We start from the raw sequence: 72,089 nt of genomic DNA on the forward strand, positions 1-72,089 counted from the left end.
ATATTGTCGTTAAGAAATTGGCTAGCCTTTGTCCTTGGTTCCTGGGATGATGCCTCGAAACTCTTGGGATCTCCCAAGTGATAAGTGTCTTTCTTGCCTTTGCTAATCCACACCTAAGTGATACTGATAAGGTATCCATGCTGAGCCTCTAACTAGTATTAAGACTGGAGCAGGTCATTCCCACGAGAGCTGTTTGGATAAAGATTTTGAGATCTACATTATGCTTTATCATCTTGAGTTCCTGAACCCAGAAAAAGGGAGAGGAAGCTAAAGATTGATTTCAGTCATGTGGCCGAGGTTCCATCAGTCAAGTCCATAGGATGAAATCCCAGTAAAACCTCTGGATACATGAAGCTCAATTCAGCTTCCAGGCTGGTGACAAATCACAGGGCATTGGGAAGGGAACTTATACAGGAGACGTGCTAGGCTCAACCCAAGAACCTCTTTTGTATGTCTCTTCATTGGTCCTGATGTGTCCCTCATATCAACACTGTAACCCTAAATATAATACTCCCTGGAATTCTGTCAGCCAATCTAGGGAAGTAGGAAATGTAAAAAGGTAGAGAGAACCCTCAAATTTGTAACCGGTTTGTCAGAGGACAGATGACTTGGAACCTCAGAAGCTATACCAGAGTCTAAAGTGAGAGGAATCTTGTGGGAGAATGCGTCCTCCAACTGTGACGTCTGACTGAACTTTAACTAGCTTGGCTCAGAACCACACCGCAGATGCACACCCGGGAAAGTCCACTCACCTCACAGTGAATGCTAAGGGACAAGGGGGCGTGCCGGATGCAGAAGGCAGTCAAGCATACAGTCCACCAAGACTGGAGAGGGGTTCCATCTATAGTCATTTAGTATAAAAGAAAAAGAAGACAATAAAGTTACCTAAAGATACCCTAATTGATGTTGGTATTTTGTCATGTTTTCCACATCCTTTTCTGTGGTATTGTTCATGTATGAGGTAATAACATAAAACACGAATTTCCCTTCATTTACTGTTTCATCAGCACCATTCCATGACACTAATCATCACACTTTTTCATTTAATTATTGTATATTACATTATCCTGTAGGCATAATGCAATTTCTATAACTTTTCCTAACTTAGGACTGGTTGCTCCTTTGTTTTGCTTTATACACAGTTAAAGCTAAAATGAATATATACACATGTGAGCCATAAATTCACACGTAACTTCCACATTTCTGATCGTTTTCTTAGGATAAACTTTTGATGTAGAATTATTGTGTAAAGGATTTGTTTCAAAGAAGTCCTAAAACTTTATGCTAAATTTATTTGTAGCAATATGAATTTGTACCCCTGTTAGATGTGTATGAAAGCACCTCACAGCATTCATTTGCCCAAACTAAAATGTTAACTGAAAAACCTGGAAATATGAGAGACATAAATATTTGTCTCAGTGTGTAATGCTCTGATAGCTTGTAAAATTGCTTCTTTTCGGGGGGGGGGCTGTTTGTGTATTTATACACATTATTTCATTTTTTAATTTCTGTGCTTAATCTAAGAATCATGGATAACTTTAGGTATTTGATTTTATTTGGTAAATATGAAATATATAGTTTTTGTTAGAGACTACTACTATGATGTAAAGGTATCAATATTTTATGAAGTTAACATGTTAACTTCATATTTTTTGTTTTTGATTTAATGTTTTAAATTTTTGTTTTAAGGACTTGTGTTTAATGGATATTTTAAAATATTTTTATCTGAACTGTATGACAGACACTGAAGTGTGTGGCTCACATTGCCTTTACAGAAAGGACATCATCCAGTGGCCAGGCCTGTGCTTATATGACAACCTTTACCCTGAGTTTTGCCACGTTTTATCTTCATGTGTGTATGTGAGAGACAGAGAGAGAATTGTTTATCCTTAGCCAGTGTCTGAATAAGGCAGTAGTAAGAACTTCTCTCAATGAGCTTTTTTTTTTTTTTTTTTTTTTTTTTTTTTTTTTTTTTTTGCAAAAGGGCCTGGGACCAGTTGCTTCAGTAAATATGTCATGACCACTTGTCCAGTTCCTGAACAAAGGCCATTGTGTATTGGGGGGGATTTAAAAAACCGACAGTGAGTCATTTGCCTATAGCACAAGAGTTATTGATGTGAAAGGCCGAACGGGGGATTCTTAAATGATCCACCATCAAGTCTAGTTAAGATCATAAATCCAAACCCATGACCAAAAAGTAGATGGGCTGTACAGGGAAGGTCCCTGTATCACTAGCAAATATACACCATACTGATTCCTCTAGTTTTTCTCCAAAGGAACCTGTGGCCACTTTTCAAGGGAATATATAACACAGTAAGAGGACTAGTCAGACACCTTGAGAGAACACTTAGATGGAGTTCAAGTGATACTTGAAACACAGAATAGCATCAATGGCTCTTCTTGGTAGAGTGAGGTCATGCATGAATCATGAAATAAGGAATTTCTCTGCAAAGTACAGCTAAATAACGCACTGTATGTTTACATGACTTGGTGGCCAATTTCCCAGTTCAAAAACAAAAGACAGTGAGTCATTCACCTGTAAGACAAGAACCATTAATGTGGAAGGCCAAATGGATGGGACTTAAACTATCCATCAACTGCAATCAGGGTAGCAAATCAAAACCAAAACCTAAAGCTGCATCTATAGTTCAATGTTAGAGCACTTGGTTAGCATGCATGAGACCTAAGTCCTTCTGTATCAGGGGAAAATAGCAGCAGCAACAACAAAAACTTATAGGGTAGGGAGAAGAGATTTTAAAAAAGAGTGGAAATGCTCAAAGCGTGAGAGAAAATGTAGTTAAGCTATACCCGTATTTAAAGAATAAAAGGAAGAAAAGAAGGGGAAAGAAGAGGAGAGAAAAAGGGAAAATTATGACTTTCTGAGACAGGACTCAGAGAGGTGGGCAGACTCAACAGAACCTTATGGTGACTCTGGAATGACTGTACTAAGGGCAGAGATTCTGGAAAGGAAAAGCACAAGCTCAATAAAGGGATAATTATTCCTCCCATGTTTTTAGCTTGGCTTAATGTAAACCTGTTTTCCTGAGGAGTGGAGCCTTGACCAGGTGACTAACTAGCCGAACTGGAGAATTGTCCCCTCTGAAGTGGTTACCCCTAAATAATTTAGGAGTCAGGGATTAGAACCCAAAATACTTATTGACATATTTGGCCTATAGCCAGGACAGGACCAGGGACATTTCTGTAAATGCTGTGTTTGGGGACCCAGAACTGTGTTGCCTGTCCAGTTCCTGTCTCTTATTGCGTCACCTCTCACTGTCATTCTCAAAGAAAGAATCTAAGAATGATTTCATATCCCTACTTGTCACGGATCAAGCTCTTATAGATAGATGCTAAACTACTTCTGGGGAACAACTGGTTCTATAGTTAATCTCCAGGTAGATGTTGACAATCCACAGCTGCTAATCCATTTGCACTGCCATTGCTAAGGGAAAGCAATATTATTCTATATATCTATTCTATGACTATAGATGTAGAGAAATCTGTCTCGGTGAAGATAGAAGATAAAAAATAGTTTATGCTCACATGGAAAGGAAAATGATATGCATTTACACTGTTGTCAAGAACGGTGTTCTCTTTTGTTCTCTGTTGTAATGCAGCCTGAAGAGATCCGGCTTAAGCTTCCTAAAGAAAATCACCGAATCCATTACGAAGATGGCCTCACAGTGACCACAAATTCACATAGCACCTAGAAATTCCAGTGTTTCTCATAGTCCACACACCACAGGCAGGTTCCAGCTGTGGAAAGGATGAAATGTAAGAAAACTGTACACCAACTTCAGGATTTGGTTTGCGAATCCTTTGACTTGGGCCTAAGATCTGTCAGAATGAATTAGTTTTGTCAATGATAAAAAAAACCTTAATGCTATATATAGTTTATAGCAAGTATTGATAATAGAATCATAATGTAGTTTTCTAGGATTCTAGAAAAGTCCATACTATCTGTTCTACAAAACATATTATCTCAGCCTAGCATGGTAGCACATGCCTTTAATACCAGCACTTGGGAGACAGAGAGATCTCCTTGTTCCACACCAATCTGGTCTATGTATGGATTCCAGATCCACCAAGGCTACATAGTGAGATGTTGGGTCAACAATAATAAAAGCAATAATATCTCAATAAAAAAATAGTTTCTGGCATACTGCTGGTTACATTTGAAGAAAAAAATATTTGACCATATAACACCACAAAGACTACGTACGGAGTCAAAAGCTAAGTCCTCTTGAATATATCTACTAAGAAAGTAGGAAGGAGTCCCACAATATTTCATTACAATGCTTGGAATTACAGGCACATGCTGCTGGACCCAGCTCTCTTGCATGGATACTAAGGATTGAGGTCAGGTTATAATGCCTTGTATGTCAAGCATTTTACCAACTACGCCCTCTCCCCAGCCCTGAGACATTTTTCAGGCTCCTCTTTGTCTTTCAAACTAGGGTTGTTAATAATTCTTAGGGTATGGGGTGGAGGGATGACTCGGCAGTTCAGAGACCTGGCTACTTTTGCAGAAGACCTGGGTTTAATCCTGAGCACCCGCATGACTGCACACAACTGTCCATACCGTCAGTTCCAGGTACATGTGTGAAGATCAGAAAACAACTTGAGAGAGCTGTTTCTCCTCTTCTACCATAGGTGTCCTGAGAATCAAATTCGGGGCCTCAGGCTTGGTGTCTCAACCTGCTGAGCCTTCTTGGTAGTCCAAGGTTTTAAGATGTTTTCAATTCATACTTTCCTGATCTATTGCAGTTTTTTGATCTTTCTTCTCCCAGGTTCACACAATAAGACTTTCACATTCTGCTAGCCTTTCATTGTCTACTTCCTGGAAAATGGGGCCCATGACAAGGTCTCCCTTATTTTCAGGCTCGAACATTCTTCCTATTCGGATGCTAGAAATCTTCATATATACTTTTCTGTTGGCATCATGACAGTTCAAATCATGTATTACAGAAAGGAGCTGAGGTCGGAAGGGCCAGATCTCTCAAGGCAGCAGCCTTCTAGCAACCGAAGTCTGTTAGCAACCACGGACCGGGCCTGGGAGTAAATGTTCCAGTTGAGACTAGATGACAGCAATCCTAGTGAACAGACTGGATGTGTAAGAAGTCTGAAGCAAGAGACATTTGCTGTGGAACAAGCCCTTTGAACACTGTGAAGATTTGTCACTCGGATTAGTTTAATAATAAGCCCAATGGCCATTAGCTAGGCAGGAGATTTAGGTGGGGCAGCCAGGTACAGAAGATCCTGGGGAGAAGATGGTGGGAGTGGGGCGGGGTGGGGGTGGGGAGACCGTGTGATACAGAGAACAGAATGAGAAGTACAAAGGGGAGGTAAACAAGCCTTGGGGCAGCACTTAGATTAATAGAAATGGGTTAGTGTAAGTCATAAAAGCTAGGTAAAAACAAACCTTAGCTATCAGCTGATCTCTTATAATTAATGAGAAGTCTCTGTGTTGTTATTTGGGAACTAGCTGTCAGGAAAGAAAAGTGCACCTACAGATATTCTCGAAAACGGATTCCCAGATTCCTGATTCAGATGAACCAAGACCATGAGTGTAATGATTGTCCCGGCTCTTAAAAAGAGCCCACTCCCTCCCCCATCCACTGAGGCAAGCTGATCTTCAGCTTCCAGCCTGAGTTCTCTCTCTCTCTCTCTCTCTTTTCCATCTTCCTCTCGGAGAGGCAGCTTCGGTCCCGCCCCCCCTCCATGGCGTGCCTCCGTCTGTCTCTTGCCCACCACCACATGGCTCGCCACAGAGGACGCCGCCACGGAACCAGTCACCTTCGGAGACCAGCCACCCGTGGTCTCAAACGCAGTTCCTGCCTACGACTGTTCTCGGGACCCCCTGCCCACTGCCTGCTGCCGCCGGGGATCTCCAGCAATTTTTAATAATCCATTACAATGATACCTGTTTGTAAGTTTAGCCACTACATTGTGGAGCGATTTGTTATGGGGCTGTCTTACTTGGGATTTCAATTGCTGTGATACAACACCACGGCCCAAAGCAACTTGTGGGTAAAAGGGTTTATTTCTTTTTCCGACTCTCAGGTCATAGTCTGTCACGGAAGGTGGTCAGGGCAGGAAGTCAAGGTAGGAACCTGGAGGCAGGAACTTAAATAGAGAGCGTGGGGGAATGTAGCTCACTGGCTTGATCCTTGTAGCTTATTCTACCTGCTTTCTTATACAACACAGGACTACCTTCCCAGGGCTGGCACTACCCACCGTGAGCTGGGTCCTTCCACATCAATCACGAAAATGCCCCAGAGGCTTGCTTCCAGGCAATCTAGTTGGAGGCTTTTTCTCCCCAGAGCTTCCCTCTCCCAGATGACTCTAGTTTATGGTAAGCTGACAAAAAACTAACCAGTGCAGGGCAACAGATAACAAGATGTATTCCCCAAAGAGCTAGCACCAGATGCAGGTTTACTTCCTTAGCCTGTCTGCCTGCTTGCTAAAAATAAGTTCAACTTCGCTTCTCTTGCCGTTCGCGCTTGGATCTCCAGTACAGATCTGCCTTGAATCATTGAAAATGTTTTTCTGCCTGGAATTTCACTCGGTGTGGTCCTACACACCTTCAGCTGCACTTGTCAACTTTTTGCCAAAGCTATTCGTTGGTGCGGGAAGTTCCTGTTGCCAGGGGACAGCTGCTGCCCTATCAGCTCTAGTTTAGATCTGTCTGCCTGAGTGATTCTTCTGCTCTTAGCTCTTCTTCCGCGGGGTCCCCACTAGGCTTTCTCTTGCTGCGGTGAAACCCCATGACTAAAAAGCAAGTTGGGGAGGAGAGGGTTTATTTGGCTTACACTCTCACGTTTCTGTTCATCACTGAAGGAAATCAGGACAGGAACTCAAACAAGGCAGGATCTTGGAGGCAGGGTTTGATGCAGGACATGGAGGGATACTGCTTACCAGCTGCCTTCCCCTGGCTTGTTCAGCCTTCTTTCTTGAAGAACTTAGGCCCACCAGTCCAGGGATGGCACCTCCCTCATTGATCGCTAATTAAGAAAATGCCTTGCAGCTGGATCTCAGGGAGACATTTCCTCCGCTGAGGGTCCTTCCTCTCTGGTCACTCAACCTTGTGTCAAGTTGACCCACAAAACCAGTCAGCACAGTTGTATTTCTGGAAATCCTGCAAGACTCATATAAACACTTAGTAGCCATCTTTTTGTTCTGCCACCCTCTGTTCCGGTAACTTTGACAGGGTTCTCCATCATATACTCTTAGTGTGGGATCATTGCAGGACTGAGTCGTGGGACGTCTCTTTTTAGCCTGATGGAGTTCGCCTAATCATGACTTTAAATGCCATGTGCTAATCTTAATGATCAAAATGTTGTTTGTTTGTTTGTATGGTTGGTTGGTTGGTTGGTTGGTTGGTTTGAGACAGGTTCTCTCTACACAATCCTGATTGCCCTGGAACTCATTCTGTAGCCCAGGCTGTACCTGAACTTACAGAGATCTGCCTGCTTCTGGCTCCCAAGTTCTGGAATTAATGATGTGTAACCCTATTGTCTGACCTAAAGATCAAAACATAAACATGGAAATTATACTTCTTCTGTCTCTAAACTGTGACCCAGTTTACCACCTTTGTATCTAAAAGGCTTATTGAATTTAACATGATTGTAGCCAAACCTTTGACGTAAACCTCACTGTCTTCATTTCCCATTTTATCACAATAATAGTGCCCCTTCAGCAAACAAAAAGCACTCTCACATATTCTGTAAATGACTGCGGCGTGTCAGAAAATTGCACAGCTTCCCTACAGAGTTTCCCGAGCTCCCCTACTTCTGGGACCACTGGCCTGTTTTGAATTTCTTCTTTTACCTCCAGCTCACGAAAGAGACATGAAAAGGATCTGCTTCCCTTCTTAACCCTATTACATGCTTCCTTCCATCCAGCACACCTTCAGGATGGATTAGTGTATCATCTGCTCAAATCCTTCCCATTGCTCTCCTATCCCCTTGACTACAACTCAAGAAGGGCCTTAGATGCTCAGCATCCTCGTCCCAATACTTTGCAGTTCTCAACTTGGTATGTGGAAGAAAGCCGTGAGGACTGTCTTTGTGAGCAATTGAGGCTTTTTTTTTTTTTTTGGCCTTGGGTGAGCATACCTCAGTAAGTGGGGGAGAACGAGATGATAAACAGCCAATTGCCACCAAGATCACCCCAGGCCAGTAACTTGATCCATTGTCTTACCGATGTGAAGAATGAATTTCCACAGACAACAGAAGAATAAATACTTAGATACTTAGAAAGGAGTTTTGTTATAGGGTCACAAGTAATCTTAAGAGAAAGGAAGCAAACAGGATTTCTGTATAAACGATTGGGGGGTCCCTAAGACAGTTGTCACAGTGGCGGCTCTCATGTAGGGGCTAACAAAGTATTTCTTGTTTGAGGTGTTGGGAGTGGGCTTGTCGGTCCAGTTAACCCAACCAGAACTGTCCAGGGACCTGTCAGTTTTGATCACATCCTCACGTGTATCTTCCAGGCAATGGTGTTCATTCAGTAGTGCAAAGGGAGAAGAAAGCAAGCAGAAAGCTGGAGCAGGACTCAGGACCTCCAATCACCCCTGGTATTTCTGACTTCTGGCTAGAACAGAAGCGGGGACGTTTCTGGCTTTCAGTCAGGGATGAGCATCAGAGCCGATCATTTTTGAGGCTGGGCCCTGCAACGTCGTCATTGGTTTCAATTTCCTGTCCTAGTAAGGCTCCGAGTTCACTCACTGGTCAGCTCCACCTCCTCTGTGGCGGTCTTTTTCTGTTCTTTATCTTACCTGAGCCTGTTTCCGCCTCAGTTCTGGATGTTCCCCGCTTCTTCTGCCCAGGGCCACTCTCCCCTACGACGGTTTCATGGATTCCTCTGTTATTCCTTCATGGTAGCGCACAAACGCTACGTCTGTAGGCCGTGTCTAAATGCCACCTTATTTTCTTGCTGTTTCTGTTTATTTTGTCATTGCTATTTGATCCATCTCAGGTGGGCCTGACATTATCCACGCAGGAAACGACGACCTGGTGTTTCTGATCCTCCTTTATTCTTCTTCTAAGTACTGGCACTACACATGTGTGTCAACATTCCCATTTTGTGTCACTTTGGGATCCAACTTAGGCCTTCATTGTGTGCTAACAAGCACTCTATCTGATGAGACTACATTCCCAGCTACCGCCTTATGTTAAACTGCTAACGCCCCATACATGAGCTCCCCTTCCACATTTTTCTTTATTCCTACAGTCACACTCACTTTTTCATATAACATAAATTATTCATAAATGTTGTTTACTATCTGTCTCCCCTCCTTACCACCACAATAGATTGGGAGCTCCAGGGACAGGGACTTTTTGTCTGTTCTGGTTACTGTTGTCTCAGTCTGAGAACAGTGTGGAACAGCAGGAGGCATTCAATAAATATTTGTTGGCTAAATTCAAGGAGAAATGTAATTATAAGGTTATTACTTGAAATTCAGAAAGCAGTATCCAAAGAAGAATAAGAAATGTAAAGGTTCAAATCCATGTCCAGAAATGGGCTTTGACTTGGGGGTAGGGGGATCCTCTATGAAAGAGACAGTTTTTCTTTATCAATAGTCTAACACTAGTTGATTTTTTTTTTTTTACCGTGTAGACGGACACTGTGATACGAATTTTAAAAACTTTTACATAAACCTCTGTAGCTGGAAAATCCTGAGACAACAACAATCCGGGAAGGCACGCCATCCATCATTGGCCTTAGAGGAAAAGGGTCTCAATCTGCTTGCAGAGTGAACCACTGAATCTGCTAATGGTCCACACAGATGATAGGAAACAATAAGTCTCTGGTGCTAGCTGTAATTTCCAATAGGACCGGCTCTCAAGCGACTCGGGCTCTCTGAGATCAAGCATCCTGTCATTCCATTAGGTCCCGCATATTTCACAATGGGCTGTGAAACGCGGAGGGATGTCACCATTCAAGACTTTACATAAATGTGATTTGTTGATTCTTTAAATGTGGGGTGGGAAATAATAGGAATCATTTCTCATACACAGATAACTGGCATGTGTGAATACTCACTAATTTGAGGAGGGAGGCAGGAAGGAAAGGGTAGAAACAGCAAAAAATCATTTTTGTCTGAGGCTGCAAATGACATAAATTCAAACAATGGTGGCTTTTTTTTTCCCTGAGTCTCTGGGCTTGTTTCTATTCAGTGTTTGCTGAGCTGTGGGGAGGGCTGAATCCCACCATGGCAAACTGCCATCTTTGTCAGGGCAGAGAGCTGTTTACATTCAAGGCACATAATGAGAGCCATGTGAGGGGAAACAGTGTGAGCTCTATTATGGCTGATTAGCCCATTGTACACTGTTACAGCTAACATCTTCCTTGTGCTAAAAATAGTGTGAAGTCACGGGACCAAAGCAGCGGGATCCATCCATACTGTACTCTTCCAGGAGCTAGGTAACAAAGGCTGCGGCTAAGTGCCCTAGAAAAAGAAAAGGGTGGCTTACTCACGTCTGCATCCCCCTAGCCAATGTAGTTGATCTGAACTGTTAGGAAATCCTCCTGAAAATGACGTAGAGAGAATGCACAGCTTCTCAATACGACACCTGTCATCTGGGGAGCTTCCTTTCACGTAGACCACATCGTTCCTGTGACCACTGGAATCATCTGTTGGTGGGATCAAACTTACTTGCATTGGTAGCTCATCTTCATCACAGCAGTGGTAGAATTTGCACCGATTAGTCCAAAATACACAAGAGTTTGAAATGTCAAAAACAGGAGGGAGTGGTAAGAAGGAATTCTGAGTCTTAGGTCATTTCATCTCCAAGTCAATAGCTCTTCTGGAAGGGGGGCAAACAAACTGCCTTCTGTTCTATTGAAAGCCTGCGAGAATTTGCAGCACAGTAATCCTAAATCCAGAGGCAATCTATTAAGAACTCTGCATTACCAATCCTGAGACTCAAGCGATAAGCTCACCCCGCTATTAATCCTCTTAAAGATTGTGCTAGGAAATGAAAGGGTGCCATGAAAGAGGGCCCCCCCCCCTTTTATTACAACCATATAAACTGCTTGAGTAAATGTTTCATTAACAAACTGCTAGAGCCCTGTTGAATGCCCTTTGCTTCCTCTGTCTGGTCCTCTTGGCTTGGTGCTTTTGGATACAGCCTGGCTAAAATGTGTGATTTACACATGTTTGAGAGACGCATTCCCACACTTGAATGCTGTCCCATGACAAAGGGAGGGGAGGGCTGAAAGAGAGGTGCTGAACCTATGTAGACGTTTTAATTTACAATTCTCTTTTCAAGGGTTTTAAAAGATGAATACCTTCCCCATCCTCAGGGCTCTTTCTAATAAGCACTAGTCCCTGTGTTAAGTGCCCATGACCAGGTCGTTTGTAATTGGTCCTTTGGAAAATATAGTTGGATGCTGTGATACCGTTAGAAGAAAAGGGAAACAAATAAACCCAATGTACCAAGTCCCCTCTCTGAATAACCGAATGGCCGAAATCTTATCAAGTGGCTTATCTTCAGGTTTAACGATGCCTGGTACGCTGTAGAAAGAAATATGCACCCTGAGTGTTTTCTGGGGTCATTGCTTTGTAATCTGATGTTTTGTGTACTTTGATCTAGTATAGTACGTGCTTACAGGATGCCTGTGTTATCACTAAAATAAACTTTCAAACACACCAGCCGTGCTCATGGCATCAGGTGAAGTAATCAATGTCCAGACACAGAATGGATTGCTGGAACTGGCATATACAGAATCAGTCACTGCTACAAGGCCGGACTCCCAGCAACACTCAGGAGGCTGAGGAAGGAGGATCTCCAGTTGAAGGCCAACCCGGGCTACATTGTAAAGCTGCCTCAAATTAACATACACTCCCTCCCCCGCCCAATCAGTTTCTTTAGGGCTCTTTAAAGTAAGACATAATATAAAACAAACAAACCACTAGTCATATCCAAACAACACAATTGGGCTAATTTTTAGAAATTACGTTTGTTAATGACTACAGACCCAGAGATTCCATACTTTGGGAAATCACTCACGATACAAGGAGAACAAAATGTTCCATTCAGGTCCCAGCTAGCACGGCTCAGCTTGGGGAAGAGCTGTATTTGGGTCAGTGTATGCGGTCTTATTTCTAGTCACAACTAAGGTCTCATTTCAAGTGAATAGATTCATTTGGGTCAACAATACCTCGGGGATACAGGCTTAAATGTACCAACCTTAGTAGGAGCTGAACACATCAATACCTTTGTAAAGTCGCTTTGATTCATATTGACTTCTGCCTGGCTGCTAATTCATATACATCATTGTTTGCTTCACGGAGCTTTTAACATGACTTTTGATTTATAGAAAGAGTGATTCGGTTTCTACCCAGAAGTGGTGAGCTCAGACCTCTCCCAGTTCCTTCTTGTCTACGTGGTGCAACAAAATTGAAAGAAAAATTCTCTTGTCACAGCCTAAATGGCTGCAGAACTTAAAAAAAAAAAAACCTTCCATATAGCAGGTAATAGCAAAATAGATCATCCAGAGAAGGAGAATCAATTATCTAAGCCAGCAAAACTACTGAATCACACTGTGGCAAAGTCTATCAACTTATATTTCCCGTTCTGAAGGTTAGGCAAAAGTGAAGATCCTGCCGATGCAGCCATGCTGGCTGAGAGAGCAGCCCTGAGTAGCTATAAGCCACTGGAACCCCTTGGGCATCTGGCAAAGTCCATGAATTTCATACTTGCTCCTCAGAGAGGACACAAGCCACACTCTGTGGATTTAGTCTGTTTGAGCCCCTATCAATGGAAGACTGAAAATTCCTTTTTAGACTGTCATTTTATTTCAAGCAGCGAAAATAAAAGCTCTAAACCAAACTCAGGGAGCTGAAGTAGCCAGAACTGAATTTCTGGTTTACCGAGTGATCCCCAAATTTATACACGGATTGAAATATTTCGAATGTTCACAGGTTGAAGTCTTATTCACAAGTGCAGTGGAATAAAAGTGTGGGTTTCTAGCAAGAAAGGTGTTTATTGCTCAGGAAGCTGCCTACGAGTAAGGTTTAGCAGACACAGAACTCTGAATAAAAAAGGACAGAGTGACAGTGTGACACCTCTCGCTCCCTCTTGTTGGAGCAGCAAGGGCCTGAACGTGACATACCCATGGCCCGGGAAAATTCCACAGTTCTGATGCAGATAAACTTGGAAAGCGGAGACAGCCCAGCATCTCACAGTTAATTAAAGACGTGAGTGACGGCATCAAGGCTGGCTCCCTTCTGCTTGAATAATTCACAGCCTTTATCCATTATTAAAACCCGTGACTTTCCCACAATGATTCCCAACTCGAGACGCACTGGTCTCAGAACCCAGAGAAAAATCGTAACACGGCCTACAGCTATATTAATAAATTGAAAGGAACATTTATTTGCTCATCTAATTACAACCGTGGTTTTCCCAAATAGGGGAGCCATGCCTTACGGTTTCAGACAGCAGTGCCTACCTTCTGTTAGGTAAAATGAACAGGAGGACTTTGCCCCAGATTTAGGTTGTCTTTGCCTAAGATGCTCTTTGGTTGATGCTGTTCCTTTAAAACCATTCATTCTGCCAAGCCTGTTCTGCAGCTCCCAGCTTGGCAGGATTGAGGGGAGCTTAGCTCACGAGGTGCTTCCTCAGGGGGATGCTGAGCCCCTTCCATACAGAACACACATTCTTCATTTGTCTGTTTTCTCTTTTAAAGCGTTGCTTGGGGGGAGGGGCTTAAGATTTGCCACACCCCCTCCCCCATCTCCATTTCCCTTTATTGGGTTTGAGGCTCAGATAGTCAAAGGCCTTGGAGTCTGGCTGAGACAGGTTTCATTCCCAGCCCAATTCATAGCTACAGCCTCCCCCCCTCCCCGTTTCTTCTGGTAATAAGCTAGAATTGGTCATTCTCTGTGTTCAGGGTTCACATGCAGTTTAGAGAGAACGGCTGTACAGTGGGGGCTTTGTAGTGGGTTCTTCATCAGTGGCAAGTGCTGTTATTAGCCAGCAAATCTCGCTCTTTCCCTGTTTGCAAATTAGATTTTCAAAATCATTTGATCACATTAGCATGGAGAAGTCTATAGAACACAGCTAGCACTCAGTCCCTGAAGGACTAAAGTGAACAATGCGGAGTAATGTCAACAGAAAGCTTGTTCCCTGTGAATGATCTCCATAACAAAAGACCCGCCCCCCCACCACCACCACCCCAGCTAGGACCTGCAACACCCAACCCAGCATTCCTGTCTTCCAGCTCACCTGCAGTGGGCCTGAGACACAAAAAATGAAGGTAGCTGGGTTTGCTCGCCAGGCTGTGAATATTTAACTTCCCGTGAAATAAACACTTCTCAGGGTGCCCTCGCAAGAAAACATCTGAGGACACAGAAGTTGGACCGTCTCTCCTATACCTTGCAGAGCCAACCAATTGCACGCGTTGTCTCTCCAGGCTGCGGCCACACGGTCTCATAAGAGGAACGGACTTTCTTAATATCTGCAGAAATTCTGTTCCCCACATATTCATTTCACACCCAAATCTTGTCGATTTAACACTTTTCCCTTCGTGAAATGGAAATTTCAGTTTTTTCCCTGGGTTGCCAGAATAAGCATCCAGTGCCTTAATCCACTGTTTGCCTTGCAGGGAAGGTGTGGAGCCGCTGCTGATTTCTTCTCTGGCAGGATCTGCCAGAGACCGCATCACTAACAGAAACGGTACTGGACTTGGCGAGAGAGAAAAAGTACTTCTCAGTTTCCTGAGCCTGTTTCTAGCATTGCTGAGAAAGACAAGCGTTAATATTAAAGTTTGAAATGCTTCCCGTAAGTTAAGTTTATAATAAAGAAAAATAATTTCTGAGGGATTAGATTACTAAAATTCTTTTGCAATGCCTTTCCTTCCAGGGCAAGAGAATAAATTTTAAAAACAAGTATCAGGTTACAAGTTATTTAGATAAATAATCAAATTGATTTCTTTTTCTGCAATGGATTCTTGATCAAAAAAAAAAAAAAACCCTAGGAAGCAAGACTCAATTTAATGAGGTCTTCAAAATTTCCTCATACTTTGTGTTTCCTGCATGAGAGTTCTTAAAGACAGTATAAATTGGCTGGATGGTGGTGGCACATGCCTTTAATCCCAGCACTCGGGAGGCAGACGCAGGCAGATCTCTGTGAGTTTGAGACCAGCTTGGTCTACATAGCATAGGGAATTCCAGGACAGGTTCCAAAGCTACAGAGAAACCCTATCTTGAAAAACCAAAAAACGAAAACAAAGACTACAGTATACATTGTAACTAAACTGTTTTGTAGATTTCTATTATTATTATTATTATTATTATTATTATTTGTGTGAGCATTTTGTCTACATGTACATATGTGCACCTTGCGTGTGCCTGATGTGGAGGTCAGAAGAGGGAATCAGATTCCCAGGATGAGCCACCATGATGATGTGGGAAATTGAACCCAGGTTACCTGTAAGACCAGCCAGTGCTCTTAACTGCTGAGTCACCTCTCCAGGCCCTGTCTGATGCAAAGAGAGCAGGAGGATTCTGGGGAGGAGGAAGTTGATTCCTCCCACTCCTGCCCAGATCACCGAAGCAGCAGGATGTGATCTGCCCCACTGAAAAAGGTACTGAGCCACATGGCTAAAATAGATCAGAAAAATGGGCTAATCAAGATGTAAGAGTTAGCTAATAAGTAGCCTGACCTAATGGGCCAATCAGCTTTATAACTTATAGAGTCCTTTGTGTGATTTTTCTCTGGGACTAAACAGCTGGGGGGTAGGGCGGGAAAGAAGCCCAAAAAGCCGCCCCCCCCCCATTTTACACCTGTCTTTTGTAAATTTGCGTCTTTTTCCATTCAAAACTAGTACAAATCTAATACAAGTCTATAGTTGAGGAAGAAAGGTCAATGGGTTCTGAGGTTATAAAGTAGGAAGCCAGTGGGAACAGAAAGGTTATGAAGTAGAAGCCAATCTTTCTTTCTTCACACCAGGGCCACCATCTCGTGATAACATTGCAAACAGCTTGTTATAAAATAAAATTATAGGGATATTCCCATTTCCATTTATGCAAATGGACTTGAAACACATATATTGTTATAGTCATTTTAAACTTAATATTATGTCTTGGATATTTTCCAACATCTACCTCTTTTTAAAGAAATTTAATATCATATCACATTTAACCCTTTGTGTAGTATGGTGGTTAAGAGTTCGCTCACCTGACAGCAGATTTCTATGGGAGAGTCTCCAGACTTGGTGAGCTGAGATGGAAAGATTCACCCTAAATGTGGACAGTACTATTGTGGGGGCTGGGGTCCTGGACTAGATAAACAGGGAAATCAAGCTGTACACCAGCATGCACCACAGCCTTCTAACTGCAAGTCCATTGTAACCAGTTGCTCATGTTCCTTCCACCATTCCTTCCCCATTATAACAGACTATGTCTTCCGCTGTGAGCTAAGGCAAACACCTCCTACCTTCAAGTCGCTGGTCAGATGTTTTGTCAAAGTAATCAGAAAAACAATATTTTATTATAGCCTATTTATTAATGTGATATGTTTATATTATTAATAATTATCTGTGTCCATGTAGTGATTGAATGAGCTTTTTTCTACAGTGTATGGTTTTTAAAGAAAAAAACTCATTGTCTATCTTCTTGAAATGTAAGAAGAGGATTCCCCATTTAGAATTACCTCTATTCGGACAACTTCTGCGACTAAGAAATGTAATTAAAATCTATACCCAGTCACAAGATTATTCCCTCTTAATAACCAACTGTGAATTGTAATCATCTGACAAATGTCATGTTCACTCATTGATTGCAGATTTAGCAAAACACTTTTTTCAAGACAGAATAAAAGAGCTAGAGATATGGCTCAATGGTTAGGGATACTGGCTGCTCTTCCAGAGGATGTAGGTTCAATTTCCAGTACCCATGTGGTGGCTCATATCCATCTGTAATATACATACAGAAAAAAAAACATTCATGCACATTAAATAAACTAAAAACTAAATGAAGAAAATTCTACGATAACAAAATCTCTCGGGGAGCTGCCTCTTAGATCAGTCAGGACACTGGTGTCTGCTGGAAATCATTTCCATGGTTTCACTCTATGTTTTTATTTTTCTAAAACAAATCGCCTAAAGCTGAATACCTTATTTACTTATTTATTTATTTGAAAAGGTTTATTTAGTTCACAGTTGTTGTAATCAGAGAGCGTGGAGCCAAGTCTTGCATGGAGCTTGTAAGTGACTCATAGCCACATGGTCTGATCATAATAATGGCAGAACATGTGGAAGAGATTGAAGAGATCGCATGGCGAGACTGGATGCTAGACACCAGAAGGGGCTAGTCACCCTGTCTTATAGCAATCCACGGGCCCAGAAAGTAGCTAAGAAGTGGAGTCATCTAATCCAAAGGCAGCACCTCTAATGATGCTGATTCAGAACAAGCAGGCTGTCTTTGAAGTCCATGGAGGTGTTCTCTCCATATTCAGGTGGGCTTTAACTCAGGAGTTTGGGTGTCAGACACTCGTGGTCACATAACCTTCCACTAAGTCTGTGGTCTCTGAGTTTTTGTCTCATGAATTCAAAGAATGAAATTCAGCTCGTGGGGGATGAGTTAAGAAAGGAGTCTTACTGGAGGTTTGTAGGTGGGAGCTGCAGAGCCAGAAGGCAGAGCTCCTGTGTACCAGGAACAGGTTCCTGGAAGCTGGATATCATTGAGTGTCTCTATCTTGGAGTAAATAAGGCTTTCTGGTGGAGGAACAGAGGGAGGTGAACTAACTGGTCAGCCCAGTTGACCCACATACAACATTCAGGAGCCTCTCAATTTCAGCTTAGTCCTCAACCTACGTAGATTCCAGGCAAGGGTGTTCTTTTAAGGGAAGTGAGATAATGAGAAAATACACACACACACACACACACACACACACAGAGAGAGAGAGACAGAGACAGAGAGAGAGAGAGAGAGAGAGAGAGAGAGAGCAGGTTTCCTGGCCTCTAGCTAGGGCATTCCCAAAGACATTTTGATTTAAACACTTTCTCCATCTCTGACCTTGCTTAAGGATAGCTGTGCAAACACAACCAAGGTTATTTCCCGCTTTTAATCAAGGAAAACTTGATTACTTTCATTGTCCCCCTACCTGAAAATGGCCGACCAGTTTCTACCTCCTCTTCTCACGTGGCCAGTCACCTTCAGCTGAACTCCACCTCTAAATGACCACGCCCCTCCCAGCGTGGCTTTCACAGGCAACCAAGGTTTCAGGCTCCCCACACCATCACCCTTTCTGCTTTAATTATGTAAGCACGAATGCAACATATGACGATCTTATTAAGGCTCCTTGAAATGTCCGATGCGAGTGAGAAAAGAACACGAGAAGCAAATAATTAAAGGCTTCCTAGCACATGCGCAGGGGGGGAAGGCGTGCCTACGTCAGACGCTGATGACCGGCACCCTACGCCTTGCACGTGCACGCAGGGGTTTTGCGTGAGCACGTCAGACGCTGATGACGCAGATGGCAGGTAACCCACACATGCGCACACAGGGTTAGCTGAGTTGCGGTGGAGGTAATCACGCATGCACGCCCGTGGGTAACGCGGGCACAGTTCCCAAGGGTCTGCCCACATGTGCCTGCCTTAGGACCCGGAAGTGCAGCCTTACGGGTGGCTGAATAATTACACTTCTCTATTTATTTAAACATATGAAGTCAAAAATAATTCAAGAACGATTTTTATAAGATTGCATCTTTAGACCAGAGAAGGAAAGCAAGCTGTGATTCCCTTAAAACAAAGGCAACTTCCCCATCAAAGGATCAGTGAAGTCTCTGAAATAAACTAACAATAGACGACCTGAGAAAAAACACACAGGTACATGTATAGGGGCATCACAAGAGTGGAGACTATCTTCTTCACAGGAGAGGGGGACCATTGTAGAGGAAGATAGAAGTTTAGTGTAAAACTCATCTGAACTCTGGGCCAACTGTAGTCTTTTTTTTTTTTTTTCTACTGTTGAATCTTCCCTGCTTGATGGAATTGAGCTCCCTTTAGAAGCAGTTCCCTGAGAATGATAAGGAACCTCAGAGAACGTGCTTTACAATAAGGGAAGGCAGAAGGCCCCATGGAGGTTGAGAAGTGACGTGTGGAAGTGACATACTTGATGATAACATTTCTGGTGACCCAATAATCCTAAACTTACAATGGTTTCTATCATCTCTGCTAGAATAGTCAGCATTTAACACATCAGACATGGTGTCCATTTCTCCCCACCTCCCACAGTGCTAGAAGCTGTGACACCATTAACAATATGGTGACCCAAATGAGATGTATGTAGAAATAACATATTCAGCTTCTAAAAGGATGGGCCCCTCTCTTCCTCTTCCACTTCCTATTAGCTTTAATGTCCAAGGGCTAAAAGTCTTCTTGGATCGCAGCAGCATGGAGAACACTTTGGAGATTGAGAAGCCGTAAGATCTAAAGCCAACAGGAAGCACTGTGCTGGGCTTGGTCAGCCTACATCTAGAGTATTACTTACAAGAAAACAAGCTACCTACCCTCAAACTCTGCATATTGAGTATTGTTCCAGATCCAAACATGTCTCAATTTATAAAGGACTCCTAAAGGCTCCAGATTTGGGAATTCTTACCTAATTTTAACAAGGGACTTACAAAAGTCTCTCTTGTAGAATACTGTTGTGGGATGCTTTGATCCCACTCTGACACTCCCGACTCCAGACTGCCAGTAAAGTTTGCTTTGCATCAGAGGACAGAATTAGCTACTAGCTGACCAAAATTGCCCATAGAGGTTTTGGAGGACTGAGAACATATAGAGAGACACAGGAAGTAGTAGGGTGGAGCTTATAAAGATTCTCAGCCATTTTGGATCAAGGAAGAAAGGAGAGAGGGTGTCACTGGTCGCTTCTCCAACGCTTCTCTGGTCATCCTCCTCTGGTTCTTACCCCATATCTGATTCCCAAGTTTTTATTGACAAAGAATAATTAGATAAACCCTTCACAGTACAATGTTTTCTTTCACATCTGTTTGTCAACTGTGCATTTCCCTCTCTACAGCTTTCTTCTTAGAAACAGTAAGAAGTTCTATGAAGCAACACTCCATATCTGGAAGTCAGTGAATGCTTTCCTAGAATACAGCAATGATTTTCTCTGCTTAATGCACTCAGGATTGTCTGCCTTTACTCTCCCACCTCTTCCGTTCAGCAAACTCACTTTTAATATCCTTACTGGAAGCCCCTGTCACCCACTGATCCATATCAATTCTGATACATTCTATTTCATTCTGATACATCTTATTAGGAATCACATTGGGCATTGGGCATGGTGGCACATGGCTTTAGTTCAGGAGACGAAGTCAAGCATGTCTTTGTGGGTCAGAGGTCAGCCTGGTCTAGATATTGAGTTCCAGGACAGCCAGGACTGCAAAGTGAGACCCTGTCTCAAAACAAGCAAATGTACAATGAACAAGAAAGAAAGAAAGAAAGAAAGAAGGGAGGGAGGGAGGGAGGGAGGGAGGGAGGGAGGGAGGGAGGGAGGGAAAAGAAAAAAGAATTACTTTTGGCTATGCAAAACAGAGATAGAAAAAAAATGGCATGAACAGAATGTGGTAGCTGTGGGACATTGGGGGCTCTATTATTCTCCTCATTTCTCATGGTCCTTTATAAAATGGCTAAATGATACCAGCTACTACAAGGCCAGACAAGACATGAGAGTAAAATGAGCCACTAACCACATCTCTCCTATTTTTAGTAGCTTTAAGTAACTTCCTCTTATGTGTCATTGGCCAGAGTGTGTTATGTGACCGTATTAACGGCAAAGAAGTCTGAGACTGTGGTTTTTTAATCTGAACCCCAAACCACTTCCACCAAACCATGTTTTTGAAAGTCAAAACGGTTAAAGCCAAAGATGGGGTGGGGGGTGGGGGTGCCCCACAGACAACTCGGTGGGAAAGAGTTCTTCCTGCACAAACTCGGTCCTGAGTCTCCATCATCAGCACCTATGGAAAGGCTGTGTGAACCCATTCACCGGGAACACCAGCGCTCGGGCGGGCAAAGCCTTGAGACTGATTGGGTTAACTGTGAACCTAGCTCCAGGTGCAGGGAGAGAGCCTGTCTCAGGGGAGTAAAGAAGAGAGTGAGAAAACAGGACACCCCAAGTCCTCCTCTGGCTTTTGTGTGTGCACCCACAGACACATGCACATATGCCACACGTGTACACACACACACACACACACAGAGAGAGAGAGAGAGAGAGAGAGAGAGAGGCAGCAGATGGTTTTATTTTGCAGAGGTTGTGATCCATTCTAAAATTCTAACATTGACGATTTAGCCTACTTAATGTCATATTGTAACCATCCACCGGGGGAAAAAAAAAAGAAAAAAGAAACAAAGAAAGAAGGGAGGAAAGGAAGAAAGAAACCTATCCCCTTACACCCATGTAAACCTATTAAAGGCTGCCTAAATAAAGTGGTTTGGGTAGTAAAGTTCTTCACATGAGCATGTTTTAAAATAAATTCTAAAAAGGCAGACATCACCCACATGTTTTAATTTGCTATCATGTTTCAGAGATAATAATGTTATCTCTGTAACGGAGCCATCGGGGGAACTTCTCTACAATCCGAGAGCTGTGCTCCAAGAAAAATGTAAAAGGAAAAAACAAACCTTGAATAGTTTTGTAATATGAGGAATTTCCTCCATAACAAGGAATTCTGGGGACACCAACTATGTATCCTATAACCCACTGATTCTCGCCACTACATATTCTGTCCACCTTAAGAGTCAGGTCAGGGATTCAGTCCTGCAAGATGGCTCCCCTACTTGCAATACCAATGGGGAAATCAAGGCTGCCTGGTCTCAGTTGATCTATCTATCTGTCTATCTGTCTGTCTGTCTGTCGTCTGTCTGTCTATCTACCTATCCATCAGTCTATTTATCTCGTCTCTGTCTCTGTCTCACTCTTGTCTGTGTGGTGGGTGTTGAGGTCTTTCCTCCCATACTTCTGACAGAACATTCCATAGCTGAGAGAAACACACTTACCAGGCTACAATCAAGTCTCTTATATTGGATACAGATGGAGAGGGGGCACAGCGTGTGATGTGGGTGCAGCTTTCACACCCGCTTTGAGAGGATCACCCTTTTCCTGTATCCCTGTTTTTAGAAAAGCATCAAACCGTGCTGTTCAGGAAGAAATTTTAGCGTCGGGTAATCTCTTCTGCTCTCCTCTCCTCTCCCCTCCTCTCCCCTCCCCTCCCCTCCTCTCCCCTCCTCTCCCCTCCTCTCCCCTCCTCTCCCCTCCCCTCCCCTCTCCTCCCCTCCCCTCTTCTCTCCTTTCCTCGGAGATCAGAGTGGGGTTGGAAAATCCAGCTCTCCGTGCTACAGCCTCATACTCACGCTTTTGACTGGCCCCCTCCTGACCCCACTTTGGGATCTACTCTTGGTCAGCTCATTCGCATCTCTTCCGGGTTATCAAGGATGCCTCTCACCCACGTCAATGGGGGATTTCTGACACCAACGACACCAAGAGACTTTAGGTGCTCTGTGACAGGAAGCAGGGACAAAGACAAATCCTGCTTTCTCAAACTTATCAACCTGCCTAGAAAAGAGAGACGACAGATGACAGATAGAACAGGCTAGTGAGCTAGTCTCGTTCTTTATTCTAGAAACCCTACAATTAAGGTGAACACTTTAAAATGATAACAGCAACAGCAAACGAACAAGTAAACAAATGCACGGTGTTTGGAACGCATCATCAGCATCCATGATTTTTTTTTTCTGGGAATTCAATTTGCTCCCCATTATGCTCTGGTCACCGACTGAGGAGCCTTAGTGGCCATCAAGGCCCTGCCTTTGAATCAGAGGGTCAATGAATTAGTACAAAAGGGGATGAATTCAATGTGCCTGCTCACCAAAGAGGGCTGAATTCACTGAAAGGAAATGGCCAGGCTTCCTAGTCTGGGTTTCCATCTGGACAATCCGAAGCCTCCCTTATCCTAAACAAGAACTCCATTAATGAATATTCAACGGAAAGTATTACTTCATTGTCAGCGCTAATTGCTAGTTTTACCTTATTAGTAGAAGCTTTTCTGTGGCTGAGCCTGACATGCATTTGTTTGCACACTGTTATTAGCCAAGACTCGGTGAAGTCTTGCAATTAACACCTCCGCATTATCTCATGCCGGGAAAGCAAAGACAAAACCAGATGACTCACTTTGCTTCAGCTTTGCTCTTGTTTTCTGATATGGAAGCACTTAAAGAGGGGTGTAAGCTCGTCAGAGTGCCATATGGAGCCAACAGAGACCAGAGAAGGCTTTTCAGGGAACGGAGCACAAGAGTTCATTCAGTCCCCAGCACCATTTAAACACGACCCACCAGCCACACGTGGTTCAGGTACAACACCTGTGCCACGCTCAGCAACCAGCCCAATTGCCGAGGAAGGAGCCATATTTCCAAGAAGCAGAGAAAATAACATATTCTCTGTAAACACAATGAAGTTAATGATTCACAGGCCAGTTAAATAGCTTCCAGGACTCTTATCGCTTTGGAGATAAAGCCGACAAGGCAATAACTGTATTTTATTTATTCCTTAACTTGGTTCCCCGCAGCCTCTCACTGATATTTCTGTAAAGAGCAGGGATGGGGGAGTGGGAGTGTCAACAGCTCATACTTCAGTTTTGTATTTGCGAAGAGAGCTTCTTTTCAGTGCTTGGTCTAAGTTGTTTTTCAAGAAAACAGACATTGAAAAAGCAGAAGTGGTGTCCCATTTTTTTCCTTTCAGTTTATAAATTTTTCCTACTTGTCCTATTTTTTATTTTCAGTTTTTGGAGCTAGGGTTTCACTCTGTAGCTTAAGTCAGCCTCAGACTCAAAATCATCTTCCTATCTCAGCCAGCCCTATGAGGACTGGAATTACAGGAAGACACTACCAGGCCTGCCTGGCTTTTTTTTAAAAACATAATTGCAAAAATTGAACACTATATTCTAAAATTTAAAAATTAGCTAAATTCATTTATTCACAAAGTAATCCTATCGTCAATAAATAAGGGAAACAATGCTCCATTACTAATCAGAACTGACAACTAATATAGCATATGTACTTTTAGATATTCAGTGGTTAAACAAAACATCTGTGCCTGCCATTGTGGCAATAAAGAAATGAATATTCTGGCTCATCATTAAGAGCACCGGTCCACAAGACCCGGGTTCAATTCCCAGCACACACATGGCAGTTCACAACTGTCTGTACCTCCTATTCCAGTGGATCTGACACACTCATGCATATGTACATGCAGGCAAAACATCAGTGTACATGAAATAAAAATAGATAAATTACTTTAAATTTTTCTGAAAAAGAAAGAAGTGAATACTCACATATACCTTCATGGGAGTAAATTACAGGGACTTTTTGGTAAAATAATTTTACAATGAATTTCCTTTATAACTCTCTCACAGTTATTATTACAGCTACAATAGGAATAATTATAGACGCATAATGGTGTAGTGGTAACTATTCCCAAAGTGATGAAAAACCAACCGAGTTAAATCAAAATCGTTCTTTTACAGAATTTACCCTGGATGATTGCTCAGACGGAAGATCTTATTTACAAATGAAAGCTGACCCAACATTGCAGTCATCTCTGTCTACATGGAATTTCTACTATTTCAAATGTACTCATTAGAAAAAGTCAAGCTGGAATGTCTATTTATCACCCAGCCCTTCTGGAATCTTCTCTGGTGGCTTGTCACTGAGCATGTCAGAATGCTGCTGCATGTCTATGTATGCATTTTTTATAAGATTTTATAAAGTGTGAGGAGGGCAAGGCACATGAGCCTATAGGTGCTCACAGAGGCCCAAGGAGGAGTTGGATTCCTCGATCCTGGAGTTAAAAGGTTCTGGATATGCATGCTGGGATCCGAACTCCTGAAAGAGCAGCAAATGCTCTTAACTGCTGAGCCGTCTCTCTTGCCCCTCATGGCATGATTTTCACATGCTCTTCTCTCAATGCGAGTTGAGGCTGGTTTGATGACCAAGTCATACATGTAATTGCACTGTCTGACAAAATCACCAAACATTGCAGACATGTCAGGGGTGCTCGCCCAACCCCAACAGAGGTGGTATAAACCAGCTAAGGCTTCCGGCATGCAGGACTTTGGAAGCTTATCTGCATTCGACCTCTGCCTAAAAAAATAGGACCATTAAACCATTTTCCCCTTCAGGCCCCTGGGTTTTGGCACTAGCTAGCTGCCGAGTCCTGCTGGTCCAGTCCTGGCCTGAGGTTCAGGTTTCTGCATATCTATTGCACCAGAAGAAAGCCATCTGAAAATAGAAACATGGGCTGTTTTGTTACTGTTGAATGGGAAGGCTAATAATAGTGTTGCTTCATTGTTTGGCAGAGACTCAAGGCTACCTCGGCCAAGCAGCTGAACACGCTGTGCAGCAGTAACGAAATCATAAAATTCCTCCAGGGAATAGGGCAGCCATTCAGAACATGTTTTATATTCTGGCCTTGCTGGGGAAGGAAATAGTTCAGAAGTTGTTTTGACATAAATGTGGTTTGTTTCCAATTGAAGGAGGGGGAGGGGCCAAGAGCCCAGTCAGGAGGTCAGTTGCAGAAGGGATGCAAAAAAAAAAAAAAAAAAAAAAACCGTCTTTAAGGAGCTCCTGACAGGTGGTGAGAGGCTGCTGCTGTGAAGCCCAGGGCCTGGCGGGGAGTTTGTCTCTGCCAGGCTCCCAGGATGCTCTCTGCCGCCTTTCACACCCCTATTCTGTTTATTTCTGTTGAACTTAAAGAGTGACCTTTTCCAAACTGCCCTGCGTTGTTGACCCACATGCATTTCTGAGACCTCATTTCCCTGAATGCCTTCCTTGTTCCTGCAGCAAAGAACTCTAAATAGGAGGAGGCTGAGGCGAGAGAGCGCCGGGATGGAAATCTTTCAGGCATTGAATTCCGCTTGCTATTAATAATTCAGAAGTGTTTTTAATGCCCTGATATGGAAGGAAGGTTTTTTGACACCAAAGGCATCTAAATATTAATTTCACAGGAATTGGTTGTTACAAGCAGTTAACATCCATTTTGTTAGTTGACCTCCCCGGGAAGGTTAATGCACTAAAATCTGGTCATTAAGTATAGTAACGAATGTTTTTTCAGAAAGGTTATTACTATCATAAACTCTAATCCATGGTTCACGGCAGCAGCCTCTAGTGTAGCGCTCTGACTAATGAAGAATTAACTATTTCTGAGCAGTTAATAAAGAATTTTTTTTCTCCCACCAATCAACATACCCTACATGATCCTTATAATTACTGAAAGCATTAAGCCCTGGGTATGAGTGCCCACATGTCAGAACAGAATTCTACTCCCAGGAAATGACAAATGGCAAACCTAATCCCATTTCACTTAATATTTTTTGTAACATGGTCACTGAAATAAGAAATAATGAAATTCCTAAGTATTAGAAAATGATGGTCTACTCCAAAGCATTTGCTAAATGAGTATTGATGAGGTCTTTAGTCATCTTTTATTGTGATGGAGGATTCTGCATTCTGCCGTAGATCTCATTAGAATAAAGAAGTTAATCGACTACCAACAGGGTATTTTTTTTTTTTTTGCTTGCTTGTTTATTTTGTTCTTCTTTGCTAAAAAAGCACACTGTCTGGCAAGAGAATAAGCTACTCTTACACTTCCCCCTTGACAGCAGAAGGAAAGGTGCTAGCTAACCTTCCTGAAGCGCCTAGGGCCATGTTTTGTTGCTTAATGGAAAGGTCTTCTTGAATTAATTAAAGTCACTTTCCTGTTGAGGACCAAGCATTAGCTTTGCTTTGAAGGCTCAAAAAAATGTTGCTAATACTGATTTCTTCCAGGCCCACATGGAAAGCAGTGAAAACAAGGGACCAAGCTTTTTTCTTTTCTTTTTTTTTCCTTTTTTAATTTTTATTTATGCACACTGATGTTTCGCCCTGGCACTGGAGTTACAGACAGTTGTGAGCTGCCATGTGGTGCTAGGAACTGAACACAGGTCCTCTGGAAGAGCGGTCAATGCTCTTAACTCCTGAGCCATCTCTCAGACTTTATGGAGTAACCCCTTCTAATATCGGAATTCTGAACAATTGCCACACTAAGGACCTAAACGTCTCTGAAGAGTTAGACCAGGGTGGACCAGCAAACACAGACGGGACAATCCCCTTGCTCTCCCTGAGGCCGATCACCTCTCATTCCAGCAAGATCAGTCCTGGACAACTATATATATCTCCCCCACTCCTCACCGCCTTCCCCGACCTTTACTTGTTCAAGCTACACTCCCTTCTGTGTTTTCAACAGTGCCCCCTTACTTGAACACAGACCGGGAGAAACCATAGTTAGCTGAAACAAAATAGAGTGTTCTCTTGAACTCCCCCAAAGTATTTGTTATGCATGAAAGCTTTAAGTGTGTGGTTGGTGGGGGCAGGGAGCAGTGGTAAATACACTGACCAATTAGTTCTTAGTCATATTCTCAAAGTAGCTTCTTGTTGTGGAAGAATCTCCACATTTGCCTACCTTACTAACCAGTGGAGTTCTCTGAGTGTGTCCTTGCTAGGCTGAGCATTCTTTTAAGCATGTTGTTTGTTGAGAGAATGCTGCAATTGGTTTCTCATTTACTAACGAGAACGAGACTGTCTTTCTGAATGTTCCTACTCAAATGGAAAGGATATTGTACATCTCTTTTGTAGAATGGTTATATAAAAAAAAAAAAGAGCCATGATGTAAATCTGGAGAAGGAAAGACACAGGACACACCAGTGCGAGGCAGCTGGCCACAATGGCAACGCTTTGTCCATGTGACCTCATTTTATAAGCGTGACTGGAATCTTAAACAGCCCACCAAAACCTTGTGATCCTAAAACTGGAATCACAGGGGCAGTGATGTATTAGCCTCCCATCTGAGAACTGGAACTCGGCCTGCGTCCCGCTCATCCATCACGGCCCCATCACTGGACACAAAGCTCTCCCTGTTGCCTCAGTCAGAAATAACTCCTCCGACTCCCGAATTCTCATCGGCCTTGTACAGTTCTTCCCACCCAACCTTTCCCCGGGCTGATTTGTAGTCAGATCTGGAATTGGTATTCTCGGCACTTGCTGCCGTGTCCCCAGTGCAAGTGCTGAACAGGATTTGTGTGTTTCGTGATCCGCTCATACGTGAGCAGATGAGTTCATGAATGGCTTTGCCAGTCACCTCTTCTTTGTTTAATATTTTGTAGAGTCTCCCGCCTTCCCAGTTTCCCACCTCTAGTGGGACTATTTCAAAACGTGCCCTTCCTCCTCCTTGTCATCCCCCCATGTGGGATCAGTAGACAGGCAAAAATGTTTCTCGACGGCCTGAGCGTCTCTAAGGTGGGGTTGTTCATTGGGGTTTTCCTGCACGCTGACAAGGATTCTGAATGGATACAGTGAACAGGCAGCTGCAGGATGAGGGGCGGCAAAGACAGATCAAATGTAAGTCACTGCTTCTTCCATATCCTGGTCATCATCCTCACCGTAACCATGGAAAGAAGAGGAGTTAGTGCACCAGGGTTATTGGTGGTTACCTTTGGCAACCTCTTTCACCTCTTTAGACTTTGTTCTTTTAGCCATAATAACATTTTAACCTCCCTAGCAACAGCATAGGCTTGGTAGGCAAGCCCATGAGATGAGGCGTGCAAAGAATCCGGTCCAGGGGCTGGGAAGATGGCTCAGGGGTTAAGAACATTTGCTGCTCTTGCAGAGGAGCCAGGTTTGGTTCCCAGCACCCACCTGGAAGTTCACAACTGCTTACAACTTCACTTGGAGGGGATCTGACACCTTCTTTTGACCTACCCAGGTAGGGTATATGCATACATATACTCAGGCACACGCACGTGTGTGCACGCGCGCACACACACACACACACACACACACAAATAAAGAAACCCATCACTGTGTACCAAGAATATTTGACAATAACATTACAAGATACCACCAGAGTCACTTCATACTGTTCTAAGAGCTCTGCATTTATAGTGAATATTCAGTAGATTTGGGGTAAATGACAAATTGGAGACACTGCCACATCAAAATGGCTTTCCTTTTTGATTGCGGGCAGAAACTGAGGCTATTAATGTCCTATCCACCCCTACCACTCAACACATAGACTTGATTGTTATTTAACAGTAAGAAAATGGTTTCAGCGACTCTTAGCAAATGCAGAACACATAATATTTTCCATTCCTACCACCCGTTTCTATAAAGAGGAGACTGGAGAGTAGCACTTGCATTTAAATATAAGGGTGACAGAGTACTGAGGACTCTCACTTTTCCTGCTCCAGGGGAAGAAGGATAGATATAAATGCTTGAAACACACACACACACACACACACACACACACACACACACACAGTTGGGAGACTAATTTAAAGTGGTTTCAATGTCTTCATCCTCTGAGAATGCATGCGCATGCACCCGCTTGAAGCCGCGCTTTCATGAAATGTGTTATGTGTCTGGGTTTGAGCTTCCCTGGGCTGTGGGTAAGTTTCACAGAGGGGTTCCGACTCACAAAGGTTAAGGGCAGAAATCAAGGCTCCATGCATTTCTGGCAAAGGTCAGACTCATCAGCAGTTCCGGAAAGACTGCTGGGCTGGGATGCGGTCCCCTCCCCACGGCGGATACACGGCTCCAGGTTTCATTGCCTTAAGAAGACAACTCCATTCCCTGCTCACGTCACCAAGAGATAAAGAGGCCACTTAGTCACTTGAAATCCCTCTTGGAATGACTCACATGTAGCCCACCGCCATGGTGCTTGGCAGCTGCGTGCTGGCCCTCTGCATTCCAAATGCCTGAGCTCCAGGAAGCTGTGTAATAAATGGGATAGATTTTGATTAATGAACGAAGCCAAAAATAGAATGTGATGTAATACATATCTCAACAGGAATCACGGATCAAATTGGATAGTTTCAAGGGACCGTGCTGTACCAGAGTGTTTTCTCCTTTTAAGAAAAAAAAATTGGCGCTTTGTTTTTATAGTACCTCAGAGGGTCAACTTGTAGCAGACAGGCATTCAGGTCTTGGAAACCTGCCCCATAGGCTTGCGGATAGCAATTATAGGTGACCACACAAGAAGCTGAAGAGAATGTTAGAAACTGGACATTGACTCAAGCCTAGCAAGGCTCTTTCTTCCTCATTAGACGCTGGTGTTGAAGCCGAGGACAGCAACAGCTGATAGAAACAACAGCCTAACATTCTGTCTGCATCTCTAAGGTCAGTCATTTAAATAACACATTCGGCTGCTTTTAAGATTCTGAAAGCCTGTGTTACCCTATGCAAGAAGAAGCACTAATTTGAACTTCTCAGTGGCTAAAATAATTGGGATTCATATAGCTCAGTTCAGGCAAGATTCACGAAAAGCAAAACCCAGCCCTTGTATGCCAAGGACCTCTTACATGTGCTGATGAATAGTACAGTATGTAAAAGAAATGCGGGGTCATTTTTCCTAATTAAGTGAGCAATAATGAAAGGTTAAAACACACTCTGGTGTGTACTAAAAGGAAGAAATAAAAGAAACCAATTCACGGCGCTTAATGACTGTGTACCGACGCCGCACTTTGCGAGTTGCTCGAAATCACTGCGGGTGATCAAAGTATAGTGCCCGTATATATGCATGCTCCAGGGTCAGGGGGAGCAGTGCTTTTACTACAGATGGATATCAGCTTGTATGGGGAAAAGAATGTATTCAGCTGTGGGAGTTAGTCAGTGATGGAGTGTGGCTGGTGTGTACCGGACCCCGGGTTCACTCTCCGGCACAGATGGGAGGGGGTAGGGTTATACATATGTATGTTTTCCTACTGATAAATTTTATCTTCCTGCCATAAGAATGGCCTCACACTCTGGCGGTGGACTTTCTACATTGCTTGTGAGGGAAAACCAACATTTGGGGGGCTGTTGAGTAATTTTTTCCCCTAGTAAACCTAACGTGGTGAATCAAAGGGTGTATTTGTCTCACAGGACGTGCAACTAATAAAACCAAAGTCCAAGATTTGAGAATTTGTTAGATTTAAACTCAACCAAATACCCCTAGCCACTGGCATTCAAAGCACACTGTTCAACATTTGACAGAAGATGGCCAACAATTAAGTTTCAAGCCTGGCCATAGATTCTATCGTCAAATGACAAATGTTGCTGAAACTGGTTTTGGACAATGCCTTCCAACACTCTAGAAAGAGTGGAAGAATTACAATTAGTGAAAATATCCAGTTATGTAAGTTAAGTCTTAGAGACCTCTTGTATATTGCATTGTGGGTCTAGTCAGCATTGCTAATGTCTCACATTTAAAAGTGAGTTAGGAGGGCTGATACCATGTTTCCATGTTCTACCACATTACAGAAACAGACTTTGTAGAATGGAATGTATGACTTCGGGAACTCTAAATGCAGCCTTGTTTGGAAACAGAGAAAGGGCAGTTCAGGTATTCTTCAACTGTTCCTACAGGTTAAAGCCTATCACAGACTGTTCACTGATCCCTTTGAGGGTCCCATTCATGCTCAGATCCTGCAACTTTCCTTGTTCGACCATCAACTTTGTTGATGGAATTGACTGGAATACCAATTGCGGATAATTGGTTCTACTTTCTTTAAAGCAGATTCCTACGAGTTGGAAGTTTTATTTACTGCATTAGCATCTGCCTATTTTCTCAGTTAAACTAGGAAGGTGTGGTCTCGAATTTGGGTTTAAATCGACACTCCCATCAGTGTGATGAAATAGTGATTGAAGATCAAACTGCAATAGACAAGGTGCTTACCAAAACCAAGTTACATAAGTCAAGCTCCCCCTATTCCAAATCATCTGATAGCTAGAAATTTGAACAATTGCACTTAAACACTCCTGGGCGAAAGGTGCATGTGTGTTTTTACTCGATGGCTCTTTGCTACAAGTAAAATAAGATCTGGCCATTTAAGTGCCTGCCGGACCGTACAGGCCTAACAGAACAATCCTAAGCCAAAACTAATCACTGTCGCGATTTTCATGCTTGGTGGCCTCAGTCAGAGAGATGTGTATTCAGATTTGATGGCCTCTTTGCTCACTGTGCTTTCGTTCTCCTTTCTCTGTGCCCAGCAGAGCTGACCCTAACCTCTTCTGAAGTCTGGGCTTACCCTGGATCTGATCAGATGCAGCAGAGGGGGTTGGGTAAGAAAGGAGAGAGAGGTCATTAACTGCTGAGTTCCAGACGGTTTTTCAGGGAGCCACAGTGACTGCCAAAGGAGTTCCAACTCCCCATTCACAGATATAGATGCTAATATTTTTAGATATCCACTTATTGTTCTAGTAACATGGGTACCAGTGTCCTGAGAAGAAAACTTTTCCACTGATTAAAAACAAAACAAATGTGTCCATGAATGATATAAATATAATTATTCTAAACTGTGTGAGTGTATTCCCCCCCCCTCCATTTCAAGGTCTTCTATTTACGATACTGCCCTGTGTGCGTGGCAACACATTTTGTGCACCCTACACTGCCCCCAACATAGCATGCTGCAGTGTTTGTGTCTGAGCCATTCAAATATTTACCATTAGCTGTCCTCCGTGTACTGGACTTTGAGATGTTAGGAACCTGAGCAGTGGCAATAAGAAACAGTTTGTGTTATGAGGAAGGAAACAGAACAAATCAGAAGATAAATAAGAATGCATTTACCTTAGGACAAGAAATGTCTTAGGACAAGAAAACAAAAGATAAGTTCATAAGATTGCCAACAAAAATTAGCATTAACTTTACACTGAAGGGCCCACGGAGGCCTTTGAGAGGGTACCGTGTGGGCAAAGGATTCCAGAAGTCAGTGATGCAGCCCTCAAGGAGCCGTAAAACAACACAAGTAAAGGTTTTGACCAAACACCCTAGTTTTATTTGGTAATTGTCTCTTTGTAAGCCTTGGGGGTTCCCTTACACCAAAAGATACCGCGTCACTTGAGAAGTGGTAATTACATGTTTATAATAAGGTGAACAAACAGCCATTGTAAGATCATTATTAACAGCTAACATCTCCTGCTCTTAGCACATTCCACAAAACTATTCTAAATGTTCTAGCATGTTAGACGATTTAATGTGCACAATGGTCGCATGAAGTGGATGAGAAAAGTAAAGTTCAAGGTGGGAGCTGAATTGCAGAGGATTTCACAGCCCAAGGATGTGGCTGGCAGGTCTGGAATTTAAACCTAGCCATTCTGGCAGCCAATGATAATGCTACACCCCCAAATATCTTCCCTCTCTGCATTCCCAGAATACAACTATGTATTCTGGGATAAGTTTTATGGTCATTGGTTTTGGTTCTGATTTAAGACAGGAACTCACAGTGTAACCAGGCTGCCCTTGACTGTATCTTGCCTCAACCTCCCCAAAGGTTTACAGGTGTTTACTACCATCTTGGATGTTTTGAAATCACTTGTGTGCTTCTCACACAAGGGCTGTTTACATTTTTCTAAGTAGTTTCTCATGAAGATCTCCCAGAAATTAAACTGTACTCCAACACACACTCATACATGCACAAACTCAAAAGGGTACCCATGTGTATGAACACAAAGCTGAATTCGAGAACTATAACAAACTGGCCTTTCAACTCCAAATTCAGCTTTTTGGCCTGCTCATTGAGATGGATCTGCGCCCTTTAAATATTGTCCCTCTGCCAACAAGCTTGGTGAAAAACTTCGACAGGAGAAGGCACAGGGTACACAGCAGGGGAAGGAGGGTTCCGGGGTCCCAGCTCAGGAGTCCTTGCTGCTTCTGAGTGCGCTGTTTTCTCCAGTCTATCAGCTACAGCAGGAGCTTCTTCTCCAGCCCCTGTAATGACAGGTTCTCCAGGGCAAGGCTCCTGCCGGTGTGCAGAGCTCATTTCTGGAGATTTTGTATGCAAATATCCCCAGTGAGGTGCTTTTGCCAGGAGTCTTGGTTTCCCAGGAAGTTCCACCAGCAACTTTTCTGTCGTTTAAGAGCTTTTGACTTGTTTCGCAATCTTGGTTTCTCAACTGATCTTAGCAGTAGTGTGTAGCAAACATAACATCTTCTATTACTTTTTTTTTAATATAGGAGCAAACTAAGGGCTAAGTGCAATGTAGGCAAGGGCTTCACTAGCAAGCCAGATACCAAGACTACTTCTTAAAGAGTTTGTGTGTGTGTGCTTTGTTTTGTTTTGTTTTAAAAAACAGGGTCTCATAATATAGCCAAGATTGACCCTAAGCCCATGAGCCTTCTGCCCCAGTTTTCCATGCCTTGTAAGTTCTGCTCCTTCTGCAATTAATGATTATTTATAGTAAATATTTCAGGTTTGAATCACTGTACCTCTTTTCTACCAATTTTACCCCGGCTGATACAGTATTGAATAAATTAAAATTTTGTTTGATGTTTCCAGTTAGATTTCTGTAAAGTCAAACCTCATATTGTGACATCATTTTTCACTTCAAACCCATTCAAAAGCTGCCCTCTCCCCATACTTGTTAATTATAAGGGGTGGGAACATGGGACCATCAGTTCTTCAACTGCCTTGTTTTCTTTTAATGTCTATTCTTTATTCTCTTTCTCTCTCTCTCTCTCTCTTTCTCTCTCTCTCTCTATGAACCACAGTTAGCAGGTCACAGTTACAGGCCTGTTTACAGGAGTTAGTTCTCTCCTCCCACCATGCGGGTCCTCCCAGGAATCAAACTCAAGTCATCAGGGTTGACAACAATCACCTTTATCTACTGAGAACCTTGTCAGTCAGCCATGACTTCTACACTCTGTAGAGCAGTCTATGATGTAAATCACGGTGTTAATGGCCCTCAGACACCGAGTTGAGACTCGGGTTCTGTACCAGCATACCTTCATAGCTTCATGTACACCAGCCTCCTTACCTCACACTGGAATTTTTCCTGTTCATGAACCATTTGGTCTTTTGTTGTTGCTTCACAAGACAGGGTTTCTCTGTTTGCAATGCTGGCTGTCCTGGAACTCACTCTGTAAAGCAGGTTGACCTCAAATTCACAGAGATCCACCTGCCTCTGCCTCCTGAGTGCTGAGTTTAAAGGCATGTGCATCACCGCCTGGCTCATTTAAAAGTTTGTCTCCGAAACTATATTCATGGTTATATTAGCTTGACTTAGCCAGAAAGAACTTTCCAGTATATCTGTTTACTCACCTGTCACTCCTATGATGCTGGGATTTGAGCCCCGGGCCTTTAGGATACTAGAGAAGCACTCAAATACTGAGCTAGTATGTCAGCCCTATTTTTGCTTTTTATTTTGAGACAGGCTTTCCTTAAGGCATCGTGACTGGCACTGAGTTCACTCTGTAGTCCAGGCAGGCTTTGAACTTGTGCTTCTCCTGCCCCAGTCTCCCGAGTTTTAGGCTTGTGACTCCAGGTTCAGCTTCTCTTCAGTCCTAACTAGTGTTCCCATCATGGGCTATTGCTTCATATTCTAGGACTGTAAGTAACACGAACACTACATGCACATATGCATAGCTGTGCGTTTATTGTGTGGGTAGGTATATATGAGTCTTCCCTTTGATCTCTTTTCTCAATTACGTTATTCTTGTCATTCTTTGGTAATGTTTCTTATAGATGCATGCATTTTTTTCTTTTGTGCACATGTGTGTATCTGTGTGTCTGAGTCTGTGTGTTTATCTACACACATGGTGTGTGTGTGTGTCCATCCATGGTATTTGGGATATGTGTATGTCTGTGTGTGTGATGTGTGTTTGTCTGTGTGTGTGATATGTGTGTGTCAGTGTGTGTGGTATGTTTGCTTGTGCGTTATATGCGTGTGTCGGTGTGGGTGGTGTATGTTTGTGTGTATGACATGTATGTGTGTATCTATGTGTGTGGTGTGTGTTTGTGTGTGTTATATGTTTATGTCTGTGTGTATGGTGTATATGTGTGTGTCTGTGTGTCATGTATATATGCATGCAGATTTGTATGGAGACCAAAGTTGTTGTCTTATATTTACATCTTTCCTTAACAGCTTCCCACCTTTTCTAAATTTTATTTTTATTATTCTTAAGTGTGAGTGTGTGTGTGTGTATGTGTGGTGTAGAAGGCCCTTCTGTATTTGTGTTGCTTTCACTGGTTATTAAAGAAACTGCCTTGGCCTAGTTGATAGGCGGAACTCAGGTAGGCGGGGAAGACAGAACAGAATCCTGGGAGGAAGAAAGTAGAGACAGGCAGATGCCATGAATCTCCTGCCCGAGACAGACGCTGGTTAGACTCATGCTGGTAAGCCACAGTCAAGTGGCGATACACGTTAATGGAGATGGGTTAAACTAATATTTGAGAGTTAGCCAATAAGAGGCTAGAGATAATGGGCCAGGCAATAATTTAATTAATACAATTTCTGTGTGGTTATTTTGGGGGTTAAACTAGCCAGGCGGGGGGACGCGGCCCACTCCTCATACTACATGTGTGTTTTCAAGCACATATGCATGTTACTGCCTGCAAAAGAGAGAAGTTTCAGATTTGCCTGAAGTCAGAGTTACAGGTGGTTGTAAGTTGTCTGATGTGGGTGCTAGGAATTCAACCCAGGTCCTCCTGAAGAGCAATACATGCTCTTAACTGCTGGGCCTCTCTCTATCCCTCTGACTTAATTATATGGGACTAGGTCTCTCAGTAATCTAGAAACTCATAGACCCCACAAGCCTGACTGGTCAAAGAACTTGAGGGATCTCCCTACTTTCTCAGGCCTACCACTGTTGGGGACTGAAGACCACCAGACCCTGAATTTCCTGTAAACAACCTGTTTTCCTCTGCTCTGAGCAGCCTGCAGCCGCTTTGAGCATGGGACCCTGATGGCAGGCTGGTGGGCCTGAAACTGAAAGATCCCAGAGCCCTATATAAGCTGCTCTGGAGCACAACAAAGTGGGCACTCTTGGCTCTGTCTGTCTGTGTAGGTTTTAAGATTTCCAGTCTAACTCCCATAGTGCATAGCGAGTAGAGCACGGAAGGGAACCAATGTAGTCTTACACATCACCATCACCACCACCACTACTGCCGGGGCCACAGGAGCCTGCTACCACCCTTGGCTTTTTCCATGGGTTCTGGGGATCCTTCCTCACACCCTCATGCTTGAGGACCAGGCAGTGTACTCTTAGCCTTGTCCCCCAACCCCTCTGCATTTAAAACATTAATGTGCTGGGCATGAAGGCGAATGCCTTTTATGCCAGGACTCCGGAAACAGTGGCAGGTAGATTTCTGCAAGTTCGAGGCCAACATGGTCTACGGAGTAATTTTCAGGACAGTCAGGGTTAAACAGAGAAACCTTGTCTCAAATAAACCATAAATAAATAAATAAAAAGATAGATGGATGGATGGATGGATGGATAGACAGACAGACAGACAGACAGGCTAGCGCGGTTAACTCTGCTTTCCTCCTCCGGAAGATGGTAATGGTTGAGCTTATTGGGTGTGACTTGGTGTGGGTGTGGTATCTGTGCGGTTCATCTGAAAGTGCTGTATCTCTGCCAAATGCTGCCATTTCTATTTCTCCTTCACTACCAATGGCTTGAATATGAAATCTCCTAGAAAAAAAAAAAAAAGGGCGTCAAGATCATTCCTCACTTGTTCCCGTTTATTGTCAAGTGTTGGTTGTGTTTCATTCTGAACTTATCACTCTCTTCCACCTTTCAGTATAAATTTATTCCACTGAGTCCAGGAAAAATGATATAAATTTTCATTAAAGAAAACACCATATTATGACAGCACTAAATGAATCATCCGCAGTCGCTTTTTAAAGGCTTGATTTATTTTCTGCACTTGGGAGACATGTTGTAAAAATATTTCCACTAACAAGCATGAAATATTGCAATACACATTTTTATACATACTATATTTGGCTGTGTAATATTTTTCATTTTTGTGTGCATCTGCGCTAAAGTGTTTATCTATTGTGGGGTTTTCAGGTAATTTCTTGATCACATTTGCTCCCTTGATTAAAGAATAAAATCAAGGGCAAATTGCCCCCAAATAGCTCAGATGAGCTTCAAATCCATCTAGCTGAGGGCAATATTTCCCTAGAGCGACTCATACTCTTCTGCGGAGGATTTTCTTCACCGGGTGACACCCTGCAATGTCGTTGACATGCAGGCTATTTTGCTTAACCTTAAACAAACATAGAGGCTGCGCTGTGGACCTGCAGAACACTTTTTCCATCTAGATGATGCGATTTGTATGCATTTGTAAGCAGAGCGAATGTGAAGCCGGAGAGCCACTGCCCCAGAAGAGCCAGGTTTGAAAACACATTGTGCCAGCCAGCGAGTGACTTGAATACCCAGATCCCTGGCAGAGGGTGGCTGAGCTAACTGCGTTTGCAAGGAGATCAATGTTCCCCTCATTGATTTTCGTCAGTTGCAAAGCCAGGATTACACACAGCGTGAAGCTATACGGCCAAGGTCGTCCAATCGGATTTCCTTGTCGGTCCTAAAAAGGCGATGTTCAACTGGAAACTGGAGGTTATGAAAGCCGAACTGCATCATATCGGTACTTCCCCGAAGCCTGCATGTTAAACCCGAGCGCTGGAGCACATTCCTAGGGCCGTGGGACGGCTGCAAGCGACGAGACAGACCCTGTTTGTGTGCAACATCTAAATAGAGGGCAGGGATGCCAAAGAGGAACCAGAGATGCCTTGCATACATTGGTGAAACTCCCAAGACACTTCCAAAGGAGCCAGAGCTGAGCTCGGTTGACTTGAAATGCAAAGTAAGGAGATGATTCCTTGCCCAAATCCAGGGATTGACTCTGATACTTACAGATTTCAAACTGTCTTAGTATTCATCACTGGAGAAAATGGGTAGTTGGAGGGTAATAAAAATCAAGGATCTGATGACAGAAAAAAAATTAAAATAAATTTAAGTGTTTATAATACTGTAAACAATTGAAGAGTCCTAAAAAAAAAAGGAGTGTCTTTATGTACAATTAGCCCACATCTTCTCTTCTATGAGCTATCATTGTGATTCAGTTTGACAACTTCAACTCCTTCAGTAGTTCAGCCTTTATATGCATATATGTATATGCATGCATTCCCGTGTGTGTCTCTCCATCTCTCTGTCTGTACTGTTAGTGTGGTGGTTCAGATGAGAATGAACCCCATGGGCTCATGGAGTTAAATGTTTGGTTCCCAATTGGTGGACTGTTTGGGAAGCCCTGAGAGTTGTGTCCTTATTGGAGGGGGTGTGTCATTGGGATTGAGCTTTGAGGTATCAAAAGCCCAGGCTAGGCCTTGTCTTGCTTTCTTTCTGCCTCCTGCCTACAGCTTGGGATGTTAGCTCCTAGTTACTACTCCACCACCATGCCTGCTGCCATGCTTCCTGCCATGATGATCATGAACTAACTTTCTGAGACTGTAAGTATACTCCAACTGAATGTTTACTTTTGTAAGCTGCCTCAGTTGTGATGTTTCATCACCACGACAGTACAGTGACAAGGACAGCTCCAGAAGGGTGGAAGGAAAGAATCTTGTCCCTAGAGGTTTCCCCTCCACTCCCATTTGAGGATGATGATTGTGTTGCATTATAACCAGGACTTCAGGTTCTTCTTAAGAGGCTGGAAACATATCGCAGTTGGGGAACACTTACCAAGCATGTCAGAGTCTCTGGGATCAATCTTGATCTGGTGCTGGGGAGAGATTTTGAAAAGATCATGTAAAGTAAGCCATCCATTTCCTTCCCAGACTAGATAAATGACCTCATAGCTACAAGCTTTTCAAACACAATTTTCTACAAATCCAGGCTTGTCATATTGCTTCTGACACTATTAAGCATAGCATTCTGTCTCCCTCTCAAGTATACTGGACTAGGGCATTGGCTCTCACTTTCCTTTCCCTAAACACTGTCCAGGGTAATAAAGTCTGAGATGCAGGGAAAAGCTGGTCTATACCAAAGACTTGCGGGCAGATCTCCACCCAGGCTAAATGGTTTCCAGGTCCCAAGTTTATCGTGTAAGTAGGTCTGCTGGATCTATGCTGGTACTTAAGACACATAAACCTGTTGGTAGTTAAGACATATAACTAACTGTGTTGGTAGTTAAGGCACATAAACATATTAGTAGTTTAAGACATATAAATGTGTTGGTAGCTTAGTTAAGACATATAAACATGTTGGTAGTTAAGACATATGAACGTGTTGGTAGTTAAGACATATGAACGTGTTGGTAATTTAGACATATAAACATGTTGGTAGTTAAGATATATGAACGTGTTGGTAGTTAAGACATATGAACATGTTGGTAGTTAAGACATATAAAAGTGTTGCCAAGTTGCTTACTCAGGAACACTTTCCTGGGGAAAGATCAGCCGTGCTGGGATCCAATTCTCGAGGACCGAAGATGAAAAGCAGTCTCTGCTCTAAATTTATCCAATGACTTCTCTCCTCCTTCTCTCCTGAGTCACTTCGATTAAAATGTTAAAAAAAATATTAAAGATATGGTGTTTCCTGCTATGAACTTCATGACCAATTCAGTCTTATTTAGTACAGCACCAGACATACCTGTTTTTCTCTTTCTCTTTCTAGCCCAGAGATAGAAGATACACGTTCTCCTGGGCCTCACTGGTAACTAGACACTTTCTCCTAGTAGTTAGCCATGATATGGCAAATGGAAATATTTTTCAAAGCATTAGTTTATGCTTTATAAACCAACTTTTTTTCTCAAGTGAATAGATTCCAAGATATTAGAAAATTAAACCGGAGCTAATTTTTCTTGAGCCTAAAGCAATGGTGTCCTGACATGGACAGTTTTCCTTCTGGAACCTTCTTTCTGAAGAAGTCTTACTTCTGAGGAAGTTTTGTTGCTATAACTCAGTGCCCTTGGTTCTGTGATAGGCTAAGGAAACATCCCAAAGCAATTGGATAAAGGGAAGTAGGAGGAGACAGCCCTGTTTAGCCTCCAGACTATGCTAATCAGGAGGGGGTAGGCTCACCATGATGAATTATGGAGCTGCTGTTGTAGCCCAGTGGGACCATTTCCAGGGCATGGCTAAGCGCTGATCCCCAGGGTGCTCTGGGAGCCCGCAGTATTTGGTTTCAGGGCATCTGTCAATGGGAAGCAGAGTTTGGAAGAAAACCACATTTTCTGTCCTTGCAAGTAAGAAACGTCCCTCTTTGCTATTCTCGCTTGACTTGTTTTACCTAGGCAAAAACAGAAGACCAATCCGGAAAAAGGATTGTTAATAAAAAAAAAAAATAATAAGAGCTATGTTGTGAAGAGAAGTTCATTCTGTTGAAATATGCACTTGAAAGGGACCATTTCCACACAATGGAGGGGGGGGACCACGCGTTTTCTTTACAAGGCCTGAATGTGCTAAGATATTATGATACACAACATAAAGTTAAGGCTGTCTGAACAGGGAAAATAGAAAGTGCTGGCGGCCGTTCAACCCTGAATACTTAGAACGTTTCTCTTCTTTTTACAGCAACCATATTCAGTAATAAAAGATCAAGAGCTTCTGGTCACTGGACTGAAAAGAATCAAATTCTCCGAGCTTCTTAGCACTTCATGTTCCTTGAGTATTCGCCGTCAGCTGGAGCTCCTTGCGTCAGCAGATTCACCAGGGTCTGGAAACTGCAGCCAAAGCAAAAAGCTTCTGAAATTTTCTTCATGTTTCTTTTCAATGTATGTGTGTTCTCTGCCTGCATGCATGTATGCATACCATGTTCATACCTGATGCCCAGAGAGACCGAAAGATTTCAGATTCTCTGGAAATGGAGTTACCGACTGAGGGACGCCATCCTGTGGGTGCCGAGTATTGAACCTGGGACCTTGCTAAGAGTTGCACGTGTCCTTGACCACCTAACCTTGGAGCCCCAAGCTCCTGATACTTTGTTGTTATTGTTAGTGGTGGGGGTTTGTTCAAAGAAAATGGCACCAGACTGAAATACATTGATTTCTGGTTGCTTAAAATCTTTCTTACATATAGACATATTCAAAGAAACATACCCTGTCACTATTCTGCCAATTTTTCTACAGTAACCTATTCGGTACTTCTGATATTGCTTTGATAGAGAGTGAAGGGCTCTAACAGGTCTAAGCAGAACAGACATGGCACCAGCCAGTTTGCCCTTTTGCCTTCCCTCTCTCTTCCTTAACTGTTAGATTACATTCCTGCAGCTAAGCCCCCAGAGTCCATTCCCTTATCTGGCTACTGATTCATTTTTCAGACTGATCACCAAGGCCCAGCTATCAAAACATCAAGGTCCAGGAATCAAAATTCATTATTTGGCTACATTGGTTAGGCTGTCCAATCAGGACTCATCAACTCATCCTAACATAGTCTTCCCCTTTTTATTCTCCTTAAAAAGCCACTCCAGCAGAAACACCTGCTATGTGCCATTGGCCAACACCCTCGCGCCCCAGCCTCCACCTCCACAGCCCTGCACTTGTCCCTCAGGGTAACAAATCTCCTTGTGCTGAGAACATGCTGTCTGGATGTGCTCTATACTGACTCCAAGGAGCCCCCTTACAAAGGGTTCACGGGCTGGAAGATGGAAGATTGGTCCCCAGGGTGGGGATATTAATAATGTCTTAGGACCTTTAAGGTTTTGGATCCAGTGGGACATCATTAGGTACCGGGAGTGTTACTTTGGAAGGAATTACTGTTGTTCTCATGGGACCAAGATGTTCTTCGGGGGTAAAGTTGTTAACAAAGAGCAAACCTGATCTATTCCTGCTCGTTTGGTTCTCATCCACATATGTCTCTCTGTTACATGAACTTCTGCCATGACGCTTTCCTACCTGACTGTCATGCAGCCAAGGGACCCTCAGCAAAACCAGATATTGGCAACGTGACCTAAAACTGGGAACTAAGTAAACTTATCTTCTTCCGGTTTTATTTACCCTTGAGTACCTGAGAAGATGGACTGAACTTTCTTTGGCATCAGTGCTGGAGACATGGTTACACTGTGGTAGAAGATGAGCATCCTTTGGGTATAAACCCCAAAATGATACTGCTGGGTCTTGAAGGTTTTTCCTAATTTTCTGAGAATCACCATATTGATATTCAAAGGGGCCGTACCAGCTTGCATTCCCACCAACAATGCAGAAGTGTTCCCTTTACCCCACAACCTCTCCAGCATAAGTTGTCATCAGTGTTTCTGATCTTAGCCATTCTTACAGGTGTTTTGATTTGCATTTCTCTGATGACTAAGGATGTTGAACATTTCCTTAAGTGTCTTTCGCCATTTTAGATTCCTCTGTTGAGAGTTCTCTGTTTAGGTCTGTACTCTATTTTTTAAATAGGATTACTTGTTTTTTTGATGACCAATTTCTTTGTTTCTTTTATATTTTGGAGACCAGACCTCTGTCTGATGTGGGGTTAGTGAAGGTCTTTTCCCATTTTGTAGGCTGCCATTTTGTCTTGTTGACCGTGTTCTTTGCTTTACAGAAGCTTTTCAGTTTCAGGAGGTCCCATTTATTAATTGTTTCTCTCAGTGTCTGTGCTACTGGGGTTACATTTAGGAAGTGGTTTCCTGTGCGTTCAAGTGTACTTCCCACTTTCTCTTCTATGAGGTTCAGTGAGGCTGGCTTTATGTTGAGGCCTTTGATTTATTTGAACTTGAGTTTTTTGCAAGGCGATAGATATGGATCTATTTTTATTCTTCTACATGTTGATATCCAGTTATGCCAGCACCATTTGTTAAATATGTTTTCTTTTTTCCATCTTATATTTTTTGCTTTTTTGTCAAAAATCAGGTGTTCATAGGTGTGTGGATTAATATTTGGATATGTAGCAGAAGGATGGATTCTGTTTTAGTCTCCAATCTGTTAGCCTATGTCTTTTCATAGGTGAGTGAGTCCATTTATAGTAAGTGATGTTAATGACCAGTGATTGCTATCTCCTGTTAATTTAGTTTTTGCTGTTAGTGATGTTATTTTGTATGTTTTCTCCAACCCAACTTCCTTGGGTTGGAATTTTCCTTCTGATACTTTGTGTAGGGCTGTGTTTGTGGCTAAGTATTGAATAAATCTGGTTTTGTCATGGAATATCTGGTTTTGTCCTTCTACGGTGATTGAAAGTTATGTTATGTATAGTAGTCTGGGCTGGCATCCTTGGTCTCTTAATGTCTGCATAACGCTTGACCAGAACCTTCTGGCTTTCATTGTCTCCTTTGAGAAGTCAAGTGTAATTCTGATAGGTCTGCCTTTATATGTTACTTGGCCTTTTTCTTTTGCAGCTATTAATAGTCTCTCTTTATTCTGTATGTTTAGTGTTTTGATTATTATGTGGCAAGGGAGCTTTTTTTTTTTTTTGATCCAGTCTATTTGGTGTTCTGTAAGCATCTTGTATCTTTACAGATATATCTTTCTTTAGATTGGGAAAGTTTTTTTTTCTATGATTTTTGTTAAATATATTTTCTGTGCTTTTGAGTTGAACTTCTCCTTCTTCTATACCTATTATTCTTAGGTTTGATCTTTTCATGGTGTTCCATATTTCCTGGATATTTTGTGTTAAGCTTTTGTTAGATTTAATGTTTTCTTTGACTAATGTGTCTGTTTCCTCTATTGTATCTTCAGCGCTTGAGATTCTCTTTTCCATCTCTTGTATTCTGCTGTTTATGCTTGCATTTGTGGTTCCTGATCATTTTCTCATGAACATTCTCCTGAAGTTATTTTTTAGGTCATTTTCTTCTGCTTCATTTGTATTTGGTTGTTCAAATCTTATTGTTGTAGGATCACTAGTTTTTACTGATGTCATGTTGCTCTTTGTGCTGGTGTGTGTGCGCTCTTTGTCTACTCACCTTTTCCTCTGATTGGTGTGAGTGGGGCTGTCTGTGACTCTGGTGATCAATCTTCCAGGTGCCAGGAGTTCCAAGGCTCAGATGGTTGCTCCTTGTGGTGCAGTCAGTGACACAGTTCAGTCATCCAGTTGGTCACTCTTTGTTCCTGGAGGTCACCCGGTGTTTCCAGGGTTTGCTTTGCTCCTGCTCCTGTGTAGTTGGCTGTCTCAGGCCTTTTTAAGCCAAGAGTACTGGACAATTAGATATGCACATTCAGAAAACGAGACTGCAGGCTAACATTAAAGAAACTATTCGAAGCAGACCAGAAAGCTAGCCATAGTGGTGCATTCCTATAATTCCAACTACTCCAAAAGCATAAGTAGAAGGATAACTTGAGCCCAGGAATTTGGGATGAGCCTAGTATACAGAGACATCTCATCTGTATCAAAATTTGTAACAAAAGAAATGAAGGAAGGAAGGAAAGAAGGAAGGAAGAAAAGTAATAGTAAGGCTAAAGTAAGAAACAACAGAATACATAGATGTGGATCCTTCTGATCCTGAATTAGTTGATGGTTTCATGTTGATGATAGATAGATAGATCATAGATTACAAAAAGAAAAGAAAAAGATAGATAATACTGAAGTATTTAAAAAGTATTTAAAAAGCTTGTATACAACAGAGGCATGATATGTGAAGCATTAAGAAAGTATAAAGAGCCAAGCACGGTGACACACACCTCTAATCCCAATATTCAAGAGGCAGAGACAAATGCTTGGTTCTTTGTGAGTTGAAGAGCAGCCTGATCTATAAACCAAATTCTAGGGCAAATAGGACGACAAAGTGAAATGCTGCCTTGAGAACAAAAAGAAAGAAAGAAGAGTAAAGATGATCCAAAGACTGGGAGAAATTTGTAAATTATATACCTGAGCAATGACATACCTAGAATGCATAAAGAGCACCTTCAACTCAATAATAAATAGGTAAATGACTTAACTTAAAACCCAGAAGAAGATCGGAATAGATATTTCTCCAGAGAAGAAATACAAATGACCAATACACATGAGAAAAGATGTTTTGTGTGCTTATTCAGCAGGGAAGTGAAAGCCAAGCCCACAGCAATATACCACCATTTTACTTCAGTAGGGTGTTATGGTCGCTAGAATTTTTTAAAATGTTGGCAGGGAAGTAGAGAAACTGGAACCCTCAGCCTGTTACTGGGAAAGAAAAAGAAATGTGTATATTTCATGGATGCCACCTCAGGGCATCATGCATGGTAGACAGTCTACCACTTAGCTATAACTCAGACTGGGAACATAAATGCTTACAGCCACTGTGGAAAAAGATCTTTTGGTTTGTCAAATGATAAAGAATAGGATGACTATATAACCCAGGAATTGCACATCTATATGGCTGCCTATGAGAATTGGAAAGAATTACCCTCATGAAGACTTGGACATAAATGCCCATGGCAATAGAATTCATGCTAGTTAAAAGGAAGGAAAACAATGCAAGGGCTATAAAAAAAAAGGTGAATAAACAAAGCTTGGCAGAAGCTATTAGGGGATATTACTAGGTGACGGAATACCAAATGCATGCTACAGCAGAAAAGAACCCTGAAACTTAATAATAGATGGAAGGTGACAAAGGACCACATACTGTATTGTCCCATTTACAGTAAACATGTAAATGCCAGTGACAAGCAAGTATAAACAGACGCAAAGTGAGTGCTGCCTGAGGCTGCAGAGAAAGCCAGCAATGGGGGATGATGGTTAAGAGAAGGGTTCTCTCTCTCTCTCTCTCTCTCTCTCTCTCTCTTTCTTCCTCTCTCTCCCTCGCGTGTGTGTGTGTGTGTGTGTGTGTGTGTGTGTGTGTGTGTGTAGACTGTCTAGCTAAGTAGCCCAGGCCATTCTCCACCTCCTGACAACCCTGTGTTAGCCTCCGAGCAGGGTTTCTTTTGTAGGCAACGACAGTGTTAAAAAGCTAGATTGAGGCCATGGCCACACAACTCTGTACATCTCCTATAATTCACTGAGTAGGGCAGTTTCACGCTGTGAGGTCTGACATAGAATTTACATCATCAGACATTTATTTTTTCTTTTAAATAACTATCCATAGTTCCTGTTCTCATAGTCTCTACCTTCTAGAGGGGGTTCTAGCAGTTCAGGAGGGAATGGGTGCCATAAAGAAAACTACAAGACAAGAAGGTGGTAAGGAGAGACCATGGTGGGATACTGCTTCATGACGTGATCAGTAAACAAGCCCCATAACATGGTCAGTGAGGGTGTTCCTAGGGAGTTCTCTTGTACACATGGATGTTCTCCAGCTCACGATGGAGCTGATGCTGGCTTTGAACTCCTGATCTTCCTGTGTCTCCCTCTCAAGGGTTGAGATTACAGACATAAGACACCAGACACCTCAGGTAGGACTCTATGTTTTATCTGGAGTAAAATGAGATGCTAGTTAGAGCAAAACCACACAGACTGGGCACAACACATTTGAGCAATACTAAAAGAACTCAGATAATTATATTCTTCAGTTAATATATATATATATATATATATATATATATATATACACACACACACACACACACACACACACACACACATATGGAGCACTTTTAGGTTCACAGCAAAACTGAGTAGAAAATACAGGGTTGCCATAAATCCCTTATACTCAAACACCCGGCACCCTCTTACTGTCAGTATCCCACCCAAAGTAGCACTGTGGTTAGTCCCAGAAATCTACAGCCTCATCAGTTCATTTTTGATATTGACTCTCTCTATTTAGGTCTGGATTTGGGGGGTTTCAGAGAGAGTCTCTCCATGGGGAGTTACACTGACCTTTGTGAGACTTGTTATGTAGTCAAGTTAGACTTCAAATTCCAGAACCTCCTGCATCAGCCTCCCAGATGCTGGGATTACATCACCATTGTCAATTTTGCTATGAGTTTTGATAAGTGTCTGACATTATTTTATTGTCATACAGAGTATTATCCTCCTCCTAAAAACCGTCTGGGCTCCACCAACGGAGCAGACCGCACCCCTGGTAACCAGTTGTAAATTTTTTTGTTTGGTTTTTTCTTTTGGTTTATTTTTCTCCCCCTAAGGCCTTAGTAGTTTTCCCTTCTCTAGAACACCATGTAGTTGTAATCACACAATACACAACTTTCTTAGATTAGTAATTAACATTATTCTATCTTTTTTTTTTTCCAGAAACTTTTTTTTGAAACAGGGCTTCTCTGTGCAACAATCGTGGAACTCGCTTTATAGGCCAGGCTGTCCTCGACCCAAGTGCTGGGTTTAAAATCATGTGCCACCACCACCTGGCCCAGAAACTTTAAAAATACACTTTCAATAAAAATAGTAACACCACTTTGCTGTGTACCTCACCCTCCTATGTCCCTCCACTCTCAGGATGATAGCCTCTTTTTCTTTGATTATTATTGTTATACATAATGCGCATATGCACACAAATATACTAATACAACGTCTGCACCGGACAGCCAATAAGGTGGCTCATCTCTGGGAGAGGTTAACACGCTTACCTTTTTCCAGTGAAATCTTTTTCTCAATTGCCAAAACATCTCAAAGGTGAAGGCACAACTGTTTATTTACCTACTCAAGGACCTTTTGGTTTCTTTGACAATTAGGAGCAGCTGTAAAGCCTGTGTGCAGGTTTGTTAATAGACTTGAGGTGTTTCTTTTTGTTGTGTGTGTGTGTGTGTGTGTGTGTGTGTGTGTGTGTATGTGTGTGTGTGTGTGTGTGTGTGTTTGTCTTGTTTTGTTATTTGTTTGTTTTTCGAGACAGGGTTTCTCTGTGTAACAGCCCTAGCTATCCTGGAATGAGATCTGTAGATCAGTTTGGCCTTGAACTCAGAGATCCACCTGCTTCTGCCTCTCAAGTGCTGGGATTAAGGGAATGCATCACCACCACCCGGCTAGACTTGAGTTTTTAATCCATTTCACGAAATATCAGAGAGCGTGACTGCTGGCTCATACAACTAATGCATCACTAGCTTTGAACACACGATCCTCCAAGTTCTGTGTTCTCCAAGGGCTCTACCACTTTCCCTTCCCATCAGCATGAGAGCTCCCATCACTCCACGGTCTCTTTGTTTGGTATTATCAGGAGTTTGGGTTTTGGCCACTCTTATGGGTGTGTGCTGAGATCTCATTGTTGATATAACTGGTAATTATTCAATATTATGACAGTGGATATCAATTTCATACACATATTCATACTCTCAATGCACGTATTGTAGGATGCCATATGTTCAGATGTATTGCTAATTTGTGTTTCCTTTTCTTTTCTTCTTTTTACTTTGTTTTTCAAGACAGGGTTTCTCAGTAGCTATGGAGCCAGTCCTAGAACTCACTCTGTAGACCAGGCTGGCCTCGAACTCATAGAGATCTGCCTGCCTCTGCCTCCCGAGTGCTGGGATTAAAGGTGCGTACCACCACTGCCGGGTGTGTTTTGTTTTCCTGTTGCTGAGTTCTAAGCAGTCTTTGTAGGTTTGTGATTCCTGTATGGGATTTGTCTTTTGTAAACATGGCACCTCAGTCTGTGTTCCCTCTTCCCGTTCTCTTTGTACTGCCTCTCTTTTTTTTTAAGCTTGAGATATTAGATCACTGACATGACATACAAATGGGAGAATTTAAATATTTTGCCCTAAAATGTACTTTATCCTCTACATATTAATTGAAGCCATGCTAGTCCCAGTCACCATCTGGTATCTCAAATTTAATTCCTTCAAAGTACAGAGAGCGATTTTACACTAACCTCTTTACAAGTCTGGATAACTAGATTTCTCTTGAAAAAATAGGCCTGTTATATGCCACCCTTTGAACCTGGAATGCAAGATGCAAACACTAAAGAAATCCCCTCACTTTTTGCCAATGTAGATGTTCTTTTTTAATGTCCTTTTCTTGATCCAATTTCCCATTTGCTCCAGCAGTTTCCCCATTCCCCGCAGAACTATAAAATAAAATGTGTACCTTAATTTCACAACCGAGGTGGAAAAGGAATTGGACGCAGTTGCTTTCACATCAAATACAGCGCCAGCGCCGACAGCAAGGCGGATTCATTTGCTCATTCGTGTAATCATTTCCAAGTATTAGCATCTGATGTGTTAAGAAGTGAATCATGGAAGTTGATGAAAAGGAAGCGTGTGGGGGAAAATTTATTTAGACTTCCAAGCGGCTTGCAAAGTTAAAGCCTAAGTTTGGGGCTCAGGGGAGAGCTCAGCTCACCAGGTGTGTGTGTGCAGAAATGCTGAGACACATGGAACTGCGAGGTCTTCTGCCTCTTCAGGGTGTTCAAGGACATGAAAGAACTATGGCGGCCATTATTGTCCGGGAAACAATGTTGTCTTTGAAAGCGTCATCGCTGAAGACAGGTCCCTGAAGCAGATGAAAAGGCCGAGGACTAGGCACAGGCGGTGAAATCCACATGTTTCACTTGCTCAGCATGAGTCAGAAGACACGGTATCCATGAAAACGACTAAAGCCAACCTACTAAGGATTTGCGTTTCAGCTTCTAACAATCATGTTCTCATTCAATAGACATTTATGCATGCTCTACTCTGGGCGAATCAGTTCACATAGCACAAGAAACACTCCAATGGAGACATCATAGACCAGAGCAGCTACATGCAGGAAAAGAGGGAAAAAAAGGAGTCGGAAGAGTTCTTTGAAGGAGAGAGCGCCCTCTCTAACTAGTAGCTGTGGCTGGCTAGGCCATGTGGAAGCGAAGATGCTAACGAGCAGACAAGGTGGAAAGGGTGGTTGGGATGGGAAGACAGTTGAGGGAAAAGATGGGTGTCAGTGGCCATGTCTGCTGCTGCTGTGTGAGGACCGATAAGCTGGGGTTCAGACATACAGCAGGATGTGAGGGAATGTGGAGAAACGCATAGGCTCTGAGCATCAAGACCGACAGTATATGCTGCCTACTGCTGTACAAAATATTGCCGATAGACCAACAGCTTCAGACAACAATCAACCTTTCATAACAGTCTCTGAGGGTCAGCCATGACGGTGAAGTTTTGTTGGGCTTCAAGCTTCTCATAAGGCTGCAGTCAGGGTTCCCTGAGTCTTGCCTGCAAGGGTCTGAGATGTGTCTGTGAACATACAAGGGAGCTGAGGATATCTGAGCCATCTTGGTATCTAACTATAACAACCACCGCTTTAGATGAGTGCACATGAAATCCAAGGATCGCTGAGCATGTAGTTCACGTTATAATTGCATCTTGTCTTTGAGCAACGGAGCACAGGAACAAGTTAAAAAAGAAAAAAAAAAAAGCCTTACGCCTCCCGAGCTGTAGTTAGTGGCATTTGAACATGTGTTTGATGAATGACAGGAAGAAGATGCATCCGGGTGTACAGCTGGAAAGCCAGCCCTGGTGTTCAGGAGAACTAAGACCGCCTAAGAGAGCAAAATGGAGCCAGTGGGGCGGAGGAGAAGAACCAGCAGCTCAAAACAGCACAAAAGTCAGATCAACAGAACCTACTACCCATCTCCAGACTAGTTCAAGTAGAGATGCCATACTTCCCTTCTTTCAACAAACGTTGTATTACACCTCTGTGTCAGGCACTTTGCCAGAAATTAGGCATAAGACCTGCAAAAGCTTTCATTTGGGCAAGATATTTGTAAACAGAAGTCAATGCTGCAAGCAATATTAGAAGTGTGTTCTTGGGGAACAGAAAACAAGGGTTTGCTCTGGTCTGGGAACCTACGAGTGAGCCGCCATCTTGGCAAGTAGGCTTTACCATCGAGGAAAGGCTCTTTAACGGAGTCAGGAAAGAAAGTTAAGGTGAGCTGGGAGAGTTTTGAAAGCGCAGACAGTGTTTTGCTCAAAGATGCAGGGCTCACCAGGGAGGATGGGGTTTTCCAGGGAGCGTAAATTGTGGGGAAGAAAGGAGAAGGAGGAGACAAAGACGGAGATTTGGAGAGACAGGAAAAGCGACAGGATAAGCAAGACATTGGTGCGGGGACCCAAAGACTTAAAGCCGGGAGTTACACACAGGCTGAAATGTGTCAGAGGAGGGAACGAAGATAAGCAGGAGATGTCCGCTGGGTTTAGCCACGGTGCTACGTTGGCAAAAACAGATGGAGTCTCTAGCCCAGAAAGTTGCAAACGAGCATAAGGCAAGAGAGTGTGGACATTCATCAACAAACCTGACAATGAGAGGAAGGAAGCAGAAGGTGCCGTAGCTGGAGAGGATGTGGGCCTGCTGGAAGTTGCAGATACAGCAGGATGGTTAGCGTAAGAGGCCGCGTCTCGCCGAGATAAGAAATGGGCTTGGACTCTCCTGTGGGAGAACGACTCGGAAAACGACTCACACGTGTAAAGACTAGGGAAGGGGAAACAGGCTGAAAAAAAAAAAAAAAACCACTCCCTAACGTCATAAGGGAGCTGGTTTACAAGGAGCTGCTGAGACAAAGGGCGGAAGGAGGAGTCTGAAGCTGGCTATGCTGGTGTAAGTCCGTTATCCCGTTCTTGTGGGGTTAAGGCAGGAAGACTGTGAGTTTGAGACCAACCTGGGCCACAACCTGAGACCCTGTGTCAAAACAAATAAATCACATGTTCCACACTTCTCCTGTGTAGTAATGAGGAAGAAAGCAGCTAGGGCCACCAAGAAAAGGAGAGTGAAGAACAGACCTGAGGGGACATTTGAACCTGCTGATTCTATCACTACACCAATTTATGGTGATTTTTCGATTTGGCTCAGTGAAAATTTACTGGATGTTTCCTATGACCTAGGCAATGTTGGTGCTGAAGACTAAGGACTAATAAAAGATTCTAGCAATCCAGCTCACGGCTAACAGTCTCAGACACATTTTTAAGGTAGAAAACTCCATGCAGAGCAAAGCAAGAAACGGACATTACAAATTTGTCAGTTCCTCTTCTATTGCCATGCTAAAACACCAAAACCAAGCGCCCCCCCCCCCCCCCGTTTGGTTTTTTGAGACAGGCTTTCTCTGTATAACAGTCCTGGCTGTCCTGGAACTCCCTTTATAGACCGGGCTGACCTTGAACTCACAGAGATCCACCTGACTCTGTCTCCCGAGTGCTGGGATTACGGACGTGTGCCACCACTGCCCGGCCCAAGGCAACTTTTAAAAGAAAGCATTTAATTTGGCTTATAGTCCCAGAGGAGTAGAGTCCAGGATAGTGAGGCAAAAACAGCAGGCAGCAGGCAGCAGACAGGGCGGCTGGGGCATCAACAGCTAAGAACTCACACTTCTATCCACTACCAGAAGGCAGAGAACACACTAGGAATGACAACAGTCTTTTGAAACCTCAAAGCCAGCCCCCTGTGACATACCTCCTCCATCAAGGCAACACCTACTACTGCCAGCCTAAACTAGTCTACACAGCTGGAGACCAAGTATTCAGACCCCTTAGCCTCTGTTCTCATTACCACGCCAGGCAAAGGAGAGACAAGAGCAACCCAGCAAGCTCTGTTGAGATGGTAGAGTTAAATCTGTTCAAATGTGCACACTTGTGTCCATGCGTCCCCCCACTACCTTAGCTGCTGGTAAGTCAACTCTCGTCACTTCTGTCTCCACCACTTCTGCTCCATTTCCTAGGTCTGTTTCTATTGCCTGGTTTCTACTGTCACCACCTAGAGACTGAAAATATTGGGCTGGGGGTGGGGTTATCTAAGCAAGCATTGTATTTTCTTCTCATCATTCCTCAAACAATACTGGGTAGCAATCATTTGGTTAGCATTTACATTGCATATCATATTTTATTTAAGTGGTTACAGATGGCTTACGGAAGGTATGCATAAGTTTATATAAATATGATGCCTTTAGATAGTCTCTGATTTCGGTATCAGCGTGGGTTCTTGGAACAAACCCATTACAGATATCAAGGGTGAGCAGATAGATTAATTCTCTACTACAGCTAACATGCCTACATCATGAACATGAGTGTTTGGTTGGAAACTTCACCCCAGTCCCTGGCATCTTTATACTCAAAGAGTCTGGAATGCTTGGGTTAAGGCTTCACCCCAGCCCCTAGCATCCTTATACCCAAAGAGTCTGGAATGTTTGAGTCCAGGGTTCACCCTTGCCCCTGGCATCCATGTTTCCAAGGCGTCTGGAAAGTTTGGGTGGAAAGTTCCATCCCAAGCCCCTCCCGTGGGAGTTGCCTCAGTCCAGACTCCATCTCTGAGAAAGCCCACCAAATGGTGAACCCTTCCCAGGATTGCTCAAGACCACTCCCACAGTATATTTAAACTGCCCCCAGAGAACAAACAGGTGGTTTCCCAGTCTTCCTTCCCATCTCCTTTCTGAGGGTCTGGAAGGCCACCCCAGAGCGCTGGCATCCATTAAACCTGGGCTTTTTCTAATTGGGTTAAGTTTGGTCTGATTTGGATTATTGCATTTGCGGAGAGGTTTGTCAAGGTGCAAAAACTTTTCAATGAGTCTGAGAAAAGTATAGAATATTTACTGTTTAAGCAGGTGGTCAAAGGCGCCATCTTTCTATGGATTGAGGCAATGAGGGTACTGTCTGAAGAACCAGCCCTTATGAAGTCATAGTTTTATTCCTGGTGGGTAATCTGGCTTCTTGGAAGCCACAGCAGCAATGAAGTATGGAATACAGCACGTTCCGTGGAATCTCTTTTCCCAGCACTAACACTCTTTTCCCTCACCTGCTGGAAAGCCGAAGACCCAGCAAACCCACAGGCCAGAGCCCACACCTGCCGTCCACTTCCACCCTTGGAAGCCAGTCAGATGGCCGCTGAGACAATGCATGCCATTTGAAAATACTAAGTGGGTCAAGTCGTCCTGTGAAACCCAGGCTGCCAACTGCTTTATTAGTAAGAAGACCATTTATTTCAATTATTTATGTAATCGACATCTGTTTCTTGAGTTGGAGACAGTTTGATGGAGATTTTGAGTCTTTCCATAATGAATCAGAGACACTTGCCTCTGGGGACCCACAGGCTACAGGAAAGAAAGACACAAAGGCTTGCATAGCCTGTGCCGTGCAACGTCAATGCCGTGATGCCGTACCTCAAACAGTGCGTTCAAGCTCTCTGGATTCCCCGTTGGTAACAAAGTTCAGAAGTAGACAGGAAAAGGAAAATCTATTTCTGGACCTGTGCTTAGCTGCTCTGCTGGTCCATGACAGTGTGCAGAGTTTAGGTCTCACCCAGACCATGCTTTAAGAGCTTGAATGTTGTGCACTCGCACATATGGGCACACACACAGACACACTTGCACATATGGGCACACACACAGAGACACGCTTGTGCCCAGAAAAAGATGTAACTTGACTCGTTGAAAATCGTCCATGAATACACTGATACAGTAAGATTAAACTACCAAAATATGCAGGAGGCAAGCAGAATTATCAGATAGATAGAGGCCAGGGACGGGTCAATGGCACTCTACAGGTAGCTTCTGCAGCACACTGCATGTGAGGCTAGGGAGTGCCGGAAGCGGAAACGGCAGCAGTCAGCGCTACAACCGAGCAGTAAGTCAGTAGAGGCCTTGGCAGCAGAGATGGTTTCCAGGAAGAGAACACCCATTTGCACAAAGACATGAAAGATCCGGGCAGAGTCTAAAGGTAGCTTCAGCTAATCAGTTGGAGCAGGGAAGCCAGTGTCCCTGGCAGTGAAGGATGTAAACAACGTAATGTGGGTACAAAGCGCACACAGCATGGCTTTGTGGATGAGCAGAATAGGAAATCCAGCCAGAATCAGAACCTGTGCTTTATGATGGCGGAGGCATTGCCATCACCCAGTTAGTAGCCTCTGTAGACATTTCCAAAGCTCACCAAGTTTACACTCCTGTAGCCAGGCTTTGGGACTGCCTGCTCTCTTGTCTGTCTCCTGTCCAGACTAAAATCTCATAGAAATATTAATTCTTGCTCTCTTTTCATTACTTAATATGTACTTAGCATATGGGTGTCTTTACACATTTGCTACGTTACAAAAAGACTGAATGGCTTGTTGAGTTCTTTGGTATGCAGAATGCAGGGGTGTAAACAGCAGAACATTAAGTTAGGAAGATTTTCATAAATATTCATGATTTATCTTCAGTGTCTTCCCTTTTCCTTTGAGGAATCCTCAGGTTCTTTTCACTTTGGAGTCAGAGCCAGGAACAAGAGAAAGTGAAGTTCATGTGTTATGAAATGAGAAGGGGGATTGCTTGTGCGGGAGGAAAGGAACTAGCCACAGGGGTGGGGGGATCAAGGAGCATAGTGAGGGGGGTCAGATAAAAACAAAGTATAAAGATACCCATGTGGAAATATCAAGTTAGACCATTGAAGATAATGCCGACTACTTTCCCAACATTCCTTGCAGGAGAGCATTGGCGACTATGGCCAGAAACATCCATTCCCTTGATTTTTAATAGGATGCTTCTGATGCAAGAAGCAAGGGCAGAACTCATCCCCTGAACTGTGTGTGGTACAGGTGGCAGTTGCAGAACTGAGCCCCATGCCTGCAGCAGAAGGCAGTAGCCATGACAATTGCTAGCCATCTGTGGCATCGGCAGTGCAGGCCTTGCCCAACCAGTTGGGTGGCCTGGTTTTGAATACCAACTCTTGACAGGTTTCCAAGCCTGCTTCTGCTGCCCTCCTGGCAAGCCTAGGTTTTGAATAATTTCATTTTCTTAAATCCATTTTTTTCTTTTAAACCAACAAGAGGTTTGATGGCTGTTGCTATTACTTGTTTTGTTTCGCATTTTGTCATTTGCAACAGGAAACCCCGACGCTCTGTGGCTAAATCCTCATGGACCAGATTAGCTCTTCCAAATATTATCTACAGGCAGCAGGAAGCCATTAGTGGTTTGTAAAGGGACTGCAACAATCTCAGAACCCAATGAAGATTAGACTGGTAAAGGCATGCAGCTCCAAGTGGAGGAAGAGGGTTCCAGAAGCAGGTAGACCAGGGAGGCAGCTTTTGTACCTATCCAGGTGGGAAGTAATATAATAAAGTGGAGTGGAGGCAGAAGATTGGTAACTCCTGGGGTGGGAGGTACACAGAAATACCTCCCTGGAAGATCCGATTCTCATTTCTCATTGTCTTTGTATTATTTTTTTTAAGTGTAAGTAATTTATCAAAAATTGTGCACACAAAACTTGTATACACACAACAGTCTCAGCCTGATGATGGTCTGAGTCATTAGTGTCACCATCCTCCTCCTCCATCTCTTGTCCCAGTGGAAAGTCCTGGGACCTCTTTGTACTGTTTTATAGCTCCGGACAGTCCAGTTAACTGGTAACAGTGGAAAACCATTCTGTCTGTCATCATGTGGCTTCTGTTCTATGGAGGCGTCCTGATTGATCTCCCATTGTGAAAGAGGCCAGCTCTGCCACCATTTCCTCATTCATCTGGGTGTTTCTAAAGTTTTTCAAGTAATCTCTTTCAAAGCAGTTGAAACATCACTCCAGTTGTCTCATTAAGAAATTAACTCATTTGACTTTTGTTAAAATTTATATTTATGATATATATGTATATATAGGTGTGTGTGTATGTGTGTATAATGTTTTATCTTCATTTCTTTGTAAATGATTTCTTTTTTTTTTTCCCGGTACAACGCATGAAAATATATTGGAAATGAGCTCGAGTGAACTTCCTAAAGCCATTGATTATACAAAAGCAACTCCAGTGGCACAACAAACTATGGATTCCATGCAGATAATTCCACCAGGACAGCCACATGTTACAGAACCTAGGGCCTTGATCCAAACTGAAAATCTGACCCCACTGCCAGCACAGCCAGATGTTCTGACTTCTACCGTCCCAATAGGAGCAGCAGAGTCTAGAGGTGCACCTCCACAGCTCCCATCTGGCCAAGTGATAGTTGAACCACAACTCCAAAACATACAGTCTGCTGGATTGGCCCCAGATCCACAGTTGCAAAGTAATAAATCAGTACATTTTACCCCTGGTTCACAGACTCAAGGTATGGAAGATGCTGTTCATTCAGCCCTATCGCAGGAGTTACAAGAAGCTACAAACATGGTGGAGTTGGCTCCAAGATCATCACTTGTGTAAATGGTTTCTTAAGCAGAAAGTTCCAGAATACAGTGGTTAGCTTCTGTTCCTATAATCACCGATGGACAGTAGCTGGCTATAGAGGTAAACTTCTCAAACATGTTGGAATTTACCCTTAAAGCGACTTCAGAGAAACCAAACTTTCTCCTATCCTCTTCAATTCAGTGGCTGAAGACTGAATTAAATTGACAAGTGTCAGATTAGCTGAAGGCAACGTTGATCTCCTAAGCACATGGACGGAGGGAGGCCATGTGAGGGAAAAGTAGAAAACTCCAACAAGGCTCCTATACCACGTGAAAAAAGAGCTATAAAATGTGGGGGAAAGACAAAGGAGGGGGAGGGGGCTGGGCTTCTGGGAAGGCTGAGCTGTAGGAGGGTGGCAAGGACACAGGTGGTAAACAAGTTGCTTAATAAGCCCTGTTGTAGAGAATTGCATCCTCATAGGTGACGTGTTGTGTTATATCCTGAGTCATTCTTCCTTCATAGTGTGGGAGGGTGCTTTTAGAAATGAACATTCCTTGCACAAATGAGGTTTCCTTTAATAAAAGGGGAGTCTATGTCCTGCCTTTATGCAGACCAAGAATGCCTGTATTTGCTTCAGTTTATTAATCACCATTAGTTCAAAAAGAATCTTTGTCTAAAGAGCCATATCTCCAAGTACTATAGAGTATCTGATCCCCTGCAGCTGCCGTGACAACATACAATGGGTGTTTTTCACAAACCTGGCCCATTCATGCATGAATATTTGTTAGCAGTGTGTCACATGTATAGGAGGCCCAAGTGGAATGGTACGAGAGACTGGAGTGACAGCGAGCTTCTAAGTTTACATCTATGTTCAATGAGCACAGCAGACGGATGGCAACCGTGTGTGTTATGTGCATCTTATGCTTGCATGCCAAGTGTCCTCTGATGAACTCCAAGACCATGGCCTGATTCCTTAGTTATACTAGGATTTGATTATATGGGATGCTGCTTAAAATACAGAGGTTGCCCACTGAGAGTGCGAAGTCTTTCCATCTTGTTGTTGTTCCAGTGAAATAGCAATGAAGTTGTACCCAAATGGTAACAGTATTCTAAATGGCACAAGTCACCCTCTTTGGGGCTACTCACATACCCATGTTGCATGTGTGTAGATTTATCTTAGGCAGTAACAGACTAACACCCAGAAATGTGCTCTTACCACACATCACAACGTGTTGTTTAACAAAATTATAAAAAAAAAAAAAATGTCCTATCTGCCACAAATGAGAGGTGTCATGAATGCATCAGCTAGCTGTGTGTTACTCTCAGGCTTCTGATTTGGCAGTTGGCTGAAGAAAACCACTTACCGAAGCAATTCCTCACTATTAGGCTTGACTTGTTGCTCTTGGCTCCAGCACACAACTGCCTTCAAACGCAGGTGACTAAATGATCGCTCTAAAGGTTCAAGTGTGAGGGCTTATTTCAGGTCATCTGTAACTTCGGATTTCTGCCTCTTAGAAAACACTGTGCAGCGTTAATAGACTTGCTTAGCTTCCTCGGTCTACCTGACAAGGGCATCTCTCAGAAGGAGAACATTAGTAATCCAAGGACTGCAGAGCTGCACTGCTGGGCTACAAATTATGCCTCCACAGTTTCCCACTGTTTGACTGTAAGCAAATTCCATGAGCTTTGTCATATCTTGGTTACTCACCAGTAAGTCTCGGTCCCTCTGAGGAGTGAATACATAAAACATTTAATATGAAGTCTGGTTTATGTAAATATTTGCTGCCATTATTAAGATTTACTCACTGAAATAAACATACAAATGTAAATAAATAAATAAATAAAATGGAAGGACTCAAATTCAGTTCTAAGTACCCATGACAGGCAACTCAAAACTCTCTGCAGTTCCAGCTCCAGGACCTCAGCAGATATCGGCACTCACAGACACATACCACACAGGCACATCATTAAAAATAGAACAACTCTTCTAAAAAAAAAGAAAAATCTGAGCATACTGGTATATAGCGTAAACATTGCACTCTGTCACACAGGAGGTGAAGGCAGAAGGATCAGCCTTGGTCACATGGTAAGTGTGAGGTCTGGACTGTGTAAAAACCTGTCACCATGAAAGGAAAGGAAGAGAAAAAAGGAAGGAATGAGAAAAAAGAGGGGGGAAGAAGAGAAGGGGGGAGGATGGGATGGGAGGAGAGGAGAAGAGAGGTGAGATAATTTGGTTGAACATTGTTATGTTCTTAGGCCTTATCTACTTTCCAATATGTGGAAGGCAGAACACAATTCCAAACTGTGAACAAGATGACCAAGATGATGGGCTATCAACCCCTCCATTCTAACACCTCTGCTCCCTCTTCTTCACCCTGACACTCTGTTTTCAGGCATCTCCTCCAAGATGTGGGAGGAATGTCACCTTCGCTGGTATCCATTCTTCAAAGGGAAGTCCATCAATGGGAATAATGAAAATTTGTCTGATATCTTTTTTGCTTCTAGTCAACCTCATTTGGAATCACAATCATGTTGCATTTGGGATGCCTCTTTGTCCACCTTCCTTGCTAAGTAGCTACGGATTCTGAGAAGGCTTCTATATGGCCTCTAGTTTGTCCCCAAGGTTTTTCCCAAGGGATCCTTTCCTGCTCCAGAAAGAGGTGTCAAAAGGTGACATTTTGCTGATGACTTCACTAATATGCCCCACACAGAAACTTAGCCACTCTAAGTAGAGGGAGTGAGGGGACTGGGCAGCAAACTCACAGGATGAATAGGTCACATTGTTTTGTGTAGCATACACACAAAGATGAGAGAAACAGGAGGGTGGGGAAAGGAGAGAGAGAGAGAGAGAGAGGGTGGTGGTTGGGAGGGAGACAGAAGTAAGCTATGGCAAACGCAGCCTAAAGGTCAAAATTGTAATATTAAATAAATCTTACAAGATTTTATAAACCCTAATTTATTGTCTATGTGCAACTGACATTTTAGCTCTTGGTTTAATACCAGACACTTCAAAGTCTTCTTGTAGAAGAATGGTTGATAACCCTCTTACACAGTATAATTGGAATTCTGCATGTTAGAACATTTGGTTTCTGAAAGATTTTTGTAAATGTTAATAGCTGTCTTTTAAAATGGTGTAAGTGTGAAATGCTATGAAAAGCAAAGGTTTAAATGTCACTCTGTCTATAATTTTCATATTGTAAAAACTAAGTTTTTCAAAATGGAAAAACCTAAAAGCTGGCTGCAGGCGGGAAGACCCCGGCGCAGTCATCCTTCCTTCTTGAAATGGATATGACATTTGACTAAATGAGGCAAATTTAAAATTAAAACTACTCTGTTTTTGAAAATTTACTATTGAACATTGATCCCTCCCTGAGAAGAGACAGTGTGTCCTAGGTTTTCTGCCATGTCCAGCTAGGTTTTGTCCTGGGAACCTGACTGGTGTTCTGCAGGACTGAAATACACAGGTGGGCTGTGCCCTCTCTGCTGTAGCCACACTAACTAGGCCTTCACCCAGAGCCTCCTCACATTTATTATATAGAACACAGGGAGACGGTATTGCACAGTGTTGATGGAGGATCTCTGTAGAGCAGTGGTTCTCAACCTGTGGGTCGTAATTCCTTTGGGGGGGGTCAAATGACCCTTTCACAGGGGTGGTATAGCAGACATCCTACTGTAGGAGGGTCTTCTTTCTATGTGTTGCTTTCATTGGTTAAATAAGGAGATTGCCTTGGCCTTTTGATGGGACAGCAGCTTAGATAGGCAGAGTAGACAGAACAGAATGCTGAGAGAAAGGAGGCAGAGGCAGAGAGCTGGCATGAAGCTTCCAGGTCAGACATGCTGAATCTTTCCCGGTAAGCCACGAGCTCATGGTAGTATACAGATTTTTAGAAATGGTTTGAATCATGATGTGAGAGTTAGCCAACAAGAGACTAGAACGAATGGGCCAGGCAGTGTTTAAATGAATACAGTTTCTGTGTAATTATTTCGGGGGACTAAGCTAGCCGGGCAGCCGGGACCCGGGTGGAATGCAGCCCACCGCTCCACATTAAAACATCCTACAAATCAGGTATTTACATTATAATTCATAACAGTAGCAAAATTATAGTTATGAAGTCATGACAAGATAATGGGGGTCACCACAAGGTAAGGAACTAAGTTAAAGAGTCGCGACTCTAGGAAGGTTGAGGACCGCTGCCATAGAGGTGGAGCCTCAGGTTGCAGTCAGCTGTAGTTGCTGGGGTTTGCACACACTCTCAACATCCGCACTCAGAACAGAGGAAGACTTTGTCAATTTCATTGATGGCTTTGCCATCCCCATGGGTCTGAAGCGTTGGGGTCCTTGACACAGCTTTGCCCTTGTCAAACAGCACACATTCACTCAAGACTTCCACTGCTCTCTACACTTATTTGCTTCTTACCACTTCATCCAAGTTTGTGAGTCAATAGCCACCTTTTGAAAAATTCACCTGAAAGCATAGAAGATCCAAAAGATGGGCAGGAGTGCTGTGAAATGCTGTCCTCTGGACAAGGCCTGGCTGATGGAACCATGAACTCATAGCACATATGGTTACCTGCACAATTCCTGTGGAAAATCAAGCCAGCCCAAATTCCAGCACACATGTAGCAGATGACCCCAGGCCCCACCCAACACTGAAGAGCTATCTGTGGATAGTTGCTGGGGATGGAGAGTTACTCTTTACTGAAGATGTGACCACTGGTGTATTTCCTTTGCTCTAGCGCATGGACCGACATCTGTGCACATATGGGCATCACTAGCTTGGACTAAATGGAGTGTGTGTGTGTGTGTGTTGCTGTAGACTTATATATTGTAGTGGAATATAATATATATATATATGTGTGTGTGTCAGTAAGTTGGGAGGGTGCTATGTTGGGAGAACATGGGGGGAATTAAAGGGAGAAAATAAGAATTGATAAGATTATATTTCATCGCATATATAATTAAAGTTATCAAAAATCAGGAAGAAATTTTAAATATCCCCAATGAGCCATCCAGGCACACACAATCATTATTATTTGAATTTCTATTTTTGACCCTGGACAGCAGACAAGAGGAGGGGTTGAGTGCTGTCGGGTGACTAGAGAGAGAGGGGGTATTTTCATAGAATCATTTGGGGTTTACTTTAATCTTACATATTGGAGCCAGTATTACAGTAAACTGATATCAGAGGTAGACTAGGGAGGTGCACTATTGACCAAATCTAACTTTGAAATAAAGATACATTAGGGATGCACATAGGCAGGCTGATCTTATTTCTTCTTAATTTATAACTTAATAGTATGACTGAGTAGATGCTGACTGGTGCCTTCCTTCTCTCTGTGAGCACGGGAAGTTTCTGTCGGGAGGGTCAGTCACTGGTGATGGACAGACCTCTTTACTCAGTTGGATCAGGGCCGTGATTCTCAGCTGTCAGAAAGTATCAGTCACCTGCAGGGCTCGTGATTCAGGACGTAGAGCCGCCACTCCAGAGTTCCTGACTGGTGAGAACTAGGGTAGGACCAAGAGTTTGCATTTCTAGCAAGTTCCCAGATGGTCCTGAGCTTCATTGCTCATCCTTTGGCAGTCACTCAGGAGGTCTGTTTTCTATCACCAGTGCCAACAGCGAACTGGGTTAGAGCTAACCTTAAAAGGGAAACTCATTAAGGTCTCAGGTGTGCATTTCGTATCTTCCTATGCCGAGTTTAGTAGAAAGACAAATCACACACACACACACACACACACACACACACACACACACACACACAGAGGAATTCTCTAAAGCCAGGCCTTTTTGAGGTGATGTTTGGTAGCAGCCTAGCAAAACTGCTTAAAATGTTTCCCAAGTAAATTAGTGTGAACATGATCTATTTGGAGCCTTGATTAAACATTCAATTATAATTTCCCCCTGCAAATGAAAAGCCAAGCGCTCCCACCTGCTCATCTCTTTTCGCAACACCGCTGTGTGGTTTCCTTCCATGGGTTCACCTCAGTCGGCCCTGCCTGACACCAAGGAGGAAGCCCCGTCATTCCCATCTGACAGATCTGAGGATATGACTGGAGAACATTAAAAGCACATCTGAAAATAACAACTTCAGTACTCTCCAAATTAATCTTGGAATAAACAAGACTATTCCAAAGCATTTGTCACTCACTGACTGGCTCTTTCCACCCCCACCCCCCCCCACCCCATGCTTTGGCGTGAGGCAATGGGCCGTGGTGACAAAGAACCAACCCTGTAATATATTTACGACATTCTTGTAAGGATGTGGTCAAGAACATTATTTATTTCATTGCAAACCGTCTTCTCTATGCTGGAGAACTTCTCTCCTGCCTCAATGCCAAGGAGAATTATGTTTGTCCTGAGCCCTGGGTTCATTTTATGGGTGAATCATAGATCTAGGCACGGCCTCTGCTAGCTGTCTCGAGGACCTGACTATCTCCTTTTCTCAACTCTCAGTATCTCTGTAACATTATTGACTTCTTCACGTGTTCTCAGTCATGACATAACTAGACAATTTAAGGAAACTGATGATAAACTCTGTCTCAATTTAATTGAGTGTGTTTCCTGCAGGGAAAATACTGTTCCCACCAAGATGGAAAACAATAGACAGAAGTAGGAGGTAACTGTGGGGGTAGAAACTAATGCGGGAGGACCCAGCATAGGTTGAAAAGACAAGCCCAAGTCTAGCAGACGGGGACCTTGTAAACTGCCATATGGTGTTCTTTCTATTCACATCTTCGCATTCTTGCTTCATTCCTTACCCCCTTTAACATTCCTTTGCCTGCCTGTCATCTTCTCTCATAGTCAGTAGTGTGAAGACTACTCCTTGTGTTGTCAGTGAGTAATTTGATTGTGGATGGAATGGCAGAAGGAAAAGCCTCTGCTTGATTCTGCCCAGGACTGAACAATACGCAGTATGGAAAAATCATAACTCAGCTATGCTTGCTTTAGTCAAGTTTCTTTTTTTCTTCTCTCTCTCTCTCTCTTTCCCTCTCCCTCTCCCTTTCTCCCTCCCTTCCTCCTCACTCCCTCCCCTTTCTTTTTCCTCCCTCCCTCCCTCCCTCCCTTCCTTCCTTTCAGCTAGTAGCTTACCCTAGATCTCCACCCTCCCCAACCCAAGACCTTTAGGAGCACAAAGTGACAAGGACAAAGATGCTACTTACTTAAGGGGCAAGCAGAAGTCTTCCGTCTAGCTGTAGTGCCATCTCGGATAGCCACAAACTGAGGAACACTCTACAGTACACATAATGTATGCTCTTGAATACAACATCATAAAAGACAAAGGATAAGGTTGGAATCCTAACATTTTGTTTTTCTAAGGCAACTGAAAATTGAATGTCTTTTCAAATTCTCTCAAACTATAGAACACGCACTCTAAAAAAATAATAGTTTGGACCATTGGTAAAATATGAATGCAGGTCCACCTTGGGGATGGTGAATTGTTTGAATTTCAGCCTTTTCATTTTATTCCAGTATCATTGCTGCGAGCAGGAATCAGTATCTTAGGACATACACACCCAAGAGTTTAGAGAAAATATACCCACATTTTATTCTTAATTGTTTTATAAATACATAATCATATAATAATCTTATATAGATAGGAATATAGATGTAAGAATATAGCTTACCCCACACTCACTGTGCCCTAGAGGAAACACTGACACAAATAAAGGATAGATGGATGGGGGAGTGTGTGGGCAGATGGATAAATTGGTAGAGGAATACATAGAATAGTAAAGTTAATGAGTAATAGTGTTTTTAAAAGACTGATGAAATGGTGTGGATTATTATCGACTGGTTCTCTGCATTTTTAATGCAGAATTTTCTTTATGTCTGAAATTATCATAAATTTGTGTGTATGTGTATGAGAGAGAGAGAGAGAGAGAGAGAGAGAGAGAGAGAGAGAGAGTTTTTCATGGAAACAGCCAGAATATTCTCCTTTCTTAATTGACAACCGTAGATGAAGTGTGTATAATGCGGTATAGCACACAGCTACAAAACAAGGTCGCTCACATCAGCCCCAACCACCTCTCCAGCACTACTGCTAGGGAAAGCCTCATCCTTCCCAGCACTGACTTGGCTAAACACTTAAAACAAAGCAAAACAGAACAACATTTAAAGCACTGGCAGCTGTCATTGGCGAGGCAGAGTTCTCGCCGGGTTACATCAGCCGCATATAAACCGTGTTTACATCCTCCAAAGCCCATCCTTCTAACCTCTAAAAAGCATTGAGACATACCAGCTAACTGCCAGTATCAGGCGGAGGTGTATATTCTATTCTCTGACAGGCTAGTGCCGTTCGTTGTCCTCCAGGATGCCCAAGTGGATATGTGCTAAACATTAGCACTGATTTTTTAGCACAGACCAAAGCAAAAGAGAACATTTGTTCCTTTTTATCCTGACTGTTTTAACGGTGACATTCTCAATCTCTGTGTGTGTGTGTGTGTGTGTGTGTGTGTGTCTTTCTTTCCCTCAAAGACATCATCCGGTGACCTTGAAATCTGCACTGGCATTTTGTTGGCAGGAAGGGAAGCTCTTTCTTCTCATTTGCAAAATGAATAACAATTTGATCATCCTTAAACTTCTAAAAGGTTAATTATGCTCTCTCTGTGAGTACCAAATGAAAACCTGTTTTATCTCTGCCCAAATGAAGCCCACAGGGCTCACCCTCCTTCTGACTCTGCCAGGAGACCAAGTCCTTCCGGCTGTCAATTACCCGCTATCAACTCTGGATCTGCAAGAGCTGCCGTAGATTTTCTCATCTCCCAAACCATGACAGCCCTCATTTGCCAGAGCTGGGTGGTGACTTTCAAATTTTCTCAGCAGGAAGAGTGTTATCTGGCTTTGGGCACGATGGAGAGAAAAGGGAAGCCGGTTGAGTGAGCAAAAGAGAAAGAAAAAGATGAAAGGCTGTTTGATGACGACAGCTTCACTTCACTTCAAAGGTTTCCACCCAGAAACAATAAAACAAAACAAGACCAAAAAAAAAAAACCTGCTAGGGTGGCAATAATAAAAAATCATTGCCATAAAAATTAAAAGCAAATTTAAAATATTAAAACTCTACTGTACTGAGAAGCATTAGGTCCTTGCTGATGCCGCAGCGCTGGAAGCGGCTTCACGTCTGTACATTGAAGATAACAGCACCTGTAGGTCCGTGTTTATGGTTGGTGCAGGGGCACCTTGTATGGGAAAGATTTCCATTTGCCCTTCCCCCCCTTAAGACTCCTAAGCTGCTGCCATTTTGTGGTTGTGCGCAGCCTCTTTAGTCACAGTCAGAAACCACTTCTTAAAAAGCCAGCGTAAGAGACTTACATTTCATTTTTATTATAAGCGAACCTCATCTTTCACAGGAAGGTAGGAGCGGAGAAAGGCAGCCAGGATGGGGGTGACTGAGATATCTTACCTCTGCCTGATATTCGTGGCCCTTTGGTTTTTAATAACTTGTACAATTCCACATGAGCCAATCAAACTGTGTGATATGTGAGAAGGAACGCAGAAGAAAAATTGGAATGAGCAGTGTATTTTTCCTCCTGAAGGAAATGTGTGTCTGTGTACAGAAACTCGGGTTCTTGATTGACAATGATCGTATTATCAAGACACCGTGTGGAGCCTGATGTATGGACTAGACTGAGTGTGTGTGTGTGTGTGTGTGTGTGTGTGTGCGCGCGCGCACATGTGTCCTGTGAATAGAACAGCATGCCTCCTTTACAGCAACACACCCATAAGAAAATGTAGTAGGGACAACTTTCCTAGGATTCCAAGAGAGCTAGAGTAATTTAAATCAAGAAACACTAGAACAAAGAATACGGTTTTTGTTTTTCCTATCTGTATATCTTTGCATATTTGTAATTTATGTAGAAACCCCAGGTCAATGTTAGGTGTCCTTCATTACTCTTTATTATTTTATTTTTTGACATTGTCACTTACTAACTTTGAGTTCTCGGATTCAACTAGAATGTCTGGGTCACAGACATCAGGAATCCGCCTATGTCTCCTTATCCGGTGCTGTCTTTACAGGGGCAAGCTGCCCCAACTGGGCTTTTATTTAGATTCTGCAATGGAACCTAAATGCTCATACACTCTACCACTCGAGCACTTCCCCAGCCCAAGTACACAGTTCTTATTGTTCTTCTGGTATGTGCATGTGGTGGTGTTTTGGGCGTGGGGGAGTGGTAAGCCTGAGGAAGAAGCTTTGTACACTGTGAAAATGTGTTACGTTCATTGCTATTGAAAAGTTAGGCAGGATTTTCGGGGCAGAGAGAATGCTGGGAAGAAGAAGGGTGAACTCTGAGGTGTCATGACAGACTCAGAGGAAACAACACAGAACATTCATAGGTGAGGTAGACGAGCCTTGGGACAGCACACAAATGAATAGCAGTGGGTTAATTTCAGTTGTAAGAGCTGGCTGGAGACAAGCCTGAGCTATCAACCAAACATTTATGACTAATACTAAGTTTCTATGTGGTTATTTGGGGGCAACTGCCAGGACACAGAAAGACTCTCCCTACAGGGAACAGAGACAGGACACAATGATGATGATGATGCAACAGAGCAAGTACTTTGCGCTTCCAGTGGTGTGCGGGACATCCATAAGGTTGTCCATCTTCATCTTTGTCTTGTGCAGTATATTTCCATCAGCCCAAGCAGAAGCCCTAGCTAAACACAAAGTCCCTGTCAACCCTTCCCTCTAGGCCCCATTAATCTCTGTTCTACTTCCTCTCTCTGCAAATTCCCACCTAGAGTCTCATAGAAATGAAATCAGTTGTATTTTCCTTGTTCACTTAGTTCATTGTTTTTAGAATCAGCTATGTTGAAGCCAGGATTGGAATTGCAGTTCTTTTCTAAGGTTGGGTATCCTCTCCCTGTGTTTATCCACTCAGCTGCTGGAGGCTATTTGTAGAATTGCCATTCTTTGGTTATTATGGAGAATGGTGGTGCTATCTATGTCCACGGGTGTACAGCATCTGCTTGAATCTCTGCTTTCAATGCTTTGGTGAGTGTCTTTAGAAATAAAATTATCAAGCCTTTGCTTTTTATGCACAGTTTTATTGTGATACATAGTTCAGCACATGTGTTATGTTATTCAAGTCAAATAAAAAATAAAAAGAAGAAGAAAATTTTGTTGGGTGGTGGTGGCAGCACACACCTTTAATCCCAGCTCTTTGGAGGCAAAGGCGGGCAGACAGATCTAAGTGAGTTCAAGACCAGCCTGGTCTACAAAGCGAGTTCTAGGACAGCCAAGACGTATATAGAAAAATCCTGTTTTGAAAAAACAAGACAAAACAATACAAACCAAAACCAAACCAAACCAACCAACAAACAAACAAACAAAATCCAAGATTTTACTTGGTAAATATTAGAAATTAATTTTTGTTTTGGATCCACAACAAGATAATTTTTCTTATTATCATTAAGTCACTAGTAGGGATTTTTTTTTTGTCTTATTTTAAACAGGTTCTGCTAGCACAGCCAAGGCTGCTCTCAAACTCCCAATCCTCCTGCTTCAGCTCCCAAGTGCTGGGATTACAGGCACCATCATGGCCAACTAAGATCTTAATAATTTGGAAAATAGGACACAAAACTGAATCCATCATCTTTTGGATTTTCTTGTAGCAAAAATACAGAAATTATATTCAAAAAAAGAAGTAACAAGGGTAACAATCAACTTCTTCTGAATGAAGGACAGTAAAGACTTTTACATTTCTTATGAATTATATTAGGAGGAAGGCAAGTTATACCTCTAGGTTCTGAGCATCTTTTCAGTTTCAGGACTGTTCCCGGCTGCCTTCCTACTATGTCATCTTCCCTCATCTTTCCTCTCCCTCATCTTCTTGCTTTTCTTTAGTCCCCTGTGCCCTTCAAGAACTACTGCTCTGCCTTCTCCTTGGTGTAGGAGATCCTTTTGTTTATGTGTTGCTTTCATTGGCTAATGAATGAAGAAACTGCTTTAGGCCTGATAGGGCAGAACTTAGGCAGGCAGAGTAGACAGAACTGAATGCTGAGAAGAAGGGTAGAGAGAGAGCCACCATGGAGCCACCAGGTCAGACATGCTGAATCTTTCCCAGTAAGCCAAGACCTCATGGTGATACACAGATTATTAGAAATGGGTTAAATCAAAATGTGAGAGTTAGCCAATAAGAGGCTGGAGCTAATGGGCCAGGCAGTGATTTAATGAATACAGTTTCTTTGTGATTATTTCAGGTGTAAGCTAACTGGCAGCTGGAACAAGGGGCCCCGCTCCCTGTAACACTCTCCTAATGCTACTGGTTCTCCAGACATAGAATCCAAGACAGACTGGTGGCTCTCTATCTAACTGATAGCTTATAAGGGATTGCTAATGGGAACAGAATAAATTAGCCTCTTAAGAAATGAGCATTATAGAGCTAAATAGATACCTCAGTTGGTAAAACTCTTGAGTTCAATCCTCAAAGCCTACATAAGGAATCAGAGACTGGTAAATCTCTAGGCCTGACTGTCCAACTGCCTAACCTATTTGGTAAAATCAAAACTAGTGAGAGACACTATCCCAAAAAACATGTGTAGATCAGAAGACAACTTATAGGAGTTGGTTCTTCGATCTTCTTCAGGGATTAAGCTCAGGTCATCAGGGTTGGAAGAAAGTTGTTCCTTTTTTTGTTTGTTTTGTTTGGTTGGCTGGTTGGTTTTGCTTTTTAACACACTTCTCCATATCATTGGTGCAGAAATGAGAATTTAGACAGAATTAATAATATACTTACTAAAGCAGACAGCAATGACTTTATTAAGAATGGTGTTCAGTAAAATAGGGTATAGAGGGGACATGAAATTTAAAGTCACATGATGTTGCTGTGGAATAATGCTCTTGTACACTATAAAGATTTGTCACTCATATTGGTTTAATAAAAGTCAGGCAGGAAGTATAGACAGGGAAACCAGACTAAGAGAATTATGGGAAGAGGAAAGGCAGAGAGTCTCTCACTAGCTAGTTTCAGAGGAAGCAAGATGAAAATGCTTCACTGAGAATAGGTACCAAGACACTTGGCTAAACACAGACAAGAATTTTGGGTTAATTAAAGTTGTAAGAGCTATTTGCTAATAAGCCTAAGCAAATAGGCCAAACCATTTCTAATTAATACAAGCCTCTGTGTGTTTCTTTAGGACTGAATGGCTGTGGGACCTGGTGGGACAGAAACTTCCATCTACGTGATGCTAAAGAAAAAGAGAAATGTAACAGACAAGAAAATAAAGGAGATAGTAAGATATATTGTATAAATTTATACAACCCTTGATTGAGTTACAGATCTGTTGTCAAGAGCTGCCTTTGGACCTGGAATCATTTCAAGGTCTCTCCATATGTTTCCATGTCAGTGGAATATGAGTTTTGGTTGCATGAAGCATGAAACTGTTCATGAGGTGCTTTGTTCCCTGCACCTCACCCCACCCATGGCTCCACCTTTATCTCATACAGTCCAAGCTGGCTTAGAGCTCTTTATATGACTGAGGATAATCTTGAACTTCTGATCTTTCTGCCCCACCTCCCCATTTCTGACACAATAAGCATGTGCCTTCTTTTCTGTCCTTATGTGGGATTGGGGTGGAAGGCAGAACTCTTCTGCTTTTATTGCATCTCAAGCCCTCCCTAAAGTTTTTTTGTTTGTTTGTTTTTAATTATTTTATGTTGTATGAAGGAGCAGGCTGCATTCCTGCCCAGCTCCCGGCAACCTGGCTAGCTTAACCCCAAAATAATTACACAGAAAACTGTATTCATTTAAACACTGCCTGGCCCATTAGTTCTAGCCTCTTATTGGCTAACTCTCACATCTTGATTCAACCCATTTCTAATAATCTGTATGTCACCACGAGCTTGTGACTTACCGGGAAAGATTCAGCATGTCTGACCTGGCAGCTTCATGACGGGCGGCTCTCTGCCTGCCTCCTTCTGCCCAGCATCCAGTTCTCTTTTTCCAGTCTATCTAACTTTTGACCTATCAAAAGCCCAAGGCAGTTTCTTTATTCAACCAATGAAAGCAACACATAGAAAAAAGGCCCTCCTACACCAATTTTAGATTTGCTTATTTATCTTATATATATGAGTGTTTTGCATGAGTTCATGTATGCAGATAACATATGTGCCCAGTGCCCTCAGAGGTTGGAAGATCCCCTGGAACTTAAGTCACTATGTTGGTGTTGGGAAGCAAATCTGAGTCCCTCTGCAAGAACAGGTGATCTTAGCCACTAAACTGACTCCCTAGCATCCTGAAGACTTTGAAACATAACTGAGAGTACCTCCTGTTGTTTTCCTCCTACATCTGACTCCTGCCAGCATCTTCATCTGTCCTTCTCAGTTTCCTTCTTCCTTTTTCCCTCCCACTTTCCCCTGGACCTATGACTCAGACATACTGATGGGCCCATTCATATTGACGAACCTGAAAAACTGAAGGGAAATAATG

Source organism: Myodes glareolus, chromosome 13, assembly GCF_982192425.1.
Source record: "Myodes glareolus chromosome 13, mMyoGla1.1, whole genome shotgun sequence".
NCBI lineage: Eukaryota > Metazoa > Chordata > Mammalia > Rodentia > Cricetidae > Myodes > Myodes glareolus.